Consider the following 72089-nt stretch of genomic DNA (forward strand, 5'->3'; position numbering starts at 1 on the left):
GTCAAACTTGGAGTAGGTATTATTAGCCCTGAGATAGTCATTTTTATATCATATCCAACTTCTAAGTCTTATGCAGCCGACTGCTCCCCTGGGGGCAGAGGGGCGGCGGGCTAAAAAATGGTGCAAGAATAGGCTAAAACACATACAAAAAACTTCTAAAAATTCTGGATATATAGTTGCATCAAATAACTATAGATGGGAAATGTGATTAGGTTGTTTAATAAAAAATTGGTGATTTTTTATGACCTTGGAGTTCTCATGTTACCACCAATCCCTTGGGAGAGGGGTCCGAGTTTCCTCTTAGTTTATTTAGGAAAAACTCTTTATATGTGAACAGTTTATTTGCCCCAATTTTTCGTTAGGAAATTAGTCAAACATATACGTTAAGACTGCATTATGCCGAAGATTTAGCAAAACTTCAAACACAGCCATATCCTGTCCTCCGATGGATCCCTGGGGGTACCAGAGGAGCAGGATTCACATAACAGGTTCCAAAACGATGATTAAATATTATCCAAAAACTATTACCTCTTAAGTGTCACAGGTCCTGACATGGAAGACCAAATACTCTCAATAGTCTAAAGCATGTTACAAGATCTTATAAATCAACCTGTTGTGACCCAACTATCCCAAAGGACTCCCAGCATATTAGTTGTATCTTATGTCCATTAATTGTTGATTCATTACTTATGTTTAGACCATTAATCTATTATTCTTAACTCAGGTGACATCGTGTTTAAGGCCGCACTTAGGAGCCTACTTGTTTACATTCTATGTATCTGATTTATTCCATACGACGACTGCTCATTGGGACAACCATCAAATAATATAAGAGACATCACTATATAATAGAATGATTCGATCGCTTAGCCAATATTCATACATAACAGTTATAGGATTCGACACAGCTCGGATATGCCGTTTTCACTGATCATAACAGCGATCCCTGGACATACATTTGACTGATGTGGTTGGAGATAGGGGGGTGTGGGTTGTGTGGGAGGTACCCATTCTCGAGCATGCTTATTTTGGCTTAGAAATCGAGTGTTGACCTTAAAAAGACACTAGAGCGGTACTTTTACGCATTGTAATTTACTTAAAATATTGGATTGCTTTTTGTACTTAGTACCCGATAGTGGTCCTTTTTCTACTCTTGATAAAACGAACAACTGTAAATTGCGGGCGATTTTGTTTGAAACAAAAATCTCACTTTAATCACATTAAATCGTTCTTAGATAATAGCTTAGGCACATTTAATCCAATTTCTTTGGAAACGCACAGATTATTATCAAGACTGAAGTATCTTGTCTACGATTATGACACAGGGGCTTGGCCCCCGGGACACAGGGGCTAGGGTCCCTGGCAGGGGGGGGTGGGGGGGTGGGTACATGTTAGAAGTCTGGTGACTTAGAATATTTAGAATATTATGTGTATTTCAATGATATTTAGTTAACTTCTCTGAATTCGGCGTGATACTCTGTGATTAGGAGTTATTCAAGCCTAATAATCTCTTTCCCTGTATTTATCTATTTATCATAATTACTATTCTATTTATCTGTATATGTAAGTCAAATATTTTATATATAAATTCATCAAATGGATATAGTGTTGTTTGGTTCTGTAAAATAAACAGTATAGTCTTCTTTTTCAAAATTAAATGTTTAAGACTGGTCAGGAATAGGTAATAGATTCAGGCTGTAGGACGGTGGTTTTTATTTTGATACTCTGGGTTCCTCCAAGTATTGACACATCCTTAAATGGCCATGAACCCTAATCGATCTATATAAAACACTTTCTGTTTTTGTGTTCATTAATCAGCTACTTTAACTCTTTCATTTTAGTCATTTATTTATTAATTTATACATTTCTTCTGTTTCAGCCGAGCTTTGACCATGGTACCTTTTGGGCCGACCAGTTTAACAGCTTTTTCCTGACATGAAGACAGCGCCAAGGGGAGTTAACTCATTTCATGAAAATACTAGACAGAGTTACCTTTCCATAATTGACCTGAGTATTTAATTGTGAGTATAATTTGTTTTTTTTCTCTATACATTTCTCTCATATACCTCTTTGGTTCAATTATCAGTGTTATTAATTTCTTCGAGATGGATAGTCGAGTGAAATTCGAGTTATCTCCCTTCCATTGTCTGTACATTTGTAGGTCTCTGGTAAACGGGTTTTTTTAGCAGTGAGATGGTGCAAATTTAGAGGTGACTTGTGTAATTCTTTCATTTCCAGATCTTGTAACTGACTAGTATACATCAATATGCGAGTGAAGGATAAGTTTAATTCTATTTTTCAAAATCATTTTCTTTCTAATAGCCACGATTCTTTAGTTCTGTCCAGTTTTTCGGGTTCAAATGTTGCTCTAGATTTGATTTTATCTGTCCTTGGAATCCTTCAGAGGTTAATAATTCCCTTTTTTACATCAATTGGTATACATTTGTAATTTTAGAATCATCTGATTCAGAAAATCAGGGCAAATTTGAAATTTTTGGGGCTATTTTGTATCCATATTTCATTAGCTGCACCGTAATTTCTCTGTGTTATATCAGATATATTATGACATAATATGTTATAATCATTTCTTTATGATATTCTATTGTTTACTAAGTTATATATCTATAGTATTGAGCCAGTTCTGGAACTTTGATTTGCTTAATTGTTCAGTTCTGGATATTTTTTGCTAGAAATTCCAAAAATGGGGGGTGGGGGTAAAGAATATGAGTTATCTCCCCCTGACCTCCAAGTTTAATTCAATTGGTCATATTTCCCTGTAGTACACTAACTATACTATAGTTATAAGTAATAGTCAAAAGTCTAGGTTCAAATTTCATTGAAATATTTAAACTTTTATTTCAAAACTGTTTCAATTCTCATAATTTTTCTTACAGGAATCTTCATCGTCGAAGTGTTGGTTTGTTGATTACTTATTATAATGCCCTATTAACAGAAACAGTCATTTTACGAACGGTCTTCCCTACATGCGTTATGTTGCTTCTATTTGGGTGGCTGCGATATGATCGAGTGTCTTTTGTGACGATGGAAATGTTTTAGTCAGTGCAACTCACTAAAGAATGTTGCCATGTTGAAAGTTATGATTTACCAGCGCGGATATAAAATAGCACAGTTCGATGGTTCCATATAAGTACATTTACAGTAAAGGGGTGTGCAACAGTTCCCCGAACGTTCCTCAACAGTCAACTTAAGGCAGCAAAACGTGAGGTGGTGTAAAGGAAGATGTTAGGAAGAAAAAAATATAAGACTCGAAAAGTCGCCTTTTATTATCATGCATCCTTACATAGCAAACTTAATTGAATTTGTAGCGTTTTGTTTGATGGGATTTACGTTCTATTAACAGAAAGAGTCACATAAGGACGGTCTCCCGTGTATGAAGTGAGGGTGTGTGTTTCGTGAGACTCGTATATTTCTGTTGTGTCTTCTTGTATAGTGGAACTCTAAACTTTGATCGTAGTGAAATGGCCTCTTCCAATAATTCAGTGCGAGTTGCATGTTTATTCAGTTTTTTTAGTCAAAATATAGTCCTAATATAATATCGGATGAAGACTGAAAATCTCCGAACAAAACTTGACAACGGACGGATAACGCCATTTATTATACGTCTAACAATAATAAAACATTATTTCTTTGAAAAAGCATTTTATTGAATAAAAAAAACAATCAAGATGCAATAAATAAAATGATCAACGATGCTGATGTGACGAATCTGTAATGAAAAGAAAAATATTGTAAAATATTTTACATCATGCAAGTTTACATTGTGCATTCATATAACTATATTCACTTTTTCACTGCAGTCTCACTATGTAACCTTACCAAGCGCAGTTGGCAGTCATATAGACAATGAACTTCAAGCTCTTATAAGACGTCATTATCATTGTGACGTCACAATTGTCGTGCCAGCGATCACGGAAGACGGCTGTTTCAAATGGCTGTTCCATCCATGACGATAAGGAATGATTTATTCATTATAGATACCAAATTCCTTGGGATTTCATCATACAATTGTAACTAAATGTAAATATAAGCTTGAAGCGCTAGCGCGCTTCATGTTGAATTTGCCTCTGTCCAGTTTGCATTTATATTGGCTATGAATGTCAACTGAAAGACGTTCAATGCTTAAGGAACTGTTGTTTTAGGTTTGTTTTAACAAAGATAGATTTATCTGTGTAATGAATTAAGTTAAATAAGAATTTGCCGAGATTTCGAAATTATGATGCGAAATGAAAATGAATTGCGGGGAAAATGCTGTGACCTTACTGGAAACTATATTTTTTCAATATCCGCCGGTGACTGGGCGTTGCCTCATCCAGTTGTTTCCATATCCACTTCCAAAGCTCCCGAAGCCTCCTTGTCCGCGGCCGTAGAAATTGTTTCCATAGCCAGGTTCATATGCATCGTAACCAGAAAAGCCTACGCCACCTCCGAACCCACTTTCGAAATTTGAACCGAAACCAGTAGGACCGTAATAATTGTTGTCTGGAAAGCAATGAGTAAAAGTTATTATTGAAATGTAGAAATGATTTGACTTCAGTGTGGACACTTAATAGTGTCCCTTTCTTTTGTGCATCTATTCTGGTTTTCTTTTATTACAGTCAATCTTATCTCAGTAACACGTGCTTGTATTTTCATATTACTTACCATAATAATGACATAGAGCACCGGCCACAAGGCATGAGAAGAGGAACATTACTTTCATCATGGTTTCGGGTTTTTTGGGGCTGAAACAGACCAAATATACACTGAAATATATTTCAAAAATAAAGCAGCTTGTAAATATTCGATGATTAAACTAGGTAAATATTTACAGTTATGGGAGTTTTGGGAGATTGCGGTATGTTCGTGTTGTGTCTTCTTGAATAGTGTAACTGTTGCCTTTTTTATAGTGCTATATCACTTAAGCATACCGCCGAAGACACCAAGTAAAACACCCCAACTGGTCACATTATACTGACAACGGGCGAACCAGTCCCATCCCCTGTTTGCTGAGCGCTAAGCAAGAGCAGAAACTACCACTTTTATATACTTTGGTGTATCTCGGCCAGGTTCGGACGTTCAACTGAGACCGTGCCAAGGGAGAAATTAGGAAACATAAAGTCATTTACGAAGAAGAGAAAAGATAAGATCCTAAATTTAGTCGCCTTTTACAGTTCTTCATAGGAACCCGGCGTACTTATACCTCTCGACCATTTAAATATATCACCATTGCAGCTACTATCATTTGAACATGTAAATATAACTGATGTATATTCTTGTAATATAATCTTAATAAACTTTGCTTTTGGTACATGCAATCAGTACTTTATTCCATATAGGGCATTGTGCCATGAATTTCTCTTCGGCATGCAAATAATTATTTTTAATATTTATATCCTGAAGTAGGTGAAATACGAAGTTCGAAAATCATTTTCGCAATATACCACATATAAATAATTCTCGTTACGAAGTTCGAACTTAGCAATGACGGTAATGGTGTAAAGTAAGTAGTTTTTGTATCTGAAGAAAAATACTCATTCGCCTGCTGCTGTTTTTTGATAGGAAAAAATACCATTCGGCAGCGGTGGAACATTTTTTGATATTGCTTAAGTAAGAAGACATATGAAACCATTCAGAGTCTTCTAAATGAACATCCCGAATGAAATTGTTTAGGTGGGAAACAACATAAACCTAAGCTTGACAACATGCTGGGGTGTCCTAGAAAACGGTATGTTGCACAAATTTACACAATGATTTAGAACATCTAAAGCTAACACTCGAGCATGTTATGGCGATTAATTATGCTGTAAGAATTGGTAAAATTGTTTAAATTTATTGAACTTTTATTGGGTTATTAAAACGAAAGTTATATCTATTAAAATATTTTTGGCCCTAAATGGCCTTAGTTGTCGATGGGCCGTAAAACTCAAACAAACAAACAATTTTGTGTTTAGATAATTAAGACAAAATGTGTAGAGCAAACTTTACGATTAACCATTTGAAATGTATTTTCTTTATCAAATACACAACTGTTACAATACTGTTTGAAATAGCATGCCTGGTAAGTATATACAAGCTGAGACTATTGATGTCAATTTAAGGTAGAATTTTGTAGTATTTTCAACATTGATATTTGTACTTCAATACTGTATTCTTATGATTATGAACCAGGATTCTGATTTATGTTTTTTATGGCAATGATATTGTACAGTGTATCAACAACATATAGAAATCAGAAGCTTACCTTTGCGATGATACGATTCGTTTTCGAGTGAAGATTGAGAATGATTCCTTGGATATGCTTTGCAATATTTATACTAGTAACACATGAAAATAAGGAAATTCCTGGCAATTTTTCGAACCGTAAAAATGGCACAAATCTTAGACATTACAGTAAGTGACATTAATGAGTGTATCGTATTCCTTCCTCAGGTGATTTGTGTCCGGTGATTTATGTTCATAAATACCTGTGATAAAAAAAGCCCGAAACTGTAATGTTGTCATATAACATGCATATTATGTGTGCCAGTGTCCGGTACATGTACTTTACAATAATGTTTATTTCATTCCGGTTTATCAATATATGCAGGGCCGAGTACTGATATACATTGTACCAAATAACGAATTAACTCCCAGTGATGTTGTAATCGATATTTGAGTTATTCTTAGTGAAGTCGATAAAAGTCACCGTATTTCCTGTCGTCAACAATAAACCATTAAAGTAAAGCGAACGTGTTTTAGGAAGCTTAAATTGAAAGATGAAAGTAAAGTTTGGAGTACAAAAGCCAGCCACATGAATAGGTTAATTGAATTCATAAGCACTAGAATGTCAAGCTGAGGACGAATAGAAGTTATGTTGTCCATTAACTTGCACTTATGTGACAATATCAATGACTGTTGTCAAATATCAGGACGTTACGACGTACTGTTATATGAGGTATTCAGATATTTCTCACCTTTCTGACACATCATATTATGATATACCTTTCTTCATGTGTGGTCAACACACTGTTTAATTGATATTCTGTAAATTATATCCGATTTACTACCTCAAGAGCAATAAGACTATCGTAACGTCCTACTAGTCAGAGTTTTACATGGATTGTAACTAAATTTGGCCACAAACATCCTTGGGAGGGAGAACAGAACTTGTATAAATTTTGGCTCTGACCCCCCCGGGGGCAGGAGGGTCGGGGCCCAATAGGGGAAATAGAGGTAAATCCTATAAATCGCTACTTGTCATAAAGTTCTAAATGAATTGTAACCAAATTTGGCCACAAACATCCTTGGGGGAAGGGGAACAGATCTTGTATAAATTTTGGCTCTGAACCCCCGGGGGCTGGAGGGGCGGGGCCCAATAGGGATAATAGAGGTAAATAATTTAAATCGCTATTTGTCCTAGAGTTCTGCATGGATTGTAACCAAATTTGGCCACAAACATCCTTGGGGGAGAGGGAACAGAACTTGTATAAATTTTGGCTCTGAACCCCCGGGGGCAGGAGAGGCGGGGCCCAATAGGGGAAATAGAGGTAAATTCTTTAAATCGCTACTAGTCATAGAGTTTTGAATGGAATGTAACCAAATTTGGCCACAAACATCCTTGGTGGAAGGGAAACAGAACTACTATAAATTTTGGCTCTGAACCCCCGGGACAGGAGGGGCGGGGCCCAATAGGGGAAATAGAGGTAAATCCTTTAAATCGCTACTTGTCCTAGAGTTCTGCATGGATTGTAACCAAAATTAGCCACAAACATCCTTGGAGGAGGGGGAACAGAACTTGTATAAATTTTGGCTCTGAACCCCCGGGGGCAGGAGAGGCGGGGCCCAATAGGGGAAATAGAGGTAAATCCTATAAATCGCTACTTGTCCTAGAGGTCTGCATGGAATGTAACCAAATTTGGCCACAAACATCATTGGGGGAAGGGGAACAGAACTTGTATCAATTTTGGCTCTCATCCCCCGGGGGCAGGAGGGGCGGGGCCCAATAGGGGAAATAGAGGTAAATCCTTTAAATCGCTTCTTGTCCTAGAGTTCTGCATGGATTGTAACCAAAATTAGCCACAAACATCCTTGGAGGAGGGGGAACAGAAATTGTATAAATTTTGACTTTGACCCTCCGGGGCCAGAAGAGGCAGGACCCAATAGGGGAAATGGAGGTAAATCCTTTAAATCGCTACTTGTCATAGAGTTATACATGGAAGTAACCAAATGTGGCAACAAACATCCTTGGGAGAAGGGGAACAGTACTTGTATAAATTTTGGCTCTGGCCCCCTGGGGGCAGGAGGGATGGGGCCCAATAGGGGAATTAGAGGTAAATATTCTAATTAATATTCCTTCAGAAAAGAAACAATGAACCTGTATTTAAAACATTACTTGGCATTACAAACCAGGTGAGCGATACAGGACCTCTGGGCCTCGTGTTAACAGATTGGATACATGATAGGCACAATGAAACATCATTTATAAAGAAAATATGGAAAAAATTTATACACTTTAACATTTCATAATTATAATTATAAATATAGTAAACTTACCTACTACATAATCACAATGCTGGGTGATAAAAGTGTTAATAATATTTGACCATTTTTTGGATGAATCAACTGACATTTATACAGTCAAACCTCGATGATTTGAACTTCTCGCTGTATCGAACTTTTTGTCTGGTCCCGAATTTCTTCACTATATAACATTACTAACTAACCCATGTATGAATCGAAGTTTTATGAATCGAAGTTCTCGATGTATCGAACTTTTTTCATGGACTATTTGTTATAGAATCATACGTAACTGACACTCGATGATTCGAATAAAAATTTACCTGCACAGATCAGGTGTTCGCCGATACCCCGCGGCATGCTGTCCCACCTAGCTGGCTCGCAACGGCCCTTCGCCGGACAATAGGGATTATGACAGCTTGTGTTGCTTGCTTGATATCATCAAGATAATTAATATCACTAATCAGGCCGATACCCGGTGCTTTGTTTTTACAAGCTGCGTTATTAAATCATAAGTACGACAAAGATACAGTTAGTCGTTTTTGATGTTCGCCGCCGCCATTGGTAGCAGTTTGTAGAATTCACGGAACGGTAAATAGCGAGCCACATTATCAGTAGCTCATACTCAAAACTGTTACATTGCACAACTTTGGCATAAATACTTGAGCAAATCGATCATTCTAAATCGAAGTATTTTGTAGGTGTTGTAGCGCTTTCGGTTCCTCCTTTTTAGTTTCGTTTTTACATCGTGTTTTCGTTTTTATATTCATTCCGTATTATTAACCATCGCTTAAATAGTCACCAAACGAACACTTGGACATTGGTTAGGCTTAGTACACGTAAGTCTTGTTTATAATATACCTATGCATTGCTAACGATAGCAATACATGTGATTAATTGCATACTTCGTTTTTATTTTGTTTTGCTTGTGGTACAATGATTATAAAATTTACGGAACGGAGACGATATCTACGCAACTACCACAGTTGGTCATGGTAAAAACAACCATCGGTCTAATTTCAACCACGAATAATTCGAAGTCTCGATGTATCGAAGTTTTTCTGACGGTCCCTTGAACTTCGATACATCGAGGTTTGACTGTATATATATTTTTTTATAAAATATAAAGAGCATTCCTTTCATTTTGTAGTAATTTGGGATATATGTACTACACAACTGGGCTACATTATGGTTGTTACACACAAATAAAAATGGAATTCGTCTCCAGTACAAGCGCTACAAAGTGGACATACTCTATCTTGACGTATCCCAGCCCATCTTCTAGTTGCAACCGGAAATTTTATATTTGATGTTCTAAATTTGCATATTGTTTTCCTGTCTTTTACAAATAGTCCACCGGGATAATCATCGAAGCCAAAATGGTATTTAAATATAGAGTATGTCCGTCCTCTTTGCGTGTTTTCTAATTGGTTTAAACATGTTTGTATCAATTGGTCGTGCAATTAGAGCCAGCTTCAGACCTTCGTTAATGCCAAAAATGGAATGTTCTCAGTATTGCCACAGGTTGTTCCATGTTACAGGCATTGTCCGTCCCGCACTCTTAATGAAGGTCTGTCAAAACCTTGGCTGTATTGACACTAACACTTGTGAGTCTCCTCCACTGGCTTATTTTTCAGCCCACCATCATCGCTATTTCTCAGAAATAGCCATCGCTATTTCTCAGAAATAGCGATGACCCCTAGGACCCTTGTTGTGCATATTGCATTTTGGGACCGATCGCTCAACAAGATGGCCGACCGGCGGCCATCTTGGATTTTGACAGTTAAAGTTTGTTACCGCTATTTCTCAGAAAGTACTGAAGGGATCTTTCTCAAATTTCATATGTAGGTCCCCCTAGGACCCTAGTTGTGCATATTGCATTTTGGGATCGATCGCTTAACAAGATGGCTGACCAGCGTTGTTACCGCTATTTCTCAGAAAGTACTGAAGGGATCTTCATCAAATTTCATATGTAGGTTCCCCTAGGACTCAAGTTGTGCATATTACATTTTGAGAAAGATCGGTCAACAAGATAGCCGACCGGCGGCCATCTTGGATTTTGATAGTTAAAGTTTGTTACCGCTATTTCTCAGAAAGTACTGAAGGGATCTTTCTCAAATTTCATATGTAGGTTTCCCTAGGACCCTAGTTGTGCATATTGCATTTTGGGACCGATCAGTGAATAAGATGGCCGACCGGCGTCCATCTTGGATTTTGATAGTTAAAGTTTGTTACCGCTATTTCTCAAAAAGTACTGAAGGGTTGTTTCTCAAATGTCATATGTTTGTTCCGCTATGACCCTAGTTGTGCATATTGCATTTTTAGACTGATCGGTCAACAAGATGGCCGCCAGGCAGCCATCTTGTATTTGGATAGTTATCGCTATTTGTCTGCAATTACTGAAGGGATATCTCATATTTTATGCATAGTTTCCCCTTGGGCTTTAGTTGTGCATAGTACCTTTGGGACTGATTGGTCAACAAGATGGCCAACCTGTCGCCACCTTGGATTTCACCGCTGATTCTCAGAGAACAATAAAGCGATTTGTCTTAAATATCATATGTTGTATATTTGAAAAAGTTTGAAAAGCAGGGAAAAGATCCTTCTTTCCATTGTCAGACATAGATCATTTTATGGTGGGCGCCAAGATCCCTCTGGGATCTCTTGTTTAAAGATATTTTACATAGGTTCAAAGAACATTTACATATGACATTCAATATTCATTATTTTCATCTAAATCGTCATATTTATACTAAAACTTTCAAGTTCTCTGATCTTGTAAACCAAGTTATTTACACGGGCTGCTAGATATAATGCACTCTCAAGGTGTTCCTTGAAAAGACAAAGTGGTCTGTGGCTTATTGGTAAGTTTCCAATTAACTGACAGGCTTGTTTGATTAAATTAACGTCCTAATAACAGCAAGGGTCATATAAGAACGATCTCCGTTGTATACGGCGTGTAATGTGTATGAAGTGTGTGGTGCGTATTTCGGGAGACTTTGTTATGTATATTCGTGTATATAGGCAAAACTTGAGGAGCCTATTCCTCGTTGGAATCTACATAAGGCGGACTGGGCTCAGTTTAAAACCTTATGCGCCGAGGAGCTCATTGAGGATAAATTTTTGAACCTCGATGACCCCATTAAAATTTTCACAGAAGCGCTCACTTCTATCGCTACAAAAACCATACCAAAATCCGTGCCAAAACCTACAAAGTTCCTTCTGTCAAGTGATTCAGTTATCAATAGATCTGGTAGAAATGCAGCTCTTAGGCGGTACTTGGCTTCGCCAACCGTCTCAAACTACAATATGTACAACAATTTTAAAATATGGAGAGCTAAAGCTCGAAGGTCTATTAAGTCCGACAAGAAAAGTACTTGGAAAGAGTACGTTTCAAAAATTAACTCCAATACATCTTCTAAGAAAGTTTGGGAAATGATTGGCAAAATTAGTGGAAAAAGAAAAACACCATCCTCCAACCTCATTAACCAAAATAAAATCTTCTCTACAAAATCCGAAATAGCCGACGCCTTTGCCAAAAATTTTGCTAACAATTCATCCGTCAAAAATCATTCAAAAAAATTCCAAAAATTTAAAAAAGAGAAGGAAAAGAGACGTCTAAATTTTAAATCTTCCAATAGTGAAAGTTACAATAGGCCTTTCGAGATACCAGAATTGCTGGAGTCCCTCGAGAAATCAAAGGACTCGGCAGCTGGACCAGACGAAATTCCATATATGTTTTTAAAACAATTACCAGACGCTTCACTAAACTGTCTTTTAACTATATTTAACCAAGTCTATTCTTCTGGCAAAATTCCCGAGTCTTGGAAGGAATCTACTATTATACCCCTTCCGAAGCCCGGGAAGGATGCTACTGATGCCAATAACTATCGTCCTATCTCACTGACGAGCTGCATTTGTAAAACTCTTGAACGTATGATAAATACTAGATTAGTTTGGTTCCTGGAATCAAACAATATTTTAAGTCCTTTGCAAAGCGGCTTTAGAAACCGCAGGGGAACGGTAGACCATTTAGTTAGACTAGGAACATTTATACGAGAAGCCTTTGCCAAGAAAGAACATCTTGTGGCCGTATTCTTTGACATTGAAAAGGCATACGACACAACTTGGCAATATGGAATCATGAACGATCTTCATGATATCGGCATACGTGGTAATTTGCCAAAGTTTATTTCAAATTTTATATCCGACAGGCATTTCAAAGTTCGAACGGGTTCAACTTATTCAGAAACACAAAAACAGGAGATGGGTGTCCCTCAGGGTGGTATCCTGTCCGTCACACTTTTTGGATTAAAAATTAACAGCATTACTAAATGTCTTGGCCAATCTACGGAAGGGTCTCTATTTGTGGATGATTTCTTGATCTGATCAAAAAACATGTGGCCCTGCAGGTAGGGCGTTAGAATTGTACCTGCTGCCCCTATTGCATGATCGTAAAAGGCGACTAAATCTAGGATCTTATTTTTTCTCTTCTTCCTAATTGACTTTATCTTTCCTAATGCCTACCTTGGAACCGCCTCGCTTTTGGCCCTGAGTTGAGCGTTCGCCCCTGTGAGGAAGGCTCTGGGTTCTGTCCCCTGGCCGAGACACACCAAAGTCTATAAAAGTGGTAGTTCCTGCTCCTGCTTAGCGTTCAGCACACAGGGAGTGGGATGACTGGTTCGCCCGTTGTCAGTATGATGTGACCGGGTGGGGTGTGTTGCTTGGTGTCTTCGGCGGCATGCTTCAGTGATATAGCACTATAAAAAGGGCAACAGTTCCACTATACAAGAAGACACAACACGAACATACCGCAGTCTCCCAGTACACTCACCTCGCACAACATACACGCAACACCCCGCATACATGGGAGGCCGTCCTTACATGACCATAGCTGTTAATAGGACGTTAATAAATCAAACACACAAACAAATAAAAAAACATGCACACTATAGAACGACAACTAAAACAATGTTTAGGCAAATTACAAAATTGGGCTGACGAAAATGGCTTTAGATTTTCAAGATCAAAAACTGTCTGTATGCACTTCTGTCAAAAACGAAAACCACACAATGATCCTGACCTCACACTAAATGGAATTAAAATTCCAGTAGTTGGAACAAACTAAATTTCTTGGACTAATATTTGATTCGAAACTGTCCTTTGTTCCACACATAAAACATCTGAAGGATAAGTGCTCGAAGGCGCTGAACATTCTACGTGTTCTGTCCCATTCTGATTGGGGTGCAGACCGTGGAATGCTTCTGCGTATCTACCGTGCACTTATTAGATCAAAACTTGACTACGACTCGATTGTCTATGGATCGGCTCGCAGCTCCTATCTACAGATGCTTGACCCTATCCAGAATCAGGGACTGCGTCTGGCACTTGGAGCTTTTCGAACAACACCTGTGAAGAGTCTCCATGTGGAAGCTAATGAGCCATCTCTAGACGATCGACGAAAGAAATCATCCTTACAGTATGCTGCTCAACTGAAATCCAATCCCAAAAACCCCGCATTCGATCTTGTATTTAATCCACAACACCAGGACATATTCAGACAAAATCAAAAGCTCATACCAACATTTTGCATCAGAATTTCAAAATTGTTGCTGGAACTAAATATAAATTTCGACACCATTGACGAGTACACCGTATCGGATGTACCACCATGGCTCATTCAAACACCTGATATCAATTTATTTTGAGGGGGTGACGTCACGTAGCGAGTGGACAGTCGAAGATTTTTTTTGCTCTGCAAAAACTATAACAAAACACCTTTTCGAGATGGCTTCAAAAGTTCATGTTTGGCTCGGTTTTGTTATGTAGAACAGACTTTCGGAATATTGGATTTGTTTTGGAAGTGATGTTCTAAAAAGTGTAATTTGAAGCAACTAACTTTTTGAATATGGACTAAATCGCTACGGTGACTACTACTCACCTCATGCACATGTAGCTACAAAGATTTACCTGGATCTCTATATACCTGTAAAGTTGTTTTGGAGTATTGTCAGCTTAACCATGCCACTACCTACTCAAGAAAAAGCTGCAGGAATGACGACGAGGGGAGGTTCTACAAGTAAACCTGAAAAACGCCAAAGTGGATGTGGTGGCGAAGTGAAAGATAGACGAACAGTAGAAGATAGACTTGATGAACTTCTTTCCTCTATGCTTACACGAGACTACCTTGATAGGCAGATCAAACAACTAAAATGGACATACACGCAAAAAACAAAGAAATCACTGAACGTCTAGAAGGAAGAATTTACGAATTAGAAACGGACAATGAAGATCTCCGGAAGACAGTGGGCAGTCTAGAGAAAGAAATAGAAAGTCTACATGCAGCGAGAGATAAGACAGAATTCAAGCTTAACGACCTGGAGCAGCATGGAAGAAAAGATTCACTTAGAATTATTGGACTAGACGGACAAATTGGAAGTCAGTCTGAATAAGAATGACATTAATATCGCGCACAGACTGGGGAATTTCACCCGAACGAAGCCTAGGAATATAATTGTGAAATTCACGTCACGAAGGAAAAAACATGACATTATACGTGCACGGAAGAAACTTCGGGGTAGTGGGCAAGTCATATTTGAGGATCTTACGAGGAATAACCAACAGATACTGAAAGACGCGTTTCGTCTGAAGTGTGTCAAAAATACATGCAGTATTGATGGGAAATTATTTGCGGTACTAACTAACGGGAAAAAACGCAGACTGTTTATGGACACACCATTGAGCGAGGAATACCTCATGAACGATGGAAATTAGGAGACTGTGATTGTGTTTTCAAGATAATTAACTGGCTTTTGAAGAAGGTTGGTAAAGACATTTAAAGGCACTTCGAGGTGCCGCCAACCCGTGTACATTGAACATCATAGTTTCTTTTCATATCGGATAATTCATATATTAAACGTGTTCTTTTCTTGCGAGATAGTGATTTATTAATATGGATTAATTATGGAAATTCGCTGACGCAACCGGTAAGTGTACATATTTACGTACATTTCATTAATGTATTCTCAATACAGTACATGACATTCTTTGGCCCTGCAGGTAGGGCGTTAGAATTGTACCTGCTGCCCCTATTGCATGATCGTAAAAGGCGACTAAATTTAGGATCTTATCTTTTCTCTTCTTCCTAAATGACTTTATCTTTCCTAATGCCTCCCTTGGCACCGCCTCACTTTTGGCCTTGAGTTGAGCGTTCGCCCCTGTGAGGAAGGCTCTGGGTTCTGTCCCCTGGCCGAGACACACCAAAGTCTATAAAAGTGGTAGTTTCTGCTCCTGCTTAGCGCTCAGCATACAGGGAGTGGGACGACTGGTTCGCCCGTTGTCAGTATAATGTGACCGGGTGGGGTGTGTTGCTTGGTGTCTTCGGCGGCATGCTTCAGTGATATAGCACTATAAAAAGGGCAACAGTTCCACTATACAAGAAGACACAACATGAATATACCGCAGTCTCCCAAAACACGCACCTCGCACAACATACACGCAACACACCGCATACATGGGAGGCCGTCCTTACATGACCATAGCTGTTAATAGGACGTTAATTAATCAAACAAACAAACAAATTCTTATTTATTTATTGATTTATTGTATTGTTTCTTAGGATACTGTACAGTATATTGTATAATTTGACTGCTTAGTGGTCAGCGTTTATGTTGCTTCCCTTCATATTGTTAAGTATATATATGAATCAGAATATTTTTCTTAATACCAATGTAAATGGATAAAATGCTCAATTACGGTAAGACTAAGTGATACGTTCATATTGTATTTTTTATGTTATCTAAAATCGATGCTATATAGTTACCTTTTTATCAATCGAAATACTTATTTACTGTTAATTAAATTACCTAGTTAAAAGTTACTTAACTTGTCTAACCATATACTCCATTGATTGTTGATTTCTTTATGGTCTTATTTATTTATCAGTTTATATATTTATATTTTTATTAAGCTTTCATATACTTTTGCCGTTTCGGCTGGTATGTTTTGTCTGAAAAATATATTTTTTTTCTATTATTTTTCCTAGTCTTTTGCTAAATAAGTCATTATTGTGTAAAACATTTATTTGCGAAACGAGCTTTGGTTTCCTCTTTTACATTGAAAAATCCGGAACTTTTATTTCTTTCGGAACTAAGCCACATATGCGTATGTATGTTGTAAACCCGAGTGATTCCGAATGGCCAATCTCTTTTTTTTAGTTAAGTGTTTCCGGTTTCAATCGCATGTAGATGGTAGCGAGATCCTTACTTGAGTAGTAGTCCAAGACCTTATCCTATTTAATGTCTTTTGTTTCTTTAGCTCTACTTTATTTTATCTCCTTTCTTGACTTTTTCTATTTTCAAACCTTTCCTATCTTATGTATTGGGTCCGAGATGTTACAACTAAAAAACTTCTCTTCGATTGATAAGGTATAATGCTCATATCGGCTAATGTGCAAGGGTTATCTAGCAGAGAAAAACGTAAGGATGTATTCTCATATCTAAGAGATACGAACCATAATATTTTCTGTTTACAAGACACGCATTTTACACAAGACACGGAAGAGTTTATCAGAAACGAATGGGGTTATAATGCATATTTTTCGTCTTTTCGTGGAAATTCACGTGGAGTAGCTATTCTTTTTAAAAATAATTTTGAGTTTAAAGTTCTTAGGGAAAAGACAGACAATACAGGAAATTTCATAGCTTAAGAATTAGAAATTGAAGGTTTACATATTACACTTGTAAATATTTATGGACTTAACCACGATAGTCCTGACTTTTATGACAATATTTCAGATACGATTGAAGAATTTAATTGTACTCATGTAATTATATGTGGGGATTTTAATCTTGTTTTAAACCCTGATCTTGATTATGACAAATCATATCAGAATGTAAATAATCCTAAGGCTAGAGATAAAGTTCTGGAGATAATTGAAAATTTTGGTCTTATTGATGTATTCAGGGAGCAACATGAAAACATTAGGAGATTTACATGGAGAAAAAAGAATCCAATTAAACAGGCACGTTTAGATTATTTTATTATTTCGGAAAGTTTACTACCCAGCATTAATTATTCAGGTATAGACCCCAGTTATAGATCGGACCACTCATTTCCAAAAATACTAATTAAGTTGAATGAATTCAAAAGAGGTAAAGGAACATGGAAATTTAATAATTCACGTCTTAATGATTTGGACTACTTAAAAACAGTAAATGATTGTATTGATGAAGTTAAGAAACAGTATTCTTTACCTGTTCATAATCTGAATAGCATTGAAACTATTTCAAATTCAGAAATTCAATTTACAATATCTGAGCAGCTATTTTTGGAAACACTACTTATGGAAATCAGAGGAAAAACAATATCATTCTCATCTTATAAGAAAAAACAACAGAACTCTCAAGAAGATTCTCTTAAAAAAGAAATACATGTAAAAGAACTCGAGGAACAAGATAGTGTTAACTTGGATGAACTACATGAGAAAAAAAATGAGTTAGAGAAAATAAGATCGCATAAAATCAAGGGAAGTATTATAAGATCAAGGGCAAAATGGGCAGAGGAAGGAGAAAAACCTACAAGTTATTTTTTTAATTTAGAAAACCGAAATTACACCTCGAAAATTATTCCGAAATTACAAATTGATAATGGCGACATTATATCTAAACAGGAAGTAATTTTACAAGAAGTACATTCTTTCTATAAAAAATTATATGAAGTTTCAAACACAATTGATACTCAGAATGTCAACTTAAAACATTATCTCAATAATTATAATATACCAAAACTATCTGAAAATGAGTCTGATAATTTAGAAGGGGAAATTTCACTTAAAGAGGCAGGAAATACTTTGAAATCGATGAAGAATAATAAAAGTCCTGGATCAGATGGGTTCACAACAGAATTTTTAAAATGTTTTTGGGGAAAATTAGGGGAATTTGTAATAAGATCAATCAATTTTGGTTATCAAACAGGACAATTATCTATAACACAGAGACAAGGAATAATAGCATGTATTCCTAAAGCAGATAAACCAAGACATTTTATTAAAAACTGGAGACCAATTTCACTTTTGAATATTGTACACAAAATTGCATCTGGATCTATAGCTAATAGGATAAAAACTGTTCTCAATAAATTAATAAGTGATGATCCAACTGGTTTTATTTCAGATCGTTATATTGGTGTGAACACACGATTAATATATGATATTATGCAATTTACTGAAGAAAATGAGATACCTGGCATGTTATTAATGATCGATTTCGAAAAAAGCGTTTGATTCTGTTTCGTGGATATTTATTGAAAAAGTTCTTCTTCTCTTCGGCTTTGGTAAAAGTATAATAAACTGGTTTATGCTATAAATCAGGGAGGAAACTTTTCTTCATTTTTTGATATCAGAGGGGCTGTAGACAGGGGGACCCATTAGCACCATATCTATTTATTCTCTGTGCAGAAGTGTTAGCTACAAAATTAAGAAATAATGAAAATATAAATGGTGTAAATATTGATAACTGTCCAATTTTATTATCACAGTATGCTGATGACACTTCATTCATACTGGATGGAACAGAGAGGTCATTAAAGGAAGCAGTATGTGAACTTAAAAAATATGCTAAAATTTCAGGTTTAAAAATGAATGTAGAAAAAACTCAAGATATATGGATTGGGAGTAGAAAGTATAGTCAGGATTATTATTTACCTGAGCTAAATCTTCAGTAGGGAAAAGAAAAATTTACATTGTTAGGAATAGAATTTAGTGTAAATCTTCATGAGATCCCTAAACTTAATTTTGACAAAAAGCTAACTAAACTCATATCACTGATTAAGATTTGGAATAGGAGGTCATTAACACCTATGGGAAAAATTAATATTATCAAATCTCTACTCATATCTCAATTTAACCACCTACTTATATCACTTCCTAACCCTGATGATAATTTTATTAAGAAACTTAACACACTTTTATATGAATTTCTGTGGAATGGAAAACCAGATAAGATTAGAAGGGAAGTAATTGTTCAGATTTGTTGTAATGGTGGCTTGAAAATGACCAATATTAGTGCTTTTATTAACTCTCTAAAACTCACTTGGATTAGAAGACTATAAGAGTAATGAGAAATGGCTGATTATATTAAAAACTTTTGTTGATTTAGACCGTCTTGCAAACTGTGGTTCAGAATATATTCAGGTGTGTATAAACAGGTGTTCAAATAAATTCTGGATAGATGTTTTCAAATCGTGGTACATGCTAAATACAAAATATCATGATAATTTCTTACAAGAAAATCTATTGAAAGTTCCTATTTGGTATAATAATAAAATTAAAATTGGTGGAAAAGATATTTTCTATAGGGCCTACTATCAGAAAAACATCTGCATTGTGAATGATATTTTAAAAGACGTAAGCACAGGTGAATTTTATTCATTTGCTGATTTTATTCAAAAATATCAAGTGAACACTATTAACAGCTATGGTCATGTAAGGACGGCCTCCCATGTATGCGGTGTGTTGCGTGTATGTTGTGCGAGGTGCGTGTTTCGGGAGACTGCGGTATATTCATGTTGTGTCTTCTTGTATAGTGGAACTTTTGCCCTTTTTATAGTGCTATATCACTGATGCATGCCGCCGAAGACACCAAGCAACACACCCCACCCGGTCACATTATACTGACAACGGGCGAACCAGTCGTCCCACTCCCTTTTTGCTGAGCGCTAAAAACACAAATCCTCCTTTCGGGAGTGCATTAGGGCTTTCCCTGACCATGTTCAGATCTACACTGACGGATCAAAAGATGGTGATAATGTTGCGGCAGCATGCTGTACATCTAATCACTGCTCCTCTATCCGACTGCCGGATGTTACCTCCATTTTCTCTGCGGAAGCATGTGCTATCGGTCTGGCACTTGACCATATCGAAGAATACCGCATTGAAAAGACAATTATCTGTTCCGACTCTCTTTCGGTTCTTCAGGCTTTGAAATCAAGAAACCCTAGAAACACATTAATCCAAAATCTTTTGATCCGAACATTTCGATTGTCTTCTAAAACTCAAATTACTTATCTCTGGATTCCCAGCCATGTGGGTATAAAGGGAAATGAAAAGGCCGATAAAGCAGCTAAGACTGCTCTTCGCCTAGCACAAACACATTTGAAACTACCATACACCGACATCAAACCTTACATTCAGTCAGCCATTAAACACCATTGGCAACAAAGGTGGTCTACCGAAACAAACAATAAACTGTTTAAAATACAACCTACACTTAATCCTAACCTGTCCAGTCGGAGAGACCGCAGAGAGGAAGTTGTTCTCTCTCGGCTGCGAATTGGACACACATATTTTACACACTCCTATCTATTGAGAGGGGAGGATCCTCCTACATGCCATGCATGTGATTCTCCTCTCACAGTGGAGCATGTTTCATTACATTGTATTGATTTTAAACACATACGAGATAAGTACTATGATGTCTCCGACATGTACACTTTGTTTCATGCCGTGAGACATAATCGTATTTTCAATTATCTCAAAGAGATAGGTATTTTAAACAAAATATGAACGTTTTCTCATCATATCATCGTATCAACTCAACACTTCATCGTTTCATCAACATTGTGCATGAGTTTTCTCATGTGTTTTAGCCAAAACTATTTTATCCTATGCAAACTTTTTTTTATCAAATAAACGTTTACAATCTGTGTTTTAGTCCTTACTTGCCTTTTCTTACCCTGATCTTTTATCCTGATATTAATACATGACTTGTAGTTTGGCCCTAAATGACCTTAGTTGTCGATGGGCCGTAAAACTCAACAACAAAAAAAGTATATTCGTGTTGTGTTGTGTTATCCCCTGGCCGAGACACACCAAAGTCTGTAAAAGTGGTAGTTTCTGCTCCTGCTTAGCGCTCAGCAAAAAGGGAGTAGGACGACTGGTTTGTCCGTTGTCAGTATAATGTGACCGGGTGGGGTGTGTTGCTTAGTGTCTTCGGCGGCATGCTTCAGTGATATAGCACTATAAAAAGGGCAAAAGTTCCACTATACAAGAAGACACAACATCAATATACCGCAGTCTCCCAAAACACGCACCTCGCACAACATACACGCAACACACCGCATACATGGGAGGCCGTCCTTACATGACCATAGCTGTTAATAGGACGTTAATTAATCAAACAAACAAACAAACAAAAAGTGTTATACAGGTAGGGCGTTAGTATTGTGGTTGCTACTCCTATTGCATGATCGTTTAAGGCGACTAAATTAATGATCTCATAATATCTCTTATTCCTAACTAGCTTAACACCGGCCTTCGATGAGCACTTTCCTGTGAGGTACATATGTACGCTGTGGGTTCTATCCTCTGGACGAGACACACAAAATAATAGTTCTCTCATTGTATCTCTCATTGTCATTGTAATGACTTGACAGTTTAGGGTGTGTTGGTGTGTCCTTAGTGGCATACTTACGTAATATAACACTATTAAAGGGCAACCGTTCCTCTATATAAGAAGACATTATACGAAAATATTGCAGTCTCTCAAAACACACACAGCAAACATCATACATGCTACACAACGCAGGCATGGGAAGCCGTCCTTACATGATCCTAGCTGTTGAAAAGTGGTAAATGTTATCGAAGATAGAAAGAAACAAACACTCTAGCACTGTACACATCAAGATGAAACAGGCATAGGAACATTTCACTGACACTGGCGGCGGTTATCGGACAATTTAATAGCTAACACGATAAGATTATCGGTTACCCGTTCTAGCACTATTATATAATAATATCCCAGCCATAGTCATTTTAGGACGGCCATTCGTGTATGTGGCGTCTGTCTTTCGTGCGTTGAGGTACCGCAGTCTCAAGAAACGCACAACAAACACTAAATACACACATCACACCGCATACATGGGAGGCCGTCCTTACATGAAACTGGCTGTTAAAGTTGTATTTCTTGTAATATCCACAGCCACAAACTGTCATAAAACGTGATGGTTTAGATCCGTAAAAGCATCAATTTACCCGTATAGATTGGAGCCTTTCGAGTCTTATCGCTTGGTCAATTGTTATAAGTGGTGTAATGTCGTTGTTTGGGGCTCGCTGGCATTGTGAGAGGAAAACAATTATACAGCTCATTTTATTCTGTCAACACGGTTTATTCGCTAACTTCATCAACAAAAGATCCGGTAAGAAATTCCGGAAAATAAATATTAACGGTAAAATGAACACACGACTTAGAAATTACAATAACCATATTCTAATGGCACATAAGAAGTGATAAAATAATGAAAATGCACAATATCTGCACTTCCAAGCTATTTTAAACGTGTACAGGTTGGATAAGAGGCTCAGACAACATGCCTTTAGGGGTCATGTCAAGGTGACCTCTGGAAAGGCCAATCAAATTGCTGCTGCCAGAATCTTGAATGTGACTTTAAGGGGACAAAATTGTTTGGAATTACTGTAAGAATTTTTTAATGTTCAGAGTCATCTCGCGCAAATAGAAATGGCGTTGTCAATTGATGTAGCAATGTGTGAAAAATGCGTTTGATCTGATGTGCACGTGATAGAAAGGTCATCCGGACATGACCCTTTATGGGATGTTGTCAGATCCTCTAATGAACAGAGTGGTAATGGATTTCAATCAAATTGGGTTATATATACGGAAGTGGATGTGTTGCCTGCACAGCATCACAAAAAACTTTGTTTGATTAATTAACGTCCTATTAACAGCTATGGTCATGTAAGGACGGCCTCCCATGTATGCGGTGTGTTGCGTGTATGTTGTGTGAGGTGCGTGTTTTGGGAGACTGCGGTAAATTCATGTTATGTCTTCTTGTATAGTGGAACTATTGCCCTTTTTATAGTGCTATATCACTGAAGCATGTCGCCGAAGACACCAAGCAACACACCCCACCCGGTCACAGTATACTGACAACGGGCGAACCAGTCGTCCCACTCCCCGTTTGCTGAGCGCTAAGCAGGAGCAGAAACTACCACTTTTATAGACTTTGGTGTGTCTCGGCCAGGGGACAGAACCCAGGGCCTTCCTCACAGGGGCGAACACTGCATACTTTGGAGGCCGTCCGTACATGACCCTTGTTGTTAATAGGACGTTTAGATAAACAAACAATCAAACAAACCCACCTCGCACTACACACACGCTGCACGCCGCAATTATGCGAGATATCCATTAATGACCTTGGATGTTAATAGGATGTTAATTAATCAAACAAACTGAGATATAAGCGCGCACTGTAATCACAAGTACATAACTTGTTTTAGTTTAAACACTTGTAATTTACACTTTTTGTCAGTGAAAATAATATTCAAACTTTGAATTGACTTAAATGACTACACTACTAAGATTATCAATATTTCTAACAGGCTTAGGTGAACAAAGTACATGTATATAATCAACCACACTAGCGTGTTTACAGGTAAGTTTTCCAACACTTATATAATTAACGGTTCTACCTAAGTTACATATAAAAAGATAATTTAATTTACAGATGTCAATTAAAGTTGTATGGTCTATCACTTTCGCTCTTTTTGTCATAGTGAAAACTCTTTAAGTGTTATACACATTTTTCTCCGTCTGTCCGAGGTATAAACTCTCTTCTTTTACCACTTTTTGTAAAGTTGCAGCACTGGAAGTATTTTTAATTATAAAAGAAATAAATCTTTTTAACCTGTACACGTTTAAAATAGCTCGGAAGTATCCGAAATGTTCCGATGTATTCAGATCTGTACCGGTATTGCCGATATTGAGCATGTCATACTGCTCGGGAGGTTCCGATCTATACGGGTATCGCTGATGTCGGTCACGTGATGCCACTCGGGTTTCCCATATTACCCGAAAGTTTGAAACATGGCATTGAATATTTCATGCGACATTAACCGCTATGTCAATAGTATATTGGTGTTTTCATGGATCAGAGCCATCATATATAGGCATTCATATTTACACATTGTATGTTTTATTAGAGTTTGTGATGGTGAAATTTACAACAAATTACAACTTTAACAGGTTTCCTAAATTGTTCTTGTTTCGGTAGGGGTCGGTACCTGGTGTTGTATCCATGCAGAGTTAAAACAAAATGGCGACTGCCCGTCCTAAGAAACGCAAGGGGTTGTCTCAGAAAGGAGTTTTGAAAAAAAAATATTGAAAAAAAACCTTTATTATTTTTTTAAAATCTCAAATGTATATTTTTTTAACTTGCATTGTCAGCTTTAAGCATTGAGTGCTGGTGCACCTCTTGATAACCTGCACTGCAGGATTTTTCAGGTTGGGTGGCTCGCTTAGTTTCACAAAAGGCCTTGGGACTCGAATTGATATGTACATGTACGATAATGACATTTCTATATTTTCATCATTACTCGTCCACTACTACCAATCTTGTAGCAATACAACACGCCTTATACAGTGTTCAAAAGAATGTCAGTCTTTTGTTCTTATTTCAATAAAAATATTTAGAGACGAAATCATTTATATACGGATGAGGAACGAAGTAGAACATAACAGCCGGCGCTTTCGATCTTGTTCAATGGGGGCAGCCAAGGGGGAATTCGGAGTGGACTGAGTTGTGTAAAGTTTTCTGTTTATGTACTAGTTTTGATTTTTGGCCTTCATTTCTCCCCTTTTTCTGGACGGGGTAAAGTTTCTTTCTAAAATCCTCTATCTCTTTGGTAAATTAAAGTGTTCATTCATTTCATACGATGTACCCTTTAGTTTATAGTTCGACTTATTTTACATCAGCCATATTCTTGTAGTGAACAAATTTTGCTATTATTGGTTTCTGAATTCTGTCCTTTCTTCCTTTTTGCCGATACGGTGCACATTTGCAATTAGGTACTTGCCAGCGTTTTATTTCCCTTATTCGTGTATTTACTACTTGTGTGTCACATTGAGATTTGTTAGCGAGTTTGTTTATCTTTGATTTCCTTCTTTGCCAATTGATGATTGTGTTATAATGGCTATTTGGTGCATGACAACAGACACTTTCATTTTTGTCAAAACATATTTAATGAGTATTAATAAACAATTTGAAAATAAATAAGATGACAATTGTTGCGTGACAAGATCAATCTGAAAAGAGAAAACAAGTATGAATTATATGATATTTAATACATAATTTAATATTGTATATTTTCTGTTATTCCAGTTATTTCACTTTTATCCCTTTTTAAAGGAACCAGTTTGCTTAATGAAAAGTAACCTAGTGCTACAATATTAATTAGTTGTAAATATATAATGCATTAATACAGATCACAAAGATGAAAGATTGTTCCGTTTTTGCATGTTAGAGTTATCTGCCCTTTGCAGTTAGTTATTGATTGTGACGCCATGTGTTTATGAGCGTAACGTCATATTGTTCAGTGGAAATGATGTGTATTTTGCTTACGAAATAATGACATCACAATCGATTACTTCCCCCAAAATTGTTAACTCTGTAATATGCAATGACGGAATATATCATGTCTTAAAAAACCATAAGATGTATTTTTTCATTCGAAATAATGTGTCACAATCCGTGAGGGATTTAACACTATAATATACAAAGACCATAACATGCAATTAATTAAAAAGTGATATTTTTTTTTATAGAATTACCTGGAATTCATGGTTTTTAATATCCTCCCATTACAGGACTCCGTCTCATAAATCTACTTCCGTATCCACGTCCGAAACTTCCTAATCCATAGTCTCCAAAGCCACCACGTCCGTAGTAATTATTTCCGTATCCAGAACCAAATCCATCATAACCCGAGAATCCAACATCTTGTCCATAGCCGTAGTCCAACATTGATCCCAAACCAGAGCCAAAGGAATTATCTGTAAGTCCAGGTTTCAAAGATTACCAATCAAAATCAGTTAAGTTATTTTTTCTGCTTATAATTTTTCCAATAACGATTTCATTATAAAGGGATCAATAGTATTGGACATCAGGTATTCATCAGGCATCTTAGTCCTATTCTTACACAGGTATACAAACTAAACACGAAACATATACTTTTTGGGGTATATGAAGATAATGGTAACTCTCTGATGAAGAAAGCTATTTTCATTATTCGTATTCACTTTACTTCTTTCAGTAATTATTTCTTTTCAAATTACGAGTGACATGATTATAGATATACCATAATATATCTATTTGGTAATATTAGCGCTATTCATATGCAGGTTAGTGTGTTTGTAAGGGTTAATGAAATTATTTTAGTAACTGGTGAATGATAATGATTTGCGATTTTAGTGAAATTTTGATCCGGTATTGTAAATTAATCTGATGGAAAACACCGATGGAAAACACATGGCCTGAACTTGTTCTAAATCACATCGACGTTACAGTAAAGCCATTCATATAGACTTACCATAATAATGACAAAGAGCACCAGCCACGAGGCAGGAGAGAAGGAACACTACTTTCATCATGGTTTCGGGTTGGTATGAACTGTAATATAATAAAGATTATCGATCGAATTAACATAATAATTTGGGAGAGATTCCTATGAAAAAAGTTGAAAAGTATAATTTGAAACCCTAAGTTTGAAGCCCTTGATCTTGAGATTTGAGAAGAAAAGGTATATGGCATTTTTTTGCCAAGGGGGCCTTCAGCGCCAAGATGAAACACGAATACAACAGTCTATCAAGCATATTGATATATAATTGGCATGTCGGGACCTCATCCTAATATTAGGATTCTCTCAACTGACCAACTTGCAAGGCAAAACTCAATAAACATACGGAATTCGAGTTTTCGCTTTGATTTTCAAGTTATAACGACCACAAAATTCTCCCTTATGTTGCTTGATATGTTCTCACCAGAATATGTTTTTTTTTCGAATGCAAATCATTATAAAAAGAGTTGTAATAGTAACTGTGATTAAATTTAGTGTCACAAATACAAAGATTAAGTGTTAAGTGTGCAGAGTGAGGCAATATATCGTAGATACAAGTACATAAAACCAAAATACTTACGGTAACGTTTGTAGGATGCGATGGTGAAAGAAGATTTAGAATGCATGGCTTCAAGATATTTCTTCTCCATATTTATACTACTTTCTATGGAAAATCAGGAAATTCTTGTCAACTATGATTCGTATAAAAATGACAAAAATCGTACTTATGACGGGAAGTAAGGGTCGTGACGTAGCCATATATTTCCAGTGAACTCTGTCAAGTGAGTGATGTCAGTAAACAGCAGCGATAAAAATCGCCGGGGGCAGTCCTATACACCTTCGATTTAGTGTGTATCATTGTATGATGTGCGTCACTGTAGTTACATGTATATGAGTTTTATAGGGTATTTTGCAAACGTTGCAAAATGTCGTTTTTTATTTCTGCTGTTCACATATAAATAAATGTTTGAAAGTAATTCTAGAAATAAAATATATCTATTTTATATTAGGACTACTGAAAAGGCTACGCCAAATGGCAAATCATAGACTAGTAGATAATTCATAGATTTACATAATGGATATAGTTAATAAATTTGACATACAACACCATAATACAAACTATTTTATATGTATAAATATATTAAAAATTTAAATGCTGAATGTTAATTGAAGATAAACACATTTGACTGAAAATGAAACAATATACATGTATATATATATATATAATATTGATAAGAAATTAAAGTCAGTTTGTTTACAACAGTATTTCGATCAAATAAGAAGGGATACCGATAAATTATAGATGAACAACTTAAGTACCTAAGCGTGAATATTAGTGAATATGACGAAAATCAAACATAACCATCATTATATTTTAAATTTGTAGAAAACTACAACGGAGTGACCTTAGGTGCAAAATAAAATTTACTATTCAAATGTTGGATAGTTAAAATATGTATTTATAATACCTCTCATGACAAGAGGTAATGGACCTTAACGGTCACCTGAGTTCGGATACGGAATGAAACAAAGGCATTTGAACAGTATGTGTTGGCCCATCAAGCCCTTGAAGTCAGGCAGTGATTTTTATTTAAATTTGACTTTGTTTTAATCTATGAAGAGTATTTGGCTTCATCAAATCTGTGAATTCAGACAATTTTTTGAAATTTTAGTCATTTTGACCCCTTTTGGCCCCGCCCGTCTGCCCCTGGGGTCTGCCATGACCAATATGGATATGTATGATGTTAAAATACTATCTCTTTACTGTCATTCTAACAAAATTTGATTCATTTTTTATGAGAACTGAGTTATTGATTTTCATAAATGTGTTTTTCCTCTATTAACTGTAGTAAACTAAACCCCCTCCCCAGAGGAAAACGCGAGACCCCAAGGGTAATATTCACAATTATTGTAAAGGACCTTAAGACCTTTCCGCTTATGAAAAATATTTGATTCTACCAGAATTTCAAAAGATTTTTGAAAGTTTGGCCTATATGTATTTGACTATTAAAGATGATACTTGGTTCACTACGTTTACTTTTGAAACAGGTGTCCCTGGCTGTTAATAGTACGTTAATTAATCAAATAATTAAACACACCATTCCATATGAGGTTTTGGTGTCATGCCTGTACATACATGTATATACCATTTTAATCTGTGTTGATTTTCCATATTTATGAACTGAATACTGGCTATGTTCAATAATCTTAATTGAATTTATATGAGCCATATGTGGGCGAAAGTTTCGACATATTTTTATTCTTCGTTAATCTATTGAAAATCATAGGTTTGATGACTTAAGCTTATATTTAGGAAATCGTTCAAATGAACAGACAACCATGTGTAGTGCCTGATAAACGTTAGATAAAACAAATGACAATGTAGACAACACATAAGCTTCATGGTCTGTCCGTATGTATTCACTTCAACTGCTGTATATGACTAACGCAATTAAAGACCATATCTATGATAACTATACATTAACTGTCGTTATAAATTTAGGAGTAGCGTTCGTCTGCCGTACAGAAATTATTATATTAGTAAATTTTCTAGAGGTAGGGCTATATATTTTTATTTTGTACTTGTTGCATGATCTTAAAAGGCGACTTATTCTTAATCCTCTTCTTCGTTTTAATGACTTATTATTCATAACATCTCCGCTAAAAACCACTCCCATTTTGACTTTAGTATTTGTCCCTCTGTGGAAGTTTTTTGCTTCGATTCACTTTCCAAGTGTTTGTTTGGTGTATTTACCTTAATGCGTCTCAGTTTAACACTATTGTAAAGAGACGCACAACGAATATACCGCAGGCTCCCAATACATAGACATTCACATACAACACATCGCATAAGGAGATTATGTCCCTGAATTATATCAGCAGTTAATATAGTGTCAAGTCAAATCAACCAACTAACCAAAATGTTTCCACCTGGCGACAACAAATTATAACGACATTTCCTCCAAATATGCATTGGGCGATTCGATTCATCTATTTAAAAGGTCATCAGAAAAAGACTTGTAATGAGAAATTGTCAAATCAACTACATTGAAGAAGTAAGAATAAGTACATGTATCTGTATTTTAATCAGATTGTCTCACATTTGGCATCAGGTCATGTGTTAGGAAGGCTTTGGAGTGCGTACACACGCAAGACACCGCATGACTGTTAAAAAGATGTTAATTTAATCAAACTAACAATCTCATATACGTCATCTGATACCCGTCTATATTGTGCATACTGTCCGCACCTCGGGAAGAGAGAACAGGGCTTTACTTTTCTGAATATATTGTATATTTGTTTTACGCTGTCTATTTCTTAAAAAATACGTGTAAGATGATCTGGGTCTCAACTTTAAATCTTATCGAATACGTTAATATAGGAAGAAGGAAAGCATTGTCTAATGTGATCTCTGGTGCAATGCAATATTTGGATCCAATGATTGTCATTTTTATGGGCATATCTACTTGACCGTAAAATATTCTGTAATTTCTCTCAACATTATTTTATTTCAATGTTGATGACTTTTCATAAACAGTCATTCGCCTCATTAACGTCATGAACACATCTATAAATCATATATTATAAGGTTTTATTGAGTTCGGACATGAAATAGGGATGATAATATTCCCTTATATATTAGTACAACTTTTATATACAAAAAAATCTCAACAATTGATTAAAACATACAATAAATGGACAATGACATTAGGTTCTTTTCGATATATGGCCGTTCTGTTGTACAGAAAGCTTCGGACAGTTTTATTCGTCCACGGTGTCCTAACGATATCACACACTGGACACAGGTCACTGTAAACGTCATGTCCGTTACCGGTCATTTGTCGTCGGTATTGTCACGATATTTTATCGAATACTTTTGACAAGAACTTCCTGATTTTTCTGTGCAACTCCTATAAATATGGGAATAATCCTCTCCGAATCATTCTCATGCTTAACTGGATACAGAACCATACCAACAGCTAAGTAAGTACCAAGGACATGCATTTAAAATTATTTTATTTTTTCCATCATCAACAATTAACACGATTGTGGACTGTTAAACTACTTCATACCGTTTGCCTCTCAACAATTTTTATCAACACTGATTTATGATTTATTGGCGCTCTGTTATGCAACAATGGTAATATATGTCCCGATATTCTAAAGCACTCTTTAAATTTGCTAAATAACTGATTGAAAATAATTTATCGTATTTTACTCTGAATCGGTGATGACTAACAATTATCAACAGTTTGATGATAACTCGGCGTTATATAGTTCCTACCAAACGTATACGTTTGAGATTGTCTTAAAGTCAATTTTCAGTAGAATTTGTCAAATCTTATTCTGTAGCTACCTGTCACCATGATGAAAGTAGTGTTCCTCCTCTCCTGCCTCGTGGCCAGCGCCCTTTGTCATTACTATGGTGAGTTACAAGTAAAATAACATTATGAACTCATGCTAATCATCAATTATTTAGAGAACATTTGATATTAAAATCATAAGTGTGCTACCTATAAATCGCCATAAATGAGTGAATTATCATATGTGATATATATATATATATATAATAATAATTTAAATTTACTGTGATATGATTTTTATCATAGCACTACTACTAGTATTATTTATGAAAAGATATTTGACAAAAAGACGATATCCGGCTCCAATGTGACGTTTTCTGACCATACTGACCATGACGTCATAATTTCGTTGACGTCGAAATAGTGATATTACCACGGTGTTTTGATATCATATGGTCGCTAAACAGGAACTGCATTTAAGTAATGATTTGAACATGAACCACTATCCACCATCCACTTATACAGGTTATTAGTCGCGAATTACTCATCTAAAAATTTTCGCTTCATGAAATTTGTTAATTAAAACGTAATCAAACACCACTTCACCAGTTAAATAGTCTAGTTTTAACCAAAGTAACTACAGTGTCATAAACATACTTACATCCTTCATCTTCATTGCAGGAAACTCTTTCGGAAACGGTTTTGGATCACAATCTTTTGGAAATGGCTTCGGGTCATTTGATGATGGATTCGGAGTTGATCCCGGATTTAGTGGTTATGATGGTTTTGGATCCGGATATGGAAACAATTTTTATGGACGCGGACTAGGAGGCGTCGGAATAGGCAGTTTCGGACGTGGATACGGAAACAGATTTATGAGACGAAGTCCTGTTGTTGGTGGATATTAAAATAGCAGACAGCGCAGGTAATTGTACAATTTTTGTGGTTAAATACTGATATATTTTGGTTGCGGTTTATGTGGTTATTTTTAATTTATGATTGATGACTTTTTATATAAAAATATTTCTTATAATATATTACAGCAAATCGATAGGATGTGTAATTGTATAATGAAGGTAACAGACGCTGATTAACGAAATGAAAACAATTTAAACTGTTTACAAATAATGTTGGACTATGTACTTAATATCTTCTTCTTTCATTACAGGTTCATCGTACCTAGTACATCTTTATCACTGCCGTCATCACCTGCGTCATTTAATTTATTATCAATAATATTTTCTAAATAAATATGTTCAAAACAAACGGTTTCAGTTTTGATATCAATTCATATCAGCAAGTGTGATCCTCGGAAAATCGAAATGATCCTTCGAATATACAATGAATGAAAGCTTATGAAGTGTTAATACAAAATTCCATTTTTAAAAATTTCCAATTTTTACAATATTTAAAGACAACAATCGGCTACATCAGATTAAAGTATGCGTACAATGTTGAAATACTAGATTAGATATGTACATTTTATCGGAGAAAAAATAAAAGCTTCAGATTGAAAACGTATAAACAACTTTTAAGTTCAGAATAAAAATATGAATGCCGAATGAAATCTAATAACAACGCAAAATAAATATAATATTTGAAGTGTTGATTGTTGGCATAGCTATCAACATAATATAGTATTCTTTACATATTATATATTAATATATGGTAACAAATAACAGACATACGATATTCAAAATCTGATCCTTTCAATAGTGCCCGAACACGAACAAAGACGGGTTATGTTCAGACAGGTGTTTTTAAAAATATAAATGTTCACCAGCCTTGGTTTTTCTTTAGAGGATCGTTTGCGAAATTGCCAATCTGATTAAAATACAAATCCTTATTATCACTACGTTTGATAAGAGGATCTGAGAACATCCTATTAGGGGTCACGTCAATAAGACCTTTGAAATGGCCAATCAAATTGAAACTGCCAGAATTTTGACTGGGGACGAAATAGTTTGAAAAAGCTGTCCAAATTATTTTCGTATATGTAGTCATCTCGCCCGAAGTGCACAACAAAGCTAATTGTATTTGTATACTGGGACGAAAAGACGTTTTCAATTGATGTTGTAAGGTGTAGAATCTGTATTTGCTCTGAAATACACGTGATATAATGGTCATCTGGACGTGACCCCTTATGGGATATCGTCATATCCTCTATTGAACGGAGTGGTTATAAGGATCTGTGTTTTAATCAGATTGCGAAATTGCCATAAAGCTTCAAAATATAATAAACATCTGGATTCAGTAATTTGTAAAAGTTTTATATCTGTGATAAAAGTTTGACAATTTTATAGACAACACATCAGTTAAAGGGACAATTCAGTGAGGCTAATTCGTTACAATACCACGAAGCAAAATATGACATAAATGTATTGTTCTACATTCCTTATGAAACATATGACAAGAAATAGTGACAAATTCCACAACATTGTTAAGTATTTTGATTAATACCATTGAAATTTCAAAATGTTGATCAATATGATTAAGCAGGTACAACATGTACGCTGTACCCTTACCCGAGTCAAAGTCACGCACGTTAAACAAATGCAATACATAACCGCTGAGGAGTTGATGAAATTTATTTTTAGACAAGAACATGCATCTAATAATGTTAACACAACTGTAAGAGCGTTTTGAGTAGTTCTAGACAAAAAAATCGTTATTACACAGGCATGGGTCAGAGTTCGGAATACAAGGCTATGTGTAATGGCGATTGATCATTTCACATACAATTGACTACAGTGGGCTTTTCTGGCATATCAAAGTAAACCCAGCTAATCTAATTTCCATAAGAAGTGGTTTGTTTCCGAAATATGTGCAAGTTTTAATGTACTTTTAGACCGAATTGTCCCTTAAGAAATCTAATAGTAAACAACTTTAAACATCTGATGAACTATACGATGCAGATGTGATATATGGCATAAACTTTGTACTTTTTGTAATGGTGAAGATGAAGTACTGTATATTTCCGCTCATATTTCATTAACCTTAATATTTCAGGGTTGTATGATGTAAAATCTTTTCATTAATACACGTTAATGCTATTATTATTAAATTACATTTATTAAACATTAAACTTTTAGAAATAATGAAAAATTAATATACAACTGTTACATCTAATTAAATCGTGAACAAATTTAATCATCAAAATCCAATGATAATACACCTACCTGTTTTGAAATCGGGCCTTATCCTATTGTGACGATTTTATTTCTTAACCAATTTCAATTCTCCCCTCGAATTTTTAAATTTGTAATGCCCATCAGGAAACTTGCGTACTAAATCATTAAAAATCCATGGTGACATGTTAACGGAAGATACATTACAGCACATTAATCCTTATCAGAGATGTGAAATCTGACTGCATGTTACCACATAGTGGGTTTATGCAACCACACAACGTTGGGACAATGACTCAATCATGGCGGACTGACGTAATTTTACCTTGACGGAACAAGAAACTTACTGATCCGCGGTCATACTAATGACCAATTTGACTAATTAAAAGTCTACTGTTTCCTTCCCTGGTCGATTTAAACAAAGTTTATGACTTGTCCTGGTAAACCGCAAATTGTGCATCTTACTTCAGCATATGCAATGACGCACACCGCTAGATTTGTTACACATTTGTTCCATCCAATACTAACAAACGGGGAAAAATTAATAAAATATCCGTGTTTCAAATATAAAAAATGAAATTATAAGCATATAAATATGAAGTGAAAATTCGATACAATACAGTTCGGTTGATGGTGAACGTATATACAGATTTAAAGTAAGTACTACTAAGAAACATTCATTTGCAATAACTAGTAACATTAACTTCCAAAGATATTATTAAGACTAAGCGGGTAATGTTTTTTTATTTACTGTGTATATTTTGATAAATTCATTCCATTAAATAGAAGAATAGATTATGCTGATATCTAAAGAAAACATAATTCATAACTGATATTTATTTCAGCTCTTGCCTATCCAAAATGACGTTACAGTTGTTTGTCAGCGCCTACCTGATTTCTTGCGTTTTATGTGACACCTACGCACCATCTTACGGTGAGATAACCATAATTTTTGGATTACATTTGAGGGCGTTACATTTGCTGCATATGAGAATTAGATATTAGCTATTAGACAATAATGATTCCCAATAAGGTTACGAACTTTACGTTTGACCTTGACTTATATGGAAGGTTTGTTTTTTTTAAATTCAATAAAAGTGATGATTGTTATTCTTGCTTAAAGAGGCTGCACCGCTGACGAATGGTATGGTTTCTCTATCAAATAGAACATACGATTTAGTATTCTTCTTCAGTTACAAAAGTAACTTTTTGCACACTTGCCACTATTGAAAAAGTTTGAGCTTCTTTTACCTGAGACGAAGTCTCAAGTGACCTATTCTAATCGCCTTTTGTCCGTCGCCATGCGTCGTCAGTCGTGTGTTCGTAAACAATTTATATTTTCGACTTCTTCTCAAAAACCACTGAAGCAATTTCAATAAAAATTTGTCACAAACCTTCTAAGGCATAAGGCCAATCAAAATTGTGGATGATATTACCCCCACCCTCCAGGGGGCTGTTGGAGGGGCCAAAAGGGGTCAAATTAACTATAATATCAAAAATCTTCTTCTCCACTCACAAATGTGGTAGAATCAAATACTCTTCATAGATAGAAAGGTCTCAAGGCCCTCTACAAAAATTGTGAATTACATGACCCTGGGGTGTCGTGTTTCCCCCTTGGGAGGGTGTCAAGTTTACTATAATTTATATAGGAAAAACACATTTATGAACGTAATTTGCTTATTTGTTCATAGGAAATTAATCAAACTGGGTTAGAATTTTTAGTCTATTATAGCATTTTATCGTCATATCCATATTGGGACCAGAGGGGTAAGGCCAAAAGAGGTCAAATAGGCTAAAACTTCAAAAATCTTTCTTCTAAATTCACAGCTTTAAAGGAACCAGATACTCTTCATAGATTGGAAGGTCTTAAGGCCCTTTACAAAAATTGTGAATTGCAATGCCGTGGGATCCAGATTTTCCCCTGGGGAGGGGGTCAAATTTACTATAGTTTATATAGGAAAAACACAGTTATGAACATTATTTGCTTTGTTTTCATAGGAAATTAGTCAAACGGGGTTAAAATTATAAGCCTGAAATAGCATTTTAACACCATAACCATATTGGTCCTGGCTGACCCCCAGGGACATAGAGGAGCGGGGCAAAAATTGGTCAAAATGGCTAAAATTTCAAAAATCTTCTTCTGAATTCACAGTTTTGATGGAACCAAATAATCTTCATAGATTTTATAAAATCACTGACACTGACTGACTTCTAGTTTGGTTTTGTAGTTTAACGTTGGCAAAGCAAATTGGAATTTTAAGCATAAGTTTTGGTAACATAAACTAACTATCAAAATGAAAAACAAAAACTAAAAATTCTAATAGGAAGGAATTTAAAGATTTAATACGTAAATACCTTTTACAGAACAGATTTGAACCAACTTTGCAATGCTCTTTCTGTATCAGCACTCAGGTGATCGTCAAGGCCTCTTGTTGTTTTAATTAGACACATATTTACACGATTAAAATATTAGTTATTGTTCAAATGAAGAGTACATGCTCTGTCGGCGAAGGAGCATTCTTTCGCAGCTATTGACTGGGACAACTTATTCGCAAACCATTCAATTTAACTGAATCTATGCAAATATAGATCTCTTTTCTCTCTAAATGTAACTGAAATATGTCTTTTTACCGCGTGATGTATTCAAGGCACCATTTTACTTTCGAAAATCTCACCTATCAAACAATACACTAGAAGTTCAATAGAAATAACCATAGCTGATTACAAGCTTTTGTTTGTTTGATTACTTGTATATAATTAACGTCCTCTTAACTGCCAGGGTCATGTAAGGACGACCTCCCATGTATTCAGTGTATGAAATGCGGATGTTTGTTATGTCTTCTTATATAGTGAAACTCTTGCCCTTTTATAGTGCTATTTCACATGCCACCGAAAACACCAAGCAAAGCACCCCACCTGGTCAAGCTTCGTTTTTAATACTAGTGTTCAGTTATTGCAAGTCTCCGCAATTTTTTCTGCCAAATATTGTTTTGGCAAAGTTGTGTTTTAAAATAACATAAAAAAAACATCATTTTGATAGGTTCAAAGAAGGATGATGTCATAGTTGACGCCGGATTCAGCAAAGGAACAAGGAGGATTTCCGGAAGCGGAGTGGACTCTGGCTTCACAAGTGTTGGAGGGATCGATTCTGATGGTGGTTTTGTTGGACGTAGAGATGGGTCGAAAGGTGTTGTAACAGGCCGGAGGGGAGGACCCGTAGTAAAACATGCTATTTCTGGAAGCAGAGGAGGCCTAGAAAGTGTGGTAACTGGCCGAATTGGAGGATCTGCGATTGAGGGTATTATTTCTGGACGTAGAGGAGGACTAGAAAGAGTGATATATGGCCGAAAAGGAGGATCTGTTATTGATGATGTTATTTCAGGACCCAGAGGGGGAAAAGAAGGTGTTGTAACTGGCCGTAGGGGAGGATCCGTCGTAAAGCATGTTATTTCTGGAAGCAGGGGAGGTCTAGAAAGTGTGGTGACAAGCCGAAAAGGAGGATCTGTTATTGATGATGTTATTTCAGGACGCAGAGGGGGGATAGAAGGTGTTGTAACTGGCCGCAGGGGAGGATCCGTCGTAAAGCATGTTATTTCTGGAAGCAGGGGAGGTCTAGAAAGTGTGGTGACTGGGCGAATTGGAGGATCTGCGATTGATGATATAGTTTCTGGACGAAGAGGAGGACTAGAAAGCGTGATGTATGACCGAAAGAGCGGACCAGTGACTGGTGGTGTTATTGCTGGACGTAGAGACGGACTAGAAAGTGTTGTGACCAGCCGCAGGGAAGGATCTGTGTTTGATGATGTTGTTTCAGGACGTATAAGAGGGTCTGTGATAGGAAGCGAAGTGTCTGGTCGCCAAAGAGCTATAGAAGGTTTAGTATCAAAGGGGGCTGGTATACATCGCAACCAAGGAAGTGGTATAGGCTATGGTAGTGATGACATCCTAGCTGTACGAGGAGCCGGAGTAGACGTCGTGGATCGTTTTAGTGGACGTGATACGGGCTTTAGAGGGAATGATGGATTTGTTACTGAACGTGTAGAACGTCGATTTGGACGCGGGGATGGTGTCTGGACGGACAGGAGAGACGAAACATGGATCGAAAGAAGAGGAAGTCAAGTTAAACCTATTAAACCCGTAAGGACATATAATTAATGCTAATAGGAAGATATATCATATTTATCAAAGGAATGCTGTACATCGTTTAAATATGCCAAAGACCTTTATGACTATTTGTTGTATTATCCATACATAAATATTTATAATTGATAATAAAGTACTTATTTCTCTAAAAAGTAGAATTGGCATTTATATTCAAATCGATCGGTTTGTTACTTTTTCAGTGTTTAGTGTATTTGATGATCATATATATGCTGTATTTGAAATATGTTATTTTATTTGTAAAAAAGTATGCCATAATTCTAATATTTGGACTCGCAGAACATTGTAAGAAACACGAACACAAAATATTGAATAAATATTGTTGTATGGAATACTTAGAGATGTCTATTTGCCGTTATTTGTTTTAAGAGTCGATATAAGTTAATTGTCTATAAAGCGTATTGGTTGGGTGGCTGATTTCCTTATTATGACTCATATTAATTATGCATGTCACCCAAGGACGTATTTTAATCAGATTGATTGTTTAAAAGCCGGTAAATCGTGTTTTATGTAAGTAAATAGTCAACACCCAACTAAACGTTTGCTTTTGACGATTTCAAATATATTTAATATATGCCGATTTATCTAATGAAAACCCAGCGAACTGTATTGCAATATTATTGAATAACAACACAAACACTGTAGGCTAATGTAAAAGAAGACCGTATCACTATGTACAATTATTCTCTTCTTTCATCATAATGTTTGACTCTGAATTTATTTCATCATTTTAATTCCTTATTTCGATTACGAACGGTGTTCATGATCGTGGATGAAAACCGAACCTAATTATAATTTTAATATTGTTGAATTTGTGCAAAGCTCATATTAATATACAGATCATTTGACCTGTGAAATAAAACAAAAATACGGTATTTCAGGAGAATATAAATCACTTTGTTCCTAGTTAATATATAAAATCAAATATATGTATACTATATTAGTATATGGTAAGGGAAGTAACTCGTATTTGTTTGAACGGTGTTGATATTTTACCAATCATATTGACGTTTGATTACAATTACCAAAGCACATATTATATACAGAAATTAAGATATTAGTTTCTCCATTACCAACATTTATTAGTTATAGCTGATGATGGTTGCTGTCCCCTGATAGAGATGTTTTTCTAATGCCTCCCTTGGCACCGCCTCACTTTGGCCTTGAGTTGAGCGTTCGCCCCTGTGAGGAAGACTCTGGGTTCTGTCCCCTGGCCGAGACACACCAAAGTGCAGTTTCTGCTCCTGCTTGGCGCTCAGCATACAGGGAGTTGGACGACTGGTTCGCTCGTTGTCAGTATAATGTGACCGGGTGGGGTGTGTTGCTTGGTGTCTTAGGCGACATGTTTCAGTGATATTACACTATTGAAAGGGCAACGGTTCCACTGTGCAAGAAGACACTACGTGAATGTACCGCGGTCTCCCAAGACACGCACCTCACAAAATATACACGCAACACACAGCATACATGGGAGGCCGTCCTTACATGACCATAGCTGTTAATAGGACGTTAATTAATATGACAAAAAGAGCTTAGCGCTCAGCATTAAGTGAGTGGGACGCCCGTTGTGAGTGGGACGACTAGTTCGCCCGTTGTCAGTATAATATGACTAGGTGGGGTGCGTTGCTTGGTGTCGTCGGTGGCATGCTTCGGTGATATAGTACTATACAAAGGGCAAAAGTTCCACTATACAAGTAGACAACACGAATATACCGCAGTCTCCCAAAACACGCACAATGCACTCCATACACGCATTACATCTCATACATGGGAGGCCTTCCTTACATGACACTGGCTGTTAATACGACGTTAATTAATCAAAACAAACAAATAATTATTCTTGAAGTATGCCCTGCAGGTAGGGCGTTAGAATTGTACCTGCTACCCCTATTGCATGATCGTAAAAGGCGACTAAATTTAGGATCTTATCTTTTCACTTCTTCCTACCCGACTTTATCTTTCCTAATGCCTCCCTTGGCACCGCCTCACATTTGGCCTAGAGTTGAGCGTTCGCCCCTGTGAGGAAGGCTCTGGGTTCTGTCCCCTGGCCGAGACACACCAAAGTCTATAAAAGTGGTAGTTTCTGCTCCCGCTTAGCGTTCAGCATACAGGGAGTGGGACGACTGGTTCGCCCGTTGTCAGTATAATGTGACTGGGTGGGATGTGTTGCTTGGTGTCTTCGGCGGCATGCTTCAGTGATTAGCACTATAAAAAGGGCAAAAGTTCCACTATACAAGAAGACACTTCATGAATATACGGCAGTCTTCCAAAACACGCACCTCGCACAACATACACGCAACACACAGCATACATGGGAGGCCGTCCTTACATGACCCTGGCTGTAAATAGGACGTTAACTAATCAAACAAACAAAGGTATGAACACCTCTGGAAAGTAAACCTTTTCTGTTATTAAACTTTTTTTTTCTGATATAGAATTATAGAATTTAAACGGGTTTTTTATATATAATTTTAGAACTAACAGTTCATACCATAGAGGTTAATGGAAGGAAAATCATATGTCCATGGGTTCGTTTTTGGGAGGTGAATTTTTACCATTCAATGTTAACGATTTGACAAAATATTGGATTTAATAGAAATTTTGCCATTTAGACTACATACACGCTGAAGTGAAGCTATAATTTCCTAACAAAATGTGTGACATGTATGAATGTTTGCAAATGATATTGTACAGGGAACATTTACAAACTTTAAACATAGCAACTGTGTTTAAAAGACTTATTTTTTCTCAGAAAAGCAAAATATCCTACCCTTACCCCTTAATTTTGAGCTCAAAAATGCACCATTTTCAGCCATTTTTGCCCTTTATGGACACAGTTTAGGAATTCAATTTTTGGAAAGGGAGAATGTTGCTCTTTCAAAATCAGTAATGGGGATTGGTGTCTTTACTTTTTTACCCCGTTTAAATATCTATTTTTTAATATTTTGTAGGAAAAAATAAAAGTGCTAAAATTACCTTTAAATGTAAAAATGAAGTGACAATAGTGTATCATTTCTACAAAGTAATGCTAATATTTCAATTACTACGACCCCTATAAAGATGTGCAGCAATAGAACTAAAATGCTGGCGCAGTGATGATTTAAGAAAAATAAATTTAATTAAAATTGGTAAAACTTTGGCTCTATTCGAAGCAGTAAAAAGACCGTTTCAAAATGGCTGCCAAACGGATCAAATTTCCCATAAATTAAAATTCCCATATATAAAATCTAAGAATAGAAATATAATTTTTGACAAAATGTGCAACCGACAACGTGCTACAAATACTTATAAATTTTATTCGAAAATGTTATAACGCCTTTGATCTATGTCGAAACGAGAGTTTATCGGGACTGAAACCTCAAAGGTATGAATCGTAAGTGATGTGAACCTATCGACTGACTATAGGAGATTTCAGAAAAGATGTCGTGACGTCACAGAAAGTTTACATCCGGGTCCTCAAAGGTACAAACACTGTATGTCGACTAATGAAAACAATAACAGATACGTACAGCCCTGCTACACAATCGATACTGTGGCAAAAGTATACACTTTCATACTTGCAAATTCTGATTTTAAAATGGTTTCTTATTGTTTAAGAGGCTACAGACATTTATATTTTGATATTTACAATTGTTTATTGCTAAATATATTTCTGTAGATTTAGTGTTGAAGCCAGCTTGCGAAGCGGTGCCGGGTCGTCACATCACACGTACCCGTTTTTTGTTCACACGTAGAAATCCGTGTTTTGAAAAAGTTATGAAAAGATAATTGATTTTATTGTGTCATGTTTCTGTTGTACATGAAAAAGCTGCTCACAACACTATATAACATAACGAAAGGTGGACCATATCTGGCCAGACCACGGCCGCTCGTGCATGGCTTCGTCGCTGGTAGATCACCGCAGGCCACAGCATTGTTTGGGAAATAATCATATTAATAATTACCAAAACTTTTATCTCAATAAGGACTTGTTTAAGATATATATTTTGTTATTTAATATGTACATGTTGTTTTAATGGAATGCTCTTGTATCGTAACAAAATGACGAAAAGTAATTAAACTACTGTGTTACACGTACACGTATGGCTGCCGATCTCGAAAAATAAAATTGTGAAATCGTTCAGTTTTAATGCTGCAGATTTCATTTTCAGCCGCTTTTATCCCATAGACTGCTAGGTTAAGTCTCAAATTGAAGTGATATTACTTTTAGAAAATTTGAATACATATTAGTTAGACTTCATTTAAACTGATATAAATTAATGATCGTAGTACTGTAAATGCCGACCAGGATACATTGCGCACGGCTTCGAGAATCATAAATACTCTAGTTTTGTTTAAAAATGTGATAAAATGAACCTACAAACTGACTCATTTGTATGTTATAAACTAATTCCCAAAATTGATGACAAAAAAAATTAACCAGAATACGTATTTTTTTGACACTGAAAATGGACGAAATTCGGGTTCTCGACTGTACTGTAATGGCTGCCGTGGGCTTGGGGTAATCTACGAAAGCAAATGTTTAATTTTGCACTAATCATACATTGTAAGGTGTTTTATCAAGTAACACTTCGAAAACAGTAATAACTTATAATAATATTTTAGGGGACTTTGAATTTAATTTGTAATTTCAAGTTGATATTTGCAATATGTCTGTCAATGTTATACATAATGGCGACCGTGTTTTTCTCGTAGCGGTCGAAAACGGAGTATAAAAAGAGTAAAATATATGAATGCCATATGTTTAAATTTGTATATTATTGTAAAATATTTCTATTTACACTTTTTGAAATTAAAATAACGCAATAGTTCTCGGTTTGCCGTACTATTTATTACAATAAAATGTAAACAAACATCGCAAGCGGCTGTGTTCCCACCATGTTAATGTGTACAGATATACGGAGTTGTACCTTTGAGCGCCCGGATGTACCTTTGTGTGACGTCATCGCCATCTTTTCTGAAATCTCCTATACAAGAATTTTGTTTAAAGTATATAAACAGTACGCTTCATTAAACGCGTATGATATAATTAAATATACAGTAGATATATGACCTCCACGGCAATGACGCATCATTTTTTATGCCACCATACATCATTACACATATTTGAACAGGGACATGTTTGACATGTGATAGTATGTATATGTTCATTATAGTAATGCTATTTATATATGTAAGATATGTATACGTCATTAGATAAAACACAAGGAAGTGATATATATATATAAGCAGTAGAAATGTCGTCAGCCGTACGGATCCTTCCACATTATGGTACGGGAAAGTATCATTCATATACTTGATTGGTAAGGTGTCTTTATCGTATAGTAATTACTGGGTGGTGTTTAAGTACTTCCCTTTTCACATTAAAAGACTATTAATCGTTACTTGAAAAAAAATATGGAGAAAAAATAATAATGTTGTTTTCCCTGTCGCCTCCTTGACAATATTACTAAAAGATGTAAAACAAAACCACAAAACGCAATGAAAAAAAGTAATAAATTTAATGGACATTCATTCGTATCTTTATTCTACCGTAAATGAAGAGTTACATGAACATATAGGAATGCAAACAAAATAGGTGCAAGTCCAGCATAACGGACCCCGTACACAAAGCAGACGGTAACGGATGAGTAAAAGGGCAACAGTTCCACATGACTTGTGGTGTTGTGTTGACACTCCGAGAGCCTTTTTTCACAGGGGCCAAATTTTTTTAAAAAAGAGCCAAGGGAGGGTAGGTCAGTGATTTTTTTTTTATTACAGTGATATAGCACTATAAAAAGGGCAACGGTTCCACTATACAAGAAGACACAACACCAATATACCGCAGTCTCCCAAAACACGCACCTCGCACATACACGCAACACACCACATACATTGGAGACCGTCCTTACATGACTATAGCTGGACGTTAATTAATCAATCAAACAAACAAATAAAAGAATAGGTGGATCTCTTACAATATTGTCTGCAAATTTCATTTCTGCCCCCGAATTGCCACACGAGTCACTACATCGAGATTTAATCATTAACCAAAAAGATTTTTGATTTAAATATGCCTAAGATTCTACCTCGATATTCAGGTTCACTTAATAAGCCTCTTAATTCTGTCTATGTTTTAATCGAAATTATCTTTTGCTTCCATATATTGAGCAAAACAGAATTAGAGCCATGTGGTCGTCCGTTTGAAGCCCATACACATCGAAGTCTCAATATCTCCTTATGCAATGCCTGCAGTTCATCCTTCTAATTTGGTTTCAGGAATAAGCAGAACTTACGTTTCTTCAGATAAGACTCCGACGCAGCGTAAAGAAGAGAAGCAATATCATTGGTAAATATTTCAGTGTCTTGTTAGGATGTTTAGACACTTTCGCATATATCAGAATTTAACAAATTTGATTGGAGTGATTGTCTATTAAGTACGGAGTAATCAGAACCATCAGCTGAATTCAATTTAAATGAGGTACGCGGCAATTGTTCACACGTTGTTGTTTAAATTTCGACGGAAAAACTCATTTAACAAATAACCGGACGATGATTAATACATCAAGATAATTATCGTTGAGCACTTGGCATTCCTTAAAGCTGACAATGCAGGTTAAAAAGCATGCATTTGAAATTTAAAAAAAAAAATAATGATTTTTTTTTTTTTTGAAAATTGTTTCTGAGACATTCCCCAGTTAAGGCAGTGTCGTATCCAAGGAAGTGGCAGCCATTTTTATTTTTGCTCTGCTTAGTTACCTTCACTGGCCAACCCCCTATATAAAGCACGGAACTAGACACACGTGCGTCATTTCAAGCATAACTTGTCTCGTATAGACATGCCCCGATATTTCAAATAACAATGTCAAACTGAAAATAAACACTGCACTCACCTGACAAGGTTTCATTGAAATAATACATGAATGTATTGTCAGCTAAATCCCAAATAATATCCAAAACGAGCTAATGAAACACTTCAATATGCACTAGGTTTTACACGTACACCGACACGTGTGTGTCCTTGGTACAGTAGTTGTCGCTTGTTCTGGACAGGTATTCACGTGCACATGGCCAGTTGAGTACATCGGTTACGATAATATACATGGAGATATGTGGACGGTTAATCATTTGGATTTCTATTCATTGGTGTGGAAATTTTATTTTGACGAACATGTAAATGAGAGCTTAGAGGTTGTGATGTATTTTGTTGCCAAACAAGCCCCATATACCTGTATAGGTAAGTGTTTTGTTTACGTAATGGTAGGTGATACACACTGGACAACTGCCAGGTGTGTATGTACGTGTATAGACTGAGCGCACGTGTGTCGATTCACGCGCTTTATATAGGGGTCGGTGAGAGCACCGGATACACACAGAGCGAAAAATAAAAATGGCTGACCTCGAATGGGGGTTGTTTCATAAACGATTCTTGAAATACAAGTTACTTAATTTTTTTTAATCTCAATGTAAAACTTTTTAACTGGCATTGTCAGCTTAAGGTCATGGTTATAGGATTTAATGATCAGGTGATCGATCAAGGAAGATGAGCCGTCATCAGAGTGAACATATGTATGGGTAAGACAAGGATGTTGTTACCGCGAAAAAGTTGATGACGATTCAAGACAGCTTGAAGCTGGTGACCTCGGCTATTCTCATATCCGTTTATTCTGGGACCACTTAACCGTGCATTAAGATCACCCAAAATAATAAATAAACCTTCAGAAAGAAATGACACGCAGTGTGCGTTAAATTTAGCAACATATTCAGAGAAAGTGTATAAATTCAGTATATCAGCGAAATCAATTACCGTCACCCGACTTGAAAGACCTTTGTGCCAGAATAAAGCGACACCTCCTTTTCGCCTCCTGTTATGAGCTAAAGGATGAAGTGAAAGGTCAGAGATAACATGACTGGCTAAGTCACTATGTATACACTGAAATATATGTCTCTGCTCTTCAAGTAACCAATGCCCTGATATGCCACATATGGCGATGTTCTGGGAAGTGAGGGCAGTGTTGAGGTGCAAAGCCGCGGACATAATGCCAGTAACATTCCAGGACATTAACCGGATCGAAGCCATGACGAAAAGAACAGCAAAAAAATAAAGATCCGTAGGCTTAACTGTCACCATTTACATTGAAGGACTCACCACTTTTACAATAGTGCTGGTTTTTAGGTCATCTGACCTGAAGTGTCAGGATGACCTATTGTCATCATGCACGGTTTGTCGTCGTGCGCCTTTCTTAAAATTTTCTTTCAAACGACTTCTCAATAACCGAAAGGCAAAGGGTACTACTATTTGGCCTGTAGCATGCTTGGATGAAGGGCTACAAAGTTTGTTCACATGAATGACCTTGACCTTCATTTAAGGTCACAGGGGTCAAATAGGCTAAATCATTCAAACAACTTCTTGTGAAGAACTAAGAGGCCTAGAGACCTGCGACATGCTGGGATGAAGGGCTATAAAATTTGTTCAAATGAATGACCTTGAACTTCAATCTTTAAACAATTTCTTGAGAATAACTAAGAGGCCTTGATACCCGATATTGGGCCTGTAAAATGTTTGAACGGAGAGCTACCAATTCGTTAAAATGAATCAAACCTTAATCCAAGGTCCCAGGGGTCATAAACCTTTAAACTACTTCATCTCAAGAACCAGAAGGCCCAGGCTACTGATATTGGGACTGTAGCATGATGAGATAAAAGGCTACCAAGTTTGTTCACATGAATGACCTTGACCTTCATTTAAGGTCAGAGGGTTCAAATAGGCTAAATCCTTTATTGAAATGCTCTTGCAACTTGTGTGTGATCTTCCTTAAGTTTGCCATTTCATATCTGATGGAGTCAAAATCATCTCTCATACCTGATACACTATTATCTACAAAAAAGAAGTTTCATGTTGACTGTTCTTTAAAGAGTTTTTAGATAGGAAAATAATTCATTCAGATCGCCATCATTATCCCCTTGCAGAAACTGATGAAGGACAAAACAGTCACGATTATATTTCACCTGAGCTGAAGACTTTGTGGTAGTCTTTCTAGAAACAAGGCGAGTTGAAGTACAATCAAAGTTAACGATTTGACAAAATATTGGATTTACTAGAAATTTTGCCGTTTTGACTATATACATGGTAAATTGAAGCCATACATTACTTAATGTGTGATATGTATGGATGTTTGCAGAATTGTTTGTTCAGGGAACTTTTAGAAACATAAAACATAGCAACTGTGTTAAAAAACCTTTTATATATTTTCAGAATAGCAATATATGCTACACCTACCCCTTCATTTTGAGCTGCAATATGCACCATTTTCAGCCAATTTTGTCCTTCTATATGCAAAGTTTGGGTATAGAACTTTTTGGAAATATTTTACCTATCAATAGGGGATTGGTGTTCTTACGTTTTTGCCGCATTTAAATATTTGTAGAAAAAAATGAATGTGCTAAAATTACCATTAAATGTAAAAATGAAATGACAATAGTGTATTATTTCTACAAAGTAATGCAGAAAATTTCAATAACAATGAACCTAATCAATATTTGCAGCAAAATTTAAATAAAAAGCGATAGAGAGAAAAGCAAACAAGAGGCCCATGGGGACTTGAGAAGAGGTTTTTAAAATATTAAAGCCTACTTGACCCCTGTGACCTTGCATGAATGGTCAAGATCATTCATTTCAACAAACTTGGTAGCCCTTCATCCCAGCATGCTACATGCCAAATATGAGTACCCTGGACCTTCTGGTTCTTGAGAAGAAGTCATTTAAACATTTTAGCCTATTCGACCCCTGTGACCTTGAATGAAGGTCAAGGTCATTCATTTGAGCAGACTTGGTAGGTCTTTATCTCAGCAACATACAGGCCAAATATGAGTACCCTGGGCATTCCGGTTATTGAGAAGAAGTTGTTTGAATGAACAGTTTACGTACGGCGGACGACGCACGACGACGGACGGGGCATGATGACTATAGGTCATCCTGAACCTTCGGGTCAGATGAACTAAAAACCAAAAATACTGTAGAATGATATATTCAATTTGCCCAATGTACATTATAAAGATGTATTTCTGTAATATATATGTTTTGAACCTTCAACTAGTGCTAGATCGGATAACCGGTTCACGGTTCGGCTTGAGATTGTATCAGATTGGCATTTTAGCTATCCGATAACCTGGCCCTGCAGGTAGGGCGTTAGAATTGTACCTGCTGCCCCTATTGCATGATCGTAAAAGGCGACTAAATGTAGGATCTTATCTTTTCTCTTGTTCCTAATTGATTTTATCTTTCCTAATGCCTACCTTTTCACCGCCTCACTTTTGGCCTTGAGTTGAGCGTTCGCCCCTGTGAGGAAGGCTCTGGGTTCTGTCCCCTGGCCGAGACACACCAAAGGCTATAAAAGTGGTAGTTTCTGCTCCTGCTTAGCGTTCAGCACACAAGAAGTGGGACGACTGGTTCGCCCGTTGTCAGCATAATGTGACCGGGTGGGATGTGTTGCTTGGTGTCTTCGGCGGCATGCTTCAGTGATATAGCACTATAAAAAGGGCAACAGTTCCACTATACAAGAAGACACAACACGAACATACCGCAGTCTCCCAGTACACTCACCTCGCACAACATACACGCAACACATCGCATACATGGGAGGCCGTCCTTACATGATCATAGCTGTTAATAGGACGTTAATAAAGCAAACAAACAAACTATCCGATAACCGCCATATATATTTCATACAGCTAGTATACTACTCAAAGTAATGAAACTCCTGTAATATACTTTCATAAGCGCAATTTTGAAATGAAATTAAAAGTATAACGAATTAATATAGCACGCGAGCAAGACTAAAAATACAGCAGGCATAAAACAATTGAATGAATTTGGGGTTGGGCAAATAAAAATACATATTCTCGTTATAAAAATATACATCGGATTTAAACAAAAAACAGGAGAAAAACAAAACATATATGACATTTAACGTACAGGTACTGTACTTGACAATCAGCTATAGACATGAATGATGCATCGTTTTTATATATATCTATGATATCATATGTCCACGTCAACCCCGGTATTGAAAGAGGGAAAGTAAGTGATATAATTTTAAATATCTTATTACATGGAAAATGCTGTTTATATGGGACATATTAAGTAGATAATGACATTATGTTTTTGACCCTTGTTTGTTTGTTAGTTTGATCAATTAACGTCCTATGGTCATGTAAGGACGGTCTCCAATGTATGCTGTGTGTTGCGTGTATGTTGAGCGAGGAGCGTGTTTTGGGAGACTGATATATTCATGTAGTGCCTTTTTGTATAGTGGAACTGTTGCCCTTTTTATAGTGCTATAACACTGAAGCATGCCGCAGAACACATCAAGCAACATACCCCACCCGGTCACATTATACCGACAACGGACGAACCAGTCGTCCCACTCCCTGTATGCTTAGCGCAAGTTTTTGACCCGGGAGACCCATAATAAGTCACGTAACATTTTACCTATTTCTTAAATAGCTGTAGCTGTAAAGGCCTATGTCATGGTAGGCGGATAATGACCATACCTTTGATTTCGCTATCATATTTACGTCCTATTAACAATGACCAAACCGCTTTCCCTTCTAATCGGCGATTGTGAGAAGTAAAAGTTGAAGGTGAAATTTCTGAGTTTTCTATTTTTATATTTTAACATACGTAATCAAATCGAAATCAACTATATTCTGGATTCAGGTTATCCGTGTGTAGACACAACACTCAAAACAAACCACGGTTGGAATCTATAACGGAACACAATACCTCTATCTTGGGTAGAGTCAAATCCACTTGTTTTTAAAAAAATTGAGGGTAAGGGACAACAGTTCTAGTTTAAAAAAATAGAGAACTAAAAAGGCGACTACATTTTGGGATTTTGTAGTTTCTCTTCCTACAGGCTTTCATAACGTATTGCCAATCTACTTCATCAATCAATTGTAATTTTGGTCGAGTACTGGTGATTTTGGTGAAAACGATGAAGTAAACATTGGTTAAATATCAAGTGTAATAAGCGCACTGTTTTTTTACTTCAAAAAAAGGCAATTAAAGTGGTTATTTCATTTAGACAATTATATTTTAACAACGATAAAAAAACAACTTGATGTTAAACATGTATGTGCCGTAACTGGGCGAAAATTGTGACACTTTTCTTCAGTAATCTATTTAAAATCATAAGGTTAAAGCTTTGAAAATCAGTCAAATGGACAGACAAACATATATGATGCCTTATTAACGTTTGTTGAACACATGCGTTATGCATGTTTAGATGGAAATAACTTTCAGAAATCACTTAAACAATTATTGAGAACACTGTTAAAATGGGAAAATTGTAGAAATTAAAGCTTCAAGGTCTGACCGTATGTACTCATTTCACTACACTGAAAATTTTAATATAATGATATTTGGCACTACTGCCAAAAATCATTTTTAGTTAGCTCTTATTTGTATTTGTAAAATTTGAACATATTCATAAACTAAAGTATTGTAATTCTCAAAATGTTGGTAACTTCTGGTGGTGAATAACGTATTAAAAAAACTCTTCTTGATTCGTGAGTATGAATGATACGGCACATATAACGTTTTCGGATGCTACACCACTGACAAATGGTATTTTTTCTCTATCAAAAACAGGAACAGATGAATGAGTATTTTTGTTCAGTTACAAAAGCTGATTACTTTAAAACACTACCACCATTTGAAAGTTTGATCTTCTTATTTTACTTTTAAGACAAAAATATTAAAAATGATTAATTGTTTCCCGAAAAAAATCCATGGCACTACAGTATGTCCTATATGGAATGAAGTACTGATTGCGCATGCAACAAAAGCAAAATGAATAATCTTATATTATATATGTATTATACACACGACTAAACATCGGTTATTGTTCAAATGATGAGCCTCGTTTATGCTCTGTCGACGGTAGGGCATCTAAATATGTTTATACAGAATTCACTGGAAGTCTATTTTTGCCACATATTTATATATAATCATATCTAGTTACATGTTACAAATAGACACAATTATTTTCTGTGAAAGAAAAAAATAATAATAATGAAATTAGATCAAATAACAGAAGAGTATTACCACTGATACTTTATAATTCACGAGTATGTTGTTTATTTAATCACGATCTGGATAAATCTCAGATGCAAATCCATTAATCTAAAGGTCTTTCCATCAACCTTTCAAACATTTGATATTATAATAATCTTTTTTTTCAAAACACATCTATTTTATGAAAGTAGAGGAAATGCTTAGGGAAACAGTATGAAATATGGTGAACATTCATTAAATAAACCATATACATCATAGATTGTTATTGTAGTTAACTTTCACGCCTATCTATTTAAATGTAAGTCTGTGAACATCAATCAACTTTAACAAGAGACGTAAAAACAATCATTCATTCAACTTTGTCATCCGCCCAATGCTTGGATACATTTTAGGCGTAATTCATCTTCCGTATTTAGGTTTATTTGTTGAAATGGGGAATCCCCTTTCTTAATCATATTGTTGTGACGTAAATGATAGATATGGAAATGAATATTGATTACATTTTAAAAATTAATGTTTCCTCATTTGTTTGTGTATAAAAGACTTTCTAAGCATTACCTTTTTAGCTTTACTCCGGACTCTACAGAATTAACTTGTCTTCCTGTCAAAGGTATGTATAGAATGTAATGTGCATCCTAAAGTTATTAGCAAAACGAGTATTTCATGTACATGTACTATAAAGTAATTTTATATATTATTTTCATTTTAAATAGTATATCTATAACAAAATTAATATCTTCAAAACAATGTTACACCGCCGATGAAAGGTACTCTTTATCTATTAAAAACAGGATAAGATGAAATAGTATTTTTCTTCATTAAAAAGACTTACTTACTTTACACTATATAAGCATTATTGAAAAGTTTGAGCATGTTATTTCACTTCAATGTAAAAGTATTCAAAAAGTCTTTGATACTATGCCCTAAATGGAATAAGGTACTTCATGCGCACATATCCAATGGAAAACAAATTATTTTATATGTATTTTCTGTTTGGCGGTGGAGCACATTTAATGTAGTAACTTGATTTTCCATCACTTATACAGAACTATAAATAACTCGTTATTAACGAAAAAATGACGTTTTGATTACTATGTAAAGGAAATATTTTGTACATAAAGTTGTTATAGGTTCTACAATGATTGATGGTTTCACTTTTTTATAATCTAAGACAATATGCTATTTCTTTAAAAAATTAAGGGTCATTCGTAGACCAAACGTGCGATTTACTTAGCCAAATAAATTATGATTGTGCTGATACACTATAAAATCTGTGTTTAAGGTTATGTAGGTTAAGCAATTAGAAGTTTTTTGTCATATCTAGAGAAAAATATTATTCAGCCGCAGCTATTGATTTATGTACACGAATAGGAGTAGCGTTTGTAAAGAGTCATTACTTCGTATGGAAATAAGAAAAGGTATTGAATTTCAAAAACGTTAAAATCAATATTACTTTATCCGATTCTAAATTGTAATTAGAGAAGAGACGACTTATAGATTCTATAACCTTTAGTTTATAATTAGTTTATTTTTAAGATATGTTTTGTTCACTTTTCCTCATAATAAACAATACAAAACAGTAAAAAATATCAATGTATACATAAATATATCTAATAAATATTAGTATTATTATCATTACACCTCATGTTTATAACTGTGTAAAACTGTGTCTTGGCCCTGCAGGTAGGGCGTTAGAATTGTACTTGCTGCCCCTATTGCATGATCGTAAAAGGCGACTAAATTTAGGATCTTATCTTTTCTCTTCTTTCTAACGGACTTTCCTATCTTTCCTAATGCCTTCCTTGGCACCGCCTCACTTTTGGCCTTGAGTTGAGCGTTCACCCCTGTGAGGAAGGCTCTGTTTTCTGTCCCCTGGCCGAGTCACACCAAAGTCTATAAAAGTGGTAGTTTCTGCTCCTGCTTAGCGCTCAGCATACAGGGAGTGGGACGACTGGTTCGCCCGTTGTCAGTTTAATGTGGCCGGGTGGGGTGTGTGTGTGTTGCTTGGTGTCTTTGACGGCATGCCTCAGTGATATAGCACTATAAAAAGGGCAACAGTTCCACTATACAAGAAGACACAACATGAATATATCGCAGTCTCCCAAAACACGCACCTCGCACAACATACAAGCAACACGCTGCATACACGGGAGGCCGTCCTTATATGACCATAGCTGTTTAAAGGACGTTAATTAATCAAACAAACAAACAAATATAACTGTGTCTGAGATTAGTGGAAACACATCAGATGACAGGGATATAAAATATCGTATTTCCTTTGAGAAAAATAAATATGGTATTAAATACGGTGCGTGCCCCTATAGTGATCGCCCGTCTCTGCCCTCTGTACAACAATGACGGAAGTTTTTCTAATTACACAAATATTTATATTATGATAATAATAATAACAACGAATCGCACATTATTTTTGGTATAATAAGCAATTGATGCCCGACGTGGCAGTTAAGGCATTGATATGTAGGTTTATTTGCCCTCAGATGGTATACATGTATTTCCCCTCGGAAAGCCCTCGGGGATTACTACACATTTGGGTTATAAATAAATTTTACACTCCCACCTGGGCCATATTAAATACATATTTTGGCCATCGGCTGCTACTTTATACGATACATGTAAGCAAAAATATTATATTTAAAAAAATACTGTTGAGATCAAATGTTCTGGTTAACCTATCAACAATCAAATATGAAAACATACCAGAATATAAAGTTGTAATCAAATAATGCCCTAGAACGTAGCCGTCTGCCATTATCTTATACTGTAATATTTACATTATGTAATTGTATCGCACATGTGGTTTCTATGAGATGTATCAGTAAGAATAGTGTACATGTTAAAGAACGATGGCCATAGGACATCACCCTGAAGAATCACAAGGGCAATATCAACCTGTACTGATCGAGTCGAAAAGCTATAAATTGAACCCAACTTAATTCAATAGCCAATCACAATAGTGTTAAATAAGAGGATATCTAATATTCATCTGTACTCTCTGTTGTAGAAACAACCAACCATGAACATGCTCAAAACCCTGTTCTTAGTATCCTGTTTGGTGGCATCAGCACTATCCTTTGGTAAGCGTGTTTTGCACCGTCTTTTCGTAAGCGTGTTTCGCACTGTCTTTTCGTAAGCGTGTTTAGCACCGTCTTTTGATAAGCGTATTTATCACCGTTTTTTGGAATTGGCTTTAACCCTGTTTTTTTTAGTAAGCGTGGTTAGCACTCTCTTTTGGTTAGTGTGTTCATTGTGAATTTTCTGATGCTTTGAACCCAAACAAATAAAACAAAAATAAAAATGATAGTAATCAAATGTATAAAAGAAAGTTGGACGAACGACTTTGTAAAGTTGGTATTAAGTTTTAAATGCATTTAACAAAAGATCGGATATTTTTTAAGAAATAACGAACAAAAGGGTAAATGAGAAAATAACATACGGATAATTGTAGTAACATAACGTTTTACTTTATCCGATTCTTGATTTATGTTTCAGGCTTATTTAGGAGGACTGCATACCGTAGACCTTTCTTAAGGAGTAATTTCTACAATATTTACGACAGGGATTATGACAGGGACAACCATTTTTGGGGGGGATTAGAATCTGATTCAGACATGTTTGAATCTTCACTCTTCCGTCAAACCGCAGATTGGAGGGGTAATCGAGTAGGAGACTATTAACCTGGAAAAAGGGTACTTTGTCTACTATACCTAAAGTATCAAGTCGATACTCAGTGAAAACATATGTTTAATGTACATAACTGATAAAGATATACATATTTTTGTATTTCAATCTTGAAGTGTCGTTGTGGATGTCTATTATAATGATAAAGTTTTTATTTTAATGACAATGAATGCATTATGTTTTATTGGTTACACAAATACATCGATAACCTCATAGCATTACGCATGTACATGTTTATCTTCCAGACTAAAGAAAACCAACATGTGACGAATTCAGGACGATCCGTTGGATGATTTACAATATTAAATGATTTTTCTACTTTTATGGTATATAAAATATTGTTAAGTAACTGTTGTTTGCCTATTTTATAAATATATATATATATAACCACTGCGATACTATGAGACAGTGTATTTGCACTTGTAAAATACTTTTTAATTGTGAATGAGTATATCGCCACAAATAACAAATTCAATAACTTTATAACTGAGTTAACGTTTAATAAATGGGACAGCATAAAAATAAGTTTATGGGTCGGGTATTTACACATACAGTTTTCCATACATATGTGTCTATTATCATAGTTAATCCAGTCTCAATTATTACAAAGGGACACAACAGCCTCACGTCATAGAGTATACTGTGGAGGCCGTCTTTTATTAACCCTTCTGGCTGTAAATCCGTGTTAAGTGTGCCTATTTGTCAAACAGCATTAAACCACATTCACGCCTCAAAACCGGATAATGTCATAGTAGTGGATCGCCAGCTGTCAATCAAACCGCGTCGTTGCATTTGTTATTGTTTCTGCCATATATTATTGTACACGTTTGCAAGCTCGAAGCGTGGCTACATACTGTCTGGTGCTTGGTCATTTTTGTCGATATCGATTTAACCGCATTACCATTACAAACGGAATACAATTAACAAAAGATAACTTTCGGATAAATAACAGATAATACAGTTGTTAAAGGCACAACAAGAATGTACCGAAGCCTCCTAAAACAAGCACCACGCACTTCATACACGCAGCACATCGCATACATGGGTGGCCGTCCTTAAATATCCCTGGCTATTAATAGGACGTTAATTCCAACAAACAAACAAAACGAATAATACACCACAGACCGTCCATTTCTGACTGGTTGAAAAAGTAACCTTTCCCCTTTTGATATGCGCAATATTTAGAAATCTAAATACCAAAACTTTCTATATACAGGGATTTTAAATACGGTTAAAATGATGAAATTTATAACTCCAAATCAAGGGCGTTCTGTAATATATCTATATTGGTATTTCAAGGAAAAACTAGTATTATTAAACAAAATTGTTATAATATTGATTTCATGTACAACCGATATTATTTTGGGGAGATACCTGATTGTTTGGCACATCTACATGTAGATATCAACCAGAAAATACATCTAAGTACAGCAAAATCAGTATGGTCTCCGACACTTTTGAATACATTTCAAATAAATATAAGATATGGCAACATGTCAAATACAGGTGAAAAAAACCCATTAACATGGGGACTTAATTTTCGAACCAGTTTTGACACAGTTTGACTAAAAATAAGCTATATTTATATTTAGATATATGATAAACCGAATAAAAATTATGTTTAAAGTTATATGTGCCGAACTGGGCGAATATTTTGGCATGCTAATTTTTCTTCAGTAATCTATTGAAAACCATAAGGTTTGATGAATTATGTCGTGAAAATCATTCAAATGGCTTCGGGGTGCCTTAAAAGCGTTAGTTACAACACAGAAACAATCTGATTGAAATACAGATCCTTATAACCACTTCGTTCAATATAGTATCTGACAATATCCCATATGGGGTCACGTTCGGATAATCTTTTTTTGCCACGTGTACTCCAGATCAAATACATGTTCAACACATTTCTACGTAAATTGTTAACACCATTCCGTCCCAGTAAGCATACACATTGAGCACTGTTTTGCACGTTGGGCGAGATGACTACGTACACGAAAATAATTCGGACAGCTGTTTCAAACTAGTTCGTCCCCAGTCAAGATTCTGGCAGTGCCAATTTCATTGGCCATTTCCAAAGGTTATCCTGACGTGACCCCTAATAGGATATTGTCAAATCCTCATATCAAACGTAGTGATAATAAGGATCTGTATTAATCAGAATGAACACAGAAATTATGTACTGTAAATACTTGTTTTTTATTCTTTATGTATCACTGTATGGTAACGGGATCCGGCCCCGGTTGTTTGGTATCTTCTTCCGGAAAAATCGTACCCCAAAAATTGAGAGGGATACGTGCTAAAAACTCGATATTATTTCATTTGTTTATTGAAACCTATCAGGAATTAGAACAGTGAAAGCTTAGAATTTTAAAATGTCCAACAATTGTATGTGAAAATAAAGTCTCCTTTTTTGTATTCAAACATGTAACCTGGATCATATTTCCGTACAAACTGAGAAAAATGCGTGAACATATGAACATATCTCAAGATATCGGATGCATTTCTTTCAGATAACATGTTGAATGAAAAATTAGGTTTGAATAAAAACTATCTACCACTTCAAATTTATCATATATACATCCTTTGTGCAATAATCGATGATGTTTATTGAGAATTTTATGACTAGTGTACGTGTTTGGTACGCACAAAATTCTAGTATGGTATTCATTAGTATACAGTTTGGTATAACAACCTGGTTAAAAATTTGAATCACAAATAAAAACAAAGGATAACTTAAGGACAGTATTATCATTTCGTGTAGTTAAATTAACATATTACACAACGAGAGCCAATACATAATTAGCAACATAGAAAACAATTACATTTATATACATGTAAAGTTTGTAATCCTGGTGTTTGTTAGCTGTTATATACATTATGTAGCTTCTTCATATCAAAGTTTATATCTGGGAAAGCTAGAAAAAAAAACCCACCACACTCTATAACAAGTATGCAACAATTAAATATTGAGCATTTTAAATCCATGTGAAGTCTTTTTTTACTTCCATATTCATGCGTAATGTTTACTCATGCTATTTCTTTTTTGTTATCATGTTATTTTATTCAACCCCAGAGGAGGAGACACATTATCTTTGTGTTCTATTTACAGTTAAGCACTTGATTACATATAAAAATAATATTGATGTCTTTATGTTTCTTAAACCAATTTATTAGCATTATAATCCCTCCCGTTATATTATCTACAGGGAGAAACAAACGATGCTTATTCAAATGTTCATTTTCATGAAACAGCTTATATCAAATTCTCCATAATTTACGGACTGTGATGTCATATCGCATTTCAGGTTTGAACTACATCTATTTAATCAGCATTCCTTTTGGAAAGACCAAGGCCATGTATGAATCATTGGAAAGACGTATCATCAGGCAATCTGATTAAAATACAGATCCTTATTATCACTACGTTGCTATATTGAAACGGAGTGACTATAAGGATGTGTATTTCAATCAGATTGTATCATCAGGAATCTCTAAAGGATCCGTGCTGGTCCCACTACTGCCCGTAATATTCGTGAACGATCTACCGGAAATAGTTATCTTAGATGTATATTTATCTGCTGATAATGCTAAAACGTTTAAAATTATAAGAGCGCAGCCCTTCGCGCCTGAATGCTCGAAGGGTACGAAGTGCGAAACACTTCTAAGGTAACACATGCAAAAATATAAGAAAAAGTCCAATCCTACATACTGACACCTTCAATTTGCGGTCGCCAAACGGAATAGATTCATCTGTTACGGAAATAAAGTTTCTTCCGTCTCTAATTGGGGTTTCCTTCCCAAATTGGGTTTTTGAGACAAGGATCGAGTGTAAATATATGAATAAAAAATAAACAGAAAAGCTATTTCTAAAGATTGCACTTTTTAAAGGCCCACTACCTTTCCGAAACGGCTTTTAATTTTTAAAATGGGAATGTAAACGAGAACGATAATTGTGTAGAGTCGCAAAAGTTATTAGCCTACTTTAAATACTACACGTATTATCATCTTTTGAACAATTTAATTAAAAAATTAAAATGTTACATTTCATAACGCAGGTCGTCTTATCTTTCCCGTCGTCTTCTTAAACCCGCCCGGTAGTTTACTATTACTGCGCCAGACGCCAAAACATCGAAATGAATCTTCACTATTATCATATATTACGCAGGAAATTTTGCAAATGTTTGGTGTTGTTACCTCATCTTACGCCATTGATAAGAATTTACTTATGTTATTAATGTTTTTTAGAAACCTTAAAATTTTTCTCCGGAAAGGTAGTGGGCCTTTAACATTGCATAATAATGGTTACTGAAACATCTGTCTGCACATAACAACACGGCAAGAAGTGACAACATGCCCCGAAAAAAATAACTCCCTTTCCAGGAAATTGCTGGTGATTTGTAGAAATATTGCATCTTTTCTCCAGTTTGGAAAAGCTTTCACATTGCCTTCAGTCATATTATATATTCAGCTGTGCTTATGGGTACCACGTATCCTTCCTTCTTTCCGTCTTTTAAACTGTCTATGGACACGTCCAAAGGTTTCAGCCATTGAATCATAAAGTGTTTCGTACGAAAGTAGTCTGATCAAACCAAAACATAGATTTCTTTCGTGCGTCCTTTTTTTGCTCGTTCGTTACTTTGATCGTTCGTCCGTTTGATATGTTTCCTTAACAAAGGAAATAATATCGAGTTTTTGAAGAGATTTAACACGTACCCCTCTCATTTCTTTGGGTACAATTTTTCCGAAGTAGATACCAAACAACCGCGGCCGGATCCCGTTACCCTACAGTGTGTATGTGAAGATGGAAACTTTCCTGCAGACATCATTTTCCAATTACTAATTTGGCTTCACGGTCTGACCGTAGGTACTCATTATGCTTCACTATAGATGTACATGTAATGAATTTTGACAGTACTGCTAAAAATCATTTTCTGCTCTTATTTGTATTTGTAATATTAAAACCAATGCATTGGAAGCACTGTAATGTTCCAAATGTTAGTATTTTTTGATAAGGAATAACGTATTTAAACTTATCCTGATTCGTGGGTATGACAAATACGGCATATAACTTTAAGTGATGGCTGGTGTTCAAATTTTTCATGCAATATGGAGAATCTCCTTCAACTGTAATATGACATATTTACAAGACTTGTTTATAAGAAAATAGTAAAATATATTCCACGGACTGAGCGGTTTTACGAGAATACTTTTTTTACCAATAAATCTTTTCAGATAATTCCCACAGATTCGATAACTCTGTCAGAAAGAATTCCTTCTCGTTTCCCTAGAAACGCCTAGATACGAATAGTTTATCCGTTGTCAGTGTAATATTTGACCATACCGGTGTGCCGTTTGAGTTTGTGTGAGTTTGGCAGTATTTTCTAGTGGGATAACACTATAAAAAGGACAAGAGTTTCACAATTATAAGGAGGTACAATACGAACACATTGCGATATGCACGCCAAAGTTCACATTCAGTCTGCGCACGCAACACATCGTATACATGGTTAGTATGTTAAGCGTAGTCAACAAACTAATCAATGGAAAAGTTTATCTGTTGTTTAACTGAATTCACATTAGGGATACGCTCTTTTTGCTGACACCAGAAAATGATCATGGGTACCTTGATTCAATAAGGCGATAATACAAAAGTTATTAGATTACCGCAATCTGATTAATTATTGAACGTGATTATAAGGATCTGTATTTTAATCAGATTGTAGCTTACCGTTAATACTACATTTATCCTAACCAGTGACAAATTTAATTACGATCCATAAAATGTTAATTCTCATAACATGGGTCGTATAAAATTGTCATAAATATCGTGCGTTTGTTGATTATCACTGCGCCAAACGGCAAAAAAGCGAAATGAATCTCCACTGTTAACATGGTTAGTGTTTAGATTTTATTATGTTATAAAAGCTTTCAAGAAATTTTCAATTTTGAAGTGGGTCTTTAACAATAAAGGTTTATTTCACTGTCTTACCGACTGGCGCAATGTTTGTTGTAATTAGAACGAAGAAGGGAACCATAGACGACCCGCGTTATAAAAGTAACATTTAATTTGTCCAGACGGTGATGGTTAACGTAGATTAACTGTAAATAAGGTAACGATTTTTGAACTCTACAAAATATTTCATTTCAAAATATTTTATTGTCAACGACGAAAGCATTACACTTATTCATACAAGACGGTATATTACATATTAACAATATCGGATTTAACATTAGGCTAGGCCTATACTAGTCTTTTCTATGATTCCGGTAGGTTACGTAAGTTCCTAGTATATAAAAAATATAACTCGTTGTACTGTCTTTATCATTTTGACAATCAAAAGCAATTTTGCTTTAGGTTTGTGTCTTAAAAATAAAAGACGCTCGGTATAGGTATGTACATTAAGCTGTTTCGGTGTAGATATGTTCCTCAAATAAAAGCTGTACAGGTATGCACCTTAAATAAAAGTTGTTTCGGTATAGGTAACGTCATTGTACCCAAATTGATACTGTACCCAAATTGATACCCTAATTGAAAAAATACCTAAAACATTTGTGTTGTTAAAGTTTACCTCATTTCTCAGTGGTAATACCAAAGATGCATCATTTATTGATAATTACGCTTCGTTTTATGTAACTATTTTTGTTATTTTCTCGGAAAGATAACTTTGAAATTGATAACTCTGACCTAATCATGTTAATCCCTAGAAATGTGGCCGGTGCGACAATTACTATTTGTACTATAATAGTGTTTTTTTCAAAGCGTAAGGCCTCCTCAAAGAAAAAAATTCTTAAATAATTAAATTTTAAGATATAAACACTTAACAGAAATAGATAAAATATAGCTGCCACACATTATTTTTTTATTTAGTCACGTGCAAATTGCTCTTTTTATAGCGTTATTTCTCCATCTTAATTTTTACTAAAACTGTTACTAGATTCAAGTATTTTGTAACTTGATTGATTCATAATTATGTTTGTAGTCTTTTTACATTGAAATGTTTTACAATCATTGAAAATAATTGATAGTGGTCTTTTAACATATACACCACATTGGAACTATATAAGCTTAGGTGAATGCCACAGAAAACTGAATTTAAATCATTGAAATATCACACAAGTCTTTGTGTGGTGTTACGGGGTGCCAAATTAGCACAGGTACTGTTGTGAAAACACTTGTACAATTTTTAAAGTAAAATGTATCAATGTATTCAGTATAACTCGTTATAATAAAGGCAACTACGTCCCCTTTATAAAGTAAAATAACAAAATTCTATATAAATTGATTTCTCTTAATTTTTATACATTTTTTCTTGCTGGGTATCAATTTGGGTACACAGCATGTGGAAAAAATAGAAATTTCGAGACATGATATTAATCGTTCTAACAATAAAAATAAGCACTGTAATAACAAAAACAAAGCATCAAAATAAAGTTTGTATGCTCTTTTTTGAAAACAAAACAGAAAAAAAGTGAAACGCACCAAACAACAAATGTCATATAAGAGAAATATACGTGTATTGGAATCAATTTGGGTACAATGACGTTATGCACCTTAAATAAAAGCTGTTTCGGTATAGGTATCAATCTGATTAAAATACAGATCCTTATAATCACTACGTCTGATATGAGGATCTGACAATATCCCATTAGGGGTCACGTCAGGATGACCTTTGGAAATGGCCAATCAAATTGGCACTACCAGAATCTTGACTGGGGACGAACTAGTTTGAAACAGCTGTCCGAATTATTTTCGTGTACGTAGTCATCTCGCCCAAAGTGCAAAACAGTGCTCAATGTGAATGCTTACTGGGACGGAATGGTGTTAACAATTTACGTAGAAATGTGTAAACATGTATTTGATATGGATTACACGTGGCAAAAAGGTCTTCCGAACGTGACCCCATATGGGATATTGTCCTATCCTATATTGAACGAAGTGGTTATAAGGATCTGTGTTTCAATCAGATTGGTATAGGTATGTACCTAAAATAAAAGTTGTTTCGGTATAGGTTTCGGTATAGGTATGTACCTTAAATAAATGATGTTTCGGTATAGGTATGTACCTTAAATAAAAGCTGTTTCGGTATAGGTATGTACCTTAAATAAAAGCTGTTTCGGTACAGGTATGTACCTTAAATAAAAGCTGTTTCGGTATAGGTATGCACCTTAAATAAAAGCTGTTTCGGTATGGGTATGTACCTAAAATAAAAGTTGTTTCGGTATGGGTATGTACCTTAAATAAAAGCTGTTTCGGTATACGTATGTACCTTAAATAAAACTGTTTCGGTATAGGTATGTACCTTAAATAAAAGCTGTTTCGGTATAGGTATGTACCTTAAATAAAACTGTTTCGGTATAGGTATGTACCTTAAATAAAAGCTGTTTCGGTATAGGTATGTACCATAAAGAAAAGTAGTTTCGGTATTGGTATGTACCTTAAATAAAAGAAGTTTCAGTATAGGTATGTACCTTAAATTAAAGCTGTTTTGGTGTAGGTATGTACCTTAAATAAAAGCTGTTTCGGTATAGGTATGTACCTTAAATAAAAATTGTTTCGGTATAGGTATGTACCTTAAATAAAAATTGTTTCGGTATAGGTATGTACCTTAAATAAAAGCTGTTTTGGTGTAGGTATGTACCTTAAATAAAAGCTGTTTCGGTATAGGTATGCACCTTAAATAAAAGTTGTTTCGGTATGGGTATGTACCTTAAATAAAAGTTGTTTCGGTATGGGTATGTACCTTAAATAAAAGCTGTTTCGGTAAAGGTATGTACCTTAAATAAAAGCTGTTTCGGTAAAGGTATGTACCTTAAATAAAAGTTGTTTCGGTATAGGTATGTACCTTAAATAAAAGTTGTTTCAGTATAGGTATATACCTTAAATTAAAGCTGTTTTTTGTAGGTATTACCTTAAAAAAAATGTTTCGGTATAGGTATGTCCTTAAAAAAATTGTTTCGGTATAGCATGTACTAATAGGTATAGGTATGTACTAAAACCTTAAATAAATAAAAGCTGTTTCGGTACTCAGGTATAGTGTACCTTAAATAAAGTTTCGGTATAGGTATGTACCTTAAATAAAAGCTGTTTCGGTATAGGTATGTACCTTAAATAAAAGCTGTTTCGGTATAGGTATGTACCTTAAATAAAAGCTGTTTCGGTACAGGTATGTACCTTAAATAAAAGCTGTTTCGGTACAGGTATGTACCTTAAATAAAAGCTGTTTCGGTATAGGTATGTACCTTAAATAAAAGCTGTTTCGGTACAGGTATGTACCTTAAATAAAAGCTGTTTCGGTATAGGTATGTACCTTAAATAAAAGCTGTTTCGGTACAGGTATGCACCTTAAATAAAAACTGTTTCGGTATAGGTATGTACCTTAAATAAAAGCTGTTTCGGTATAGGTATGTACCTTAAATAAAACTGTTTCGGTATAGGTATGTACCTTAAATAAAAGCTGTTTCGGTATAGGTATGTACCTTAAATAAAAGCTGTTTCGGTATAGGTATGTACCTTAAATAAAAGCTGTTTCGGTATAGGTATGTACCATAAAGAAAAGTAGTTTCGGTATTGGTATGTACCTTAAATAAAAGTAGTTTCAGTATAGGTATGTACCTTAAATTAAAGCTGTTTTGGTGTAGGTATGTACCTTAAATAAAAGCTGTTTCGGTATAGGTATGTACCTTAAATATTGTTTGATTAATTAACGTCCTATTAACAGCTATGGTCATGTAAGGACGGCCTCCCATGTATGCGGTGTGTTGCGTGTATGTTGTGCGAGGTGCGTGTTTCGGGAGACTGCGGTATATTCATGTTGTGTCTTCTTGTATAGTGGAACTTTTGCCCTTTTTATAGTGCTATATCACTGGAGCATGCCGCCGAAGACACCAAGCAACACACCCCACCCGGTCACATTATACTGACAACGGGCGAACCAGTCGTCCCACTCCTTTTTTGCTGAGCGCTAGGCAGGAGCAGAAACTACCACTTTTATAGACTTTGGTGTGTCTCGGCCAGGGGACAGAACCCAGAGCCTTCCTCACAGGGGCGAACGCTCAACTCAAGGCCAAAAGTGAGGCGGTGCCAAGGGAGGCATTAGGAAGGATAAAGTCAGTTAGGAATACCTTAAATAAAAATTGTTTCGGTGTAGGTATGTACCTTAAAAAAAATTGTTTCGGTATAGGTATGTACCTTAAATAAAAGCTGTTTTGGTGTAGGTATGTACCTTAAATAAAAGCTGTTTCGGTATAGGTATGCACCTTAAATAAAAGTTGTTTCGGTATGGGTATGTACCTTAAATAAAAGTTGTTTCGGTATGGGTATGTACCTTAAATAAAAGCTGTTTCGGTAAAGGTATGTACCTTAAATAAAAGCTGTTTCGGTAAAGGTATGTACCTTAAATAAAAGTTGTTTCGGTATGGGTATGTACCTTAAATAAAAGTTGTTTCAGTATAGGTATATACCTTAAATTAAAGCTGTTTTGGTGTAGGTATGTACCTTAAATAAAAAATGTTTCGGTATAGGTATGTACCTTAAATAAAAATTGTTTCGGTGTAGGTATGTACCTTAAATAAACGTCCTTCGTTATAGGTATTCACCTTAAATAAAAGTTGTTTCGGTATAGGTATATACATTTGATATCCGATTCAGTTGATTACATATGCTAGAGGAGCCTTGTAAATACGAAATAAATCTCAGAAGTGTATGTCTACATTGTAACGTACATATGTATGCTGTTTACGCAGGTGTAACACATGGACGGTGGTAAACGGATAATGTTAAATAGTATTCATGAGAGGAAAGGTATGAACGTAACAAGAAACTTTTTAACGATATGGGAAAAGTTCGACTTGAACTGAACGGATAATTGTAATCGCAATCTTTTGTCGTTGATTTCAAAGTGCTTGAATGTAGATGATATGATGTAAGCATATTTCATTGTAATATTTTATATACAGTGACATTGGTCACTTCAAACTTAATGAAGTCCAATCTGACGGTTATTTCTTTATAGACAGTTGTTAAGTTTACGATTACAATTAATGACATCAACATGTCGTGATGCATATGTTTGTGGTCTGATAATTGTCATTTAAGGGGGAGCATCAGATTACCCAGCACAGGATATGTAGATGATTTGTTTGTTTGATTAATTAACGTCCTATTAAACAGCTATGGTCACTGTAAGGACGGCCTCCCATGTATGCGGTGTGTTGCGTGTATGTTGTGCGAGGTGCGTGTTTTGGGAGACTGCGGTATATTCATGTTGTGTCTTCTTGTATAGTGGAACTTTTGCCCTTTTTATAGTGCTATATCACTAAAGCATGCCGCCGAAGACACCAAGCAACACACCCCAACCGGTCACATTATACTGACAACGGGCGAACCAGTCGTCCCACTCCCTTTTTGCTGAGCGCTAAGCAGGAGCAGAAACTACCACTTTTACAGACTTTGGTGTGTCTCGGCCAGGGGACAGAAACCCAGAGCCTTCCTCACAGGGGGCGAACGCTCAACTGCATATGTTTGTGGCCTGGTAGTTGTCATTTAAGGGGGAGCATCAGATACCCAGCACAGGATATGTAGATGAAAGCGGCATAATTACAATCAGTGTATTAACATAATTTAATAAAAAAGAATATTTAAATTATTTAGATGCTTTTATTACGATTTTAAGATGTCATTTGGAGGGTGCACGCACAAGAGAGGAGAGTAATTTTTCAAAGTCAAAAACACACCTACATGTTTTTAAAATATCCCCTCCACAGCTATTTGTTGAAAAACCCTTGAAAGAGCACACATTAAATTACCAAAGCCCGTGCAAATGAAGGTACATTTCATATGTGAGAAATCAATATGGCTGAACCATGTGTTAGAAAATATGAGGGAGGGTGGAGGGGATGTAGTTTGTGAGGTTCATGGCCCTGCAGGTAGGGCATTAGAATTGTACCTGCTGCCCCTATTGCATGATCGTAAAAGGCGACTAAATTTAGGATCTTATCTTTTCTCTTCTTCCTAACTGACTTTATCTTTCCTAATGCCTCCCTTGGCACCGCCTCACTTTTGGCCTTGAAATGAGCGTTCGCCCCTGTGAGGAAGGCTCTGGGTTCTGTCCCCTGGCCGAGACACACCAATGTCTATAAAAGTGGTAGTTTCTGCTCCTGCTTAGCGCTCACCATTACAGGGAGTGGGACGACTGGTTCGCCCGTTGTCAGTATAATGTGACCGGGTGGGGTGTGTTGCTTGGTGTCTTCGGCGGCATGCTTCAGTGATATAGCACTATAAAAAGGGCAATAGTTCCACTATACAAGAGGACACAACACGAATATACCGCAGTCTCCCAAAACACGCACCTCGCACAACATACACGCAACACACCGCATACATGGGAGGCCGTCCTTACATGACCATAGCTGTTAATAGGACGTTAATTAATCAAACAAACAAACAAACAATCAAACGATCAATATAAGTATACTCTCACAATGTATATACATGTATTCTCATTATCGCCCATTGTCATCCCAAATCGTGTTGTGTATCCATACACAATTTACCTTTTCCACATCTCTAAAGCTATACTAATGAAGCAACTTCACCAATATTTTGAACAAACCTAAGCTCAGTGACAATACAATTGTGAATTATATGCCCCCCCTTGGGGAGGGGTGGGGGAGGGTTCAAAACAGGTAAAATTGACTTTTTCGTAAATTTCAAGGATTTTCTTCATGGATTATGAGGTTCTGGGTCCTTTAACGAAAATTATATTTTTTTCTTGGCCCCTGGAATGTGTGGGGAGGGACTTTTCAGTAGTACTTCTCAATGTCAATAGGACATGTGTGAAAACTTGGTTTGAACTATTAGCATGAGATAAACTCCTGGGGCATGAATGCTAGAGCAAACCAAAAAAATAAAACAAATCATCTTCATTCTTTGATACTGCACATCCAGAATTTGACAACATCACCCGCCAAATTGAAGCCAGCTGTTCCGGAATTCCATCAATCGACCAGCTGTTCCAACAATTGTATAACATTGAAAAAACAGAGTTTTATTTTATTTGAACACTTAATTTGAATGAAATGGTTGGTCAAAATATAAATATAAGGAATGTTTTTTTTGGAGAATTTTTTTGTTTACTGGTGTTAACAGATATTTCAACATGAAGCCCTAACGCATGTCATTTAAAATATCTGTACAAAAATGCAGTTTACACATCAGTAAACAACAAAAACTAAAAACCATTCCTTATTACGTCATATATACCTAACACTACGCTACACAGTGGTGTTTATACTTAACACTACACACTGGTGTTTATACCTAACACTACACTACACACTGGTGTTTATACCTAACACTACACTACACACTGGTGTTTATACCTAACACTACACTACACACTGGTGTTTATACCTAACACTACACTACACACTGGTGTTTATACCTAACACTACACTACACACTGGTGTTTATACCTAACACTACACTACACACTGGTGTTTATACCTAACACTACACTACACATTGGTGTTTATACTTAACACTACACTACACACTGGTGTTTATACCTAAAACTACACTACACACTGGTGTTTATACCTAACACTGCACGACACACTGGTGTTTATACTTAACACTACACAACACACTGGTGTTTTTACCTAACACTACACTACACACTGGTGTTAATACCTAACACTACACAACACATTGGTGTTTATACCTAACACTACACTACACTACACACTGGTATTTATACCTAACACTACACTACACACTGGTGTTTATACCTAACACTACACTACACACTGGTGTTTATACCTAACACTACACTACACACTGGTGTTTATACCTAACACTACACTACACACATAGTGATATATTGTAAGTGATCACTTGGAAGACCACTGGAGACATACATGAAGTACAATTACCCAGTATATTCAATTTTAAATCATTTTAAACAAATCTCAACTGAATCTCTTTCGTGAGAATGAAGAAGACACAAACCTATTATTCTAGGAAAATGGTTGCTGATACTGCCATCTTGTATTTATAACCAAACCAGAACTTACAAGTAATAAATTTTGGCCATGACCATCTAGTATATAACAGGAGGTCCCAGAAGGATCTTGGACCCCACCAAAGATTGATCTTTGTCTGAAAATTGAAAGAGGGATCTTTTCTCTGCCATGGTAACTACCAATATCCTAGATGGCTACCTGGAGGCCATCTGGTTGGCCGATCTGTCCCAAAATGCAATATGCAAAACTAGGGTCCTAAGGGAACATACTTGTACATATGATTTTAAAGAATGATCCCTTCTGTACTTTCAAAGATATAGCTATAAAAATAATTAATGGATGGACTACTGAGCACGGAAAAAAAGGCAATTTGAATAGCCCATCATCTGATGATGGTTGGCTAATAAAATGTAAAATAAAATAATAAATGTTGATGAAATATGAACATTCATGATGAACATATGATATCCTGCAAGACTCTTTTGGGGTCAGATTGACATAACAACATAATATATTGGAAGGGCCTTCGCCGGGCTCAAATCATTATGAAGTATTCAGAACATAACTTGGCATTACTTTGTTTGTTTGTTTGTTTGGTTAATTAACGTCCTATTAACAGCTATGGTCATGTAAGGACGGCCTCCCATGTATGCGGTGTGTTGTGTGTATGTTGTGCGAGGTGCGTGTTTCGGGAGACTGCGGTATATTCATGTTGTGTCTTCTTGTATAGTGGAACTGTTGCCCTTTTTATAGTGCTATATCACTGAAGCATGCCGCTGAAGACACCAAGCAACACACCCCACCCGGTCACATTATACTGACAACGGGTGAACCAGTCGTCCCACTCCCTTTTTGCTGAGCGCTAAGCAGGAGCAGAAACTACCACTTTTACAGACTTTGGTGTGTCTCGGCCAGGGGACAGAACCCAGAGCCTTCCTCACAGGGGCGAACGCTCAACTCAAGGCCAAAAGTGAGGCGGTGCCAAGGGGGGCATTAGGAAGGATAAAGTCAGTTAGGAAGAATAGAAAAGATAAGATCCTAAATTTAGTCGCCTTTTACGATCATGCAATAGGGGCAGCAGGTACAATTCTAAAGCCCTACCTGCAGGGCACACTTGGCATTACAAACCAGATGAGCGATACAGGCCCACTGGGCCTCTTCTTTCCATATAAGGTCACAAACAAACTGTATAACTTATAATATTTACCCCTGGATTTTCATATCAGTCTGATGCATTTACCTAGAATAAAATGTCAAAATTGGTCACATACCAAAATTATTTCTCCTTTGATATTGCCTCATCACATTGCTAATTAGTTGCAGTAGGAGATTAGTCACCAGACATATGGTCATAAACACGTATACGTGCATTAAGTATATATGTCAAGTGTTACCAGATGCGCCACGTGGAGGCTCTCCCTTTGTACCCAAGACCAAATTTGGGTTAAATCCTAATATCAAGTGATCATGACCATAAGAGTCAGTTGATGGCAATAAACAGTCAGATTTCATATATCCAAGTAAATATTTCAAGGAAAGTATAATGTGAATAGTCACTCTTGATCATAGCATTCATCAAAATGAAAGTATAATTTGAATAGCCAACTTCTCAGAACATCAGTGTTACAAAATATATACATCTACCAATGTATACTTATTCAAAGAAAAGAAAATTACATATTAAAATATTTAAAGATTAATCTATGAAAGTGATTGTGTCATTTCTTCATGAAGTCTCTTATCTTATAAAACTCAAAACATTCCTTTGTGTTTGCTTTTCTGAAACAATAAAAATAATAGCATCAATTTTATCACAAATATTAGAATGAAAAACAACACATGAGGCTGGAAACCCACATGTAACTAAGAATATAAAAATCATTTTGTTAGAACACCTGTTAAAAAAATCCAAGCTTATTCTCGTATATCCAATTGCACACGTGGGTCGCCGTAGATTTCGCCCTGGGATTATTGAATTAAGCAAGACATGTGGATTTTTTGTGGGGTTTCCCATGGGTTAATGGCAATTTTATTTAGAAAAAAATAACTGAATTTTATATAACAAACTACTGCAAGTTTAAAAGATATAAAAGAAATAAAACACAATTGATAATTTGAATTTACATGTGATTTTAAAGATAATTCTTAACACGAGGCAAATTCGTAAGAAATTATGCCGTTGTGAGGCGACGATCAACAAATCGATTTGACAGCTGTCAGAGGACATTGAAAAATTGAGATATCGACAGTATCTTAACATGTTGTGGTAATTTTATATTGTCCAGTGATATTAAATACAAATATCGACCAAACAATTATTATTTAACATTAAGTAATCAAGAATAAGCATTATTTACCATTCACAGATTCGTCTTTTACCATCTTCTGTTAACCGGAAGTGCCTCACAACATCTTTTCATGATTTTTTTTTCATCCGCAGAGCATAGACCATCAAATCCCACATTTCTGTTTAACGTTTAATTTTTGGCTAAGAAATAGTAACCCTGGTGTATTTGTAACCTACGAACTCACCATAGTTATAACTAAGTACGTTTGAAATAATTGAATGAAGTTCAAGGTCATTCATTTGAACAAACTTGGTTGCTCTTCATGCCAACATGCTGTAAGCCCAATATGAGTACCCTGGGTCTTTCGGTTATATAGAAGATGTCGTTCGGGTCTTCGGGCCAGGTGAGCTAATTACATAACATACTAAGGTATATACTTAGCAATGCATGTTTCTCCCCATATTCTTAGATCAGTTATGACTTTACTGTTAGAACTTATCCAACCAAGGATAATAGGCACGAGTCAGC

General features: G+C 35.8%; 3 protein-coding genes and 2 long non-coding RNA genes across 6 annotated transcripts; 3 read left to right on the forward strand and 2 right to left on the reverse strand.

Annotated features, from left to right (window-relative positions):
• Positions 1-4223: 4223 nt before the first annotated feature.
• LOC138332790 (keratin-associated protein 19-4-like) lies at positions 4224-6575 on the reverse strand. Its single transcript, XM_069280751.1, has 3 exons — positions 6242-6575; positions 4663-4742; positions 4224-4500 (listed from the first exon to the last, which is right to left on the reverse strand). Exons 2-3 carry the CDS (start codon positions 4721-4723, stop codon positions 4298-4300), a joined length of 264 nt encoding a protein of 87 aa, XP_069136852.1. The 5' UTR covers positions 4724-4742; positions 6242-6575; the 3' UTR covers positions 4224-4297.
• Positions 6576-25510: 18935 nt separating this feature from the next.
• On the reverse strand, positions 25511-32006 carry LOC138333541 (uncharacterized). 2 transcript variants are annotated; one of them, XR_011209992.1, is made up of 4 exons: positions 31868-32006; positions 26876-26955; positions 26118-26339; positions 25511-25592 (listed from the first exon to the last, which is right to left on the reverse strand). It is a non-coding gene; the product is annotated as an uncharacterized lncRNA (long non-coding RNA). The 2 variants fall into 2 exon arrangements; XR_011209991.1 differs by lacking the exon at positions 31868-32006 and adding an exon at positions 27483-27587.
• On the forward strand, positions 30730-32461 carry LOC138333540 (chorion class A protein L11-like). Its single transcript, XM_069281985.1, has 4 exons — positions 30730-30886; positions 31256-31328; positions 31888-32131; positions 32375-32461. Exons 2-3 carry the CDS (start codon positions 31268-31270, stop codon positions 32112-32114), a joined length of 288 nt encoding a protein of 95 aa, XP_069138086.1. The 5' UTR covers positions 30730-30886; positions 31256-31267; the 3' UTR covers positions 32115-32131; positions 32375-32461.
• A 2473-nt stretch (positions 32462-34934) lies between these two features.
• On the forward strand, positions 34935-38833 carry LOC138333542 (uncharacterized). Its single transcript, XM_069281986.1, has 3 exons — positions 34935-34990; positions 35180-35268; positions 37375-38833. Exons 1-3 carry the CDS (start codon positions 34965-34967, stop codon positions 38487-38489), a joined length of 1230 nt encoding a protein of 409 aa, XP_069138087.1. The 5' UTR covers positions 34935-34964; the 3' UTR covers positions 38490-38833.
• A 13242-nt stretch (positions 38834-52075) lies between these two features.
• On the forward strand, positions 52076-55600 carry LOC138333543 (uncharacterized). The gene is made up of 4 exons (XR_011209993.1): positions 52076-52162; positions 54575-54647; positions 55063-55259; positions 55497-55600. It is a non-coding gene; the product is annotated as an uncharacterized lncRNA (long non-coding RNA).
• The last annotated feature ends 16489 nt before the right edge of the window (positions 55601-72089 follow it).

The sequence above is a fragment of the Argopecten irradians genome, chromosome 10, assembly GCF_041381155.1.
Source record: "Argopecten irradians isolate NY chromosome 10, Ai_NY, whole genome shotgun sequence".
NCBI classification, from domain to species: Eukaryota; Metazoa; Mollusca; class Bivalvia; order Pectinida; family Pectinidae; genus Argopecten; species Argopecten irradians.

Coding starts and splice junctions, on each gene's coding strand:
- LOC138333540 (XM_069281985.1), top strand. CDS start 31,268: ATGATGAAAGTAGTGTTCCTCCTCTCCTGCCTCGTGGCCAGCGCCCTT. Junction 31,329..31,887: donor CGCCCTTTGTCATTACTATG/GTGAGTTACAAG, acceptor TCTTCATTGCAG/GAAACTCTTTCGGAAACGGT.
- LOC138332790 (XM_069280751.1), bottom strand. CDS start 4,723: ATGATGAAAGTAATGTTCCTCTTCTCATGCCTTGTGGCCGGTGCTCTA. Junction 4,501..4,662: donor TGCTCTATGTCATTATTATG/GTAAGTAATATG, acceptor ATTGCTTTCCAG/ACAACAATTATTACGGTCCT.
- LOC138333542 (XM_069281986.1), top strand. CDS start 34,965: ATGGTGAACGTATATACAGATTTAAA. Junction 34,991..35,179: donor AACGTATATACAGATTTAAA/GTAAGTACTACT, acceptor TATTTATTTCAG/CTCTTGCCTATCCAAAATGA. Junction 35,269..37,374: donor CACCTACGCACCATCTTACG/GTGAGATAACCA, acceptor TCATTTTGATAG/GTTCAAAGAAGGATGATGTC.